Source organism: Canis lupus, chromosome 11, assembly GCF_003254725.2.
Source record: "Canis lupus dingo isolate Sandy chromosome 11, ASM325472v2, whole genome shotgun sequence".
NCBI classification, from domain to species: Eukaryota; Metazoa; Chordata; class Mammalia; order Carnivora; family Canidae; genus Canis; species Canis lupus.
Window position 1 is genome coordinate 21886886 of NC_064253.1, and position 63389 is coordinate 21950274.

At 44.7% G+C, this 63389-nt stretch overlaps 1 long non-coding RNA gene and 1 pseudogene across 2 annotated transcripts; both read left to right on the forward strand.

Annotated features, from left to right (window-relative positions):
* The first annotated feature begins 15438 nt into the window (after positions 1-15438).
* On the forward strand, positions 15439-27621 carry LOC112649826 (uncharacterized). Of its 2 annotated transcripts, none has more exons than XR_007400952.1 (3): positions 15439-15566; positions 18138-18430; positions 19094-27621. It is a non-coding gene; the product is annotated as an uncharacterized LOC112649826 (long non-coding RNA). The 2 variants fall into 2 exon arrangements; XR_007400951.1 differs by lacking the exon at positions 15439-15566 and adding an exon at positions 17201-17665.
* Positions 27622-52005: 24384 nt separating this feature from the next.
* On the forward strand, positions 52006-52180 carry LOC112650621 (U2 spliceosomal RNA; annotated as a pseudogene).
* The last annotated feature ends 11209 nt before the right edge of the window (positions 52181-63389 follow it).

The window sequence follows — 63389 nt, forward strand, 5'->3', positions numbered from 1 at the left end:
ATATAAAACCCAAGAGAAACGCCATACCATTAGAAATTACTCCCCATTCCCATCAACACCTGGCAACCACTAACCTACTTTTTGTCTCTATGGTTTTCCTATCGTAGATGTGTAACATAAATGAAATCATGTAGTATGTGGTCTTTTGTGACTAGCTCTTTCACTTACATGTTTCCAATGTTCATCCATGTTGTAGTGTGTGTCAGTTCTTCATTCCTTTTTATGGTTGAAAAACACTCCATTATATGTATAAGCCTCATTCTGTTTATCCATTCATCATTTGATGGACATCTGGGTTTGTTTCTACATTGTGGCTATTATGAATAATGCTTCTATGAACATTCATGTATACATTTTTGTGTGGACATACGTTTTCAATTTTCTTGGATATATAGTGAATTGCTTGGTCTATGTTTAATCTTTTGAAGAGCTAACAGATTGTTTGCCACAGTGTCTGCACCATTCTACATACTCACCAGCACTGTATAAGGGTTCCAATTTCTTCACATCCTTGCCATCGATTACTATTTTCCCTTTTTTTGATTATAGTCATTTTAGTGGGTACAGAGTTGTATTTCATTGTGGTTTTGTATCTCCCTAAGAACTAATGATGTTGAGCATCTTTCATGTGGTTATTGGCCATTTGTATATCTTCTTTGGAGAAATGTCTATTTAGATTTCTTGCCATTAAAAATAAAAAAGACCCAGATGTTATTTTTTAGAGCAGTTATAAGTTTATAGCAAAATTGAGCAGAAAATGCAGTTCCATCTCCCCCTTCCCTCCTCTCTCTCTAGACCCCCACAGCTGTCAATAGCTAGCACCAGAGTGGTACGTTTGTTACATTGGAACATCATTATCATCTGAAGTCCATATAGTTTACATTAGAGTTCACTCTTGGAGTTGTACATTCTATGCATTTTGATGAATGTATAATGACATGCTTCCACCATTATAGTAACATACACAATAGTTTTGCTGCCCTAAAAATCCTGTCTTTTGAAGAGCAAACGTTTTATTTTTATTTTTTTAAGATTTTATTTATTTAGGGATCCCTGGGTGGCGCAGCGGTTTGGCGCCTGCCTTTGGCCCAGGGCGTGATCCTGGAGACCCGGGATCAAATCCCACATCAGGCTCCCGGTGCATGGAGCCTGCTTCTCCCTCTGCCTGTGTCTCTGCCCCTCTCTCTTTCTCTCTCTGTGACTATCATAAATAAATAAATAAATAAATAAAAATTAAAAAAAAAAGATTTTATTTATTTATTCATGAGAGACACAGAGAGAGGGAGAAGCAGGCTCTATGCAGGGAACCCAATGTGGGACTCAATTCCGGGACTCCAGGATCACGCTCTGAGCCAAAGGCAGAAGCTCAACCATTGAGCGATACAGGCATCCCAAAAGAGCAAAGGTTTTAAATTTTGATGAAATACAACTTATTTTTTCCAAGTCATGCTTTTTTTTTTTTTTTTTTTAAGATTTTATTTATTTGACACAGAAAGAGAGAGAGCACAAGTGGGGAGAGCAGTAGGCAGAGGGAGAGGGAGAAACAGACTTTCCACAGAATAGGGAGCCCAATGTGGGGCTTGATCCCAGGACCCCAAGATCATGACCTGAGCCAAAGGCACATGCTTAACCAACTGAATCACCCAGGTGCCCCTGAATCATGATTTTTGGTCTAAGAAACCTTTGCCTAACCCAATGATGTGAAGATTTTCTGTTTTCTTCTGGAAGTTTTAGATTTTACATTTAGTTGTATGATTCATTTCAAGTTAATTTTTGTATATGATGCAAGGTATGGGTTGTCAGGAGGGGTAAAGGATATAAGATTTTACTCTACTGGCAAGTTAATAAGATCCATGCCACAGTTTCAATGGCTGCTAGCAAAAGACGAAAGCCTCCTAGATAGAGACAAAGAATTTTATGACTCACAGCATAGGGAGCAGCATAGGGCCTCAGGCTTATGTTGGTTCCCCTTGTCCACAAGTCCCAGAGAAGCTATGCTGAAGGGTCAGGTGGATGAAGTACAGGAGGTACACACAGTAGGTTTGCATCACAGCTGAGAAACCCTAAACTTAGGGAACAGCAGTCTTTTTATAAAGCACTACAAGCTAACCTGTCCAACCTTTGGCCCAGAACAATACATTACCTTTTTAATCTGGACAGTAAACAAACTTGCCTTTTACTCTGAAGGTGGACACTATCTCTGACCTGTTTAATGGACAAACATCCTTAAGAAGACAGTCTGCAACAAAAGAGCAATTAGTATCTAAATCTAAAGATGTGCAGATACATGAGACCCACTGAGAATTGTAAGAATTGTCTCCCAACAGAGGTTGAGATTCTTCTCCTTCTCCTCCTCTTCCTTCTCTCTCTCTCTTTTTTTTTTTTTTCATATGGTCAGGTAATTGGTCCAGTAGAATTTGTTGAAAAGACTATCTTTTTTCCATTCAATTACCTTGATATCCTTGTCAAGAATCAATTGACCATATTTGTGTATGTCTATTTATGGACTCTCTATTCTGTGTCATTGATCTATGTGTCTATCTTTTTACCAATACTATACTGTCTTGATTATTGTGACTCAGAAGTTAGGAAACCTTTTCTAATGTTTGTTTTTTTTTAATTTTTTAATTTTTAAAAAATATTTTATTTATTTATTCATAAGACACACAGAAAGAGAGAGTTAGAGACATAGGCAGAGGAAGAAGCAGACTCCATTCAGGGAACCCGATGCAGGACTCAATTCCATAACTCCAGGATCATGCCCTGAACTGAAGGCAGATGCTCAACCACTGAGCCACCCAGCCATCCCTCTATTGTTTTTTGTTGTTGTTGTTTTAGATTTTACTTATTTATTCATGATAGACATAGAGAGAGAGGCAGAGACCCAGACAGAGAGAAAAGCAGGCTCCACACCGGGAGCCCCACACGGGACTCAATCCCGGGGCTCCAGGATCGCACCCCAGGCCAAAGGCAGGCGCCAAGCCGCTGAGCCAACCAGGCATCCCTGGCTGCTAGGTTTTTAATTGAGGATGTATTGAATCTATAGATCAATTTAGAGAAAATTAACACTTAATAATATCGAATCTTGTAATCCATAAATATGGTAGATCTCTCCATTTATTTAGGTCTCTTGTTGTGTATTTTTTTTAATATTTTATTTATTCATTAGAGACCGAGAGAGAGAGAGAGAGGCAAAGACACAGGCAGAGGGAGAAGCAGGGTCCATGCCAGGAGCCTGATGTGGGACTCGATCCTGGGACTCCAGGATCACGCCCTGGGCTGAAAGCAGGCGCTAAACCACTGAGCCACCCAGGGATCCCTTGTTGTGTATTTTAAAACCTGATGAGGGGCAGCCCCGGTGGCTCAGCGGTTTAGCGCCTGCCTCCAGCCCAGGGCATGATCCAGGGGTCCCTGGATCGAGTCCCACATCAGGTTCCTGGCATGGAGCCTGCTTCTCCCTCTGCCTGTGTCTTTGCCTCTCTCTCTGTGTGTCTCTCATAAATAAATAAAATCTTTAAAAAATAATAAAAATTAAAAATGAAACCTGATGAAACACTTGATTAATACACATATTTACTACTTTATTTGTCCTTCATTTTTCCCCTATCTCTTACCTTCCATATGGTATCGTTTTTCTTCCATCTGAAAAATTTTGTTAGTATTTCCTTTAGTACAGATCTGCTGGAGACAAGCTCACTTTGCCAATCTGAAAATGACATTATTTTGTCCTCTATTACTTATATGCCTACATAAGTTTCCCCCAAACCTAATGAGTTAAGAAAAATAAACATTTATTATTTCACAATCTGCATAAAACAGTAATTCAGGGGGCACTCGGATGGTGTACTTGCTTAAGTGTCAGACTCTTGGTTTCAGCTCAGATTGTGATCTCAGGAGTGTGGAATCAAAGCCCATAACCAGCTCTGCCTTTGGCAAGGAGTCTGCAAGTTTCTCTCTCCCTCTCCCCTGCCCTCTTCTGTTCATCTTTTCTTCCATCTCCTCAGTTTATCTTCTAGAAAGTTTCTCATCAGTTCTTTTGATTGTGACCCTGAAAATCTTAAGAGAATTCTAGAAGATACTGTAGAAAAAGATCTAGAATGTTTCTCTTCTGTTTCTTTTACCACAAATTTATTTCTTGTGTCTACATTGCATTGGTTTTTATGTCCAACATATCCTAAATATTTGAGTCTCTAGTATATCCCTGTTAAGTAAATTGTTGCTTTTCTCGTATGAAAAAAACATACTGCTTCGTTTTGAGGGAGTACCCATTGGTTTCCATTTCACTGAATGTCTTGTTTTTAATCGAGAATATTTAATTTTATCAAAAGCATTGTCAGCACCTACAAACACAATCATATAATTTTATATTTAGAACTATTAATATGATGATTTATGATGATTTACATTGGTAGATTTTCTAATATTGAACTTCATTTCCATTTCTAGAATAAACTCCATTTGGCCACAATTTTTTTCTTCCAATGTGCTTTTGGATTCTACTTGCTAAAATTCTATGTAGAATTTTTGCACTGATATTTATAAATGATATTATCTTATTTTTGTCTTTATTCTTATTAATTTTGGTTTGGATATACTTCTATTTGCTTTATGAAAAGAAACTGTTAAGTCTTTATTCTTTCCTAGATTATGGAGCATTTTAAAAATCATTGAATCATCTGTTCTTTAAAGGTTAGTAGACTTGTAGAGTTTACCTATAAAACAATGGTCCTGGTGTTTGAGGGTTTTCTGGGAGGGAGGGGGTAAGCAATTATTTTGACATTGTTTATTAAAATTATTTATTATATTTTATACAATATTATATCTGCATGTATCTATGCATAATGTTTTATTCAAATTATTTTAACAGACTATTTTATGCAGATGTCAGTTTTGGTTTTCTATTTTTAGTTTTCTGATAAAATTGTACATTTTTTACAGGTTTTAAAATTTATTTGCATTAAATTGTATACGGTTGGGGTGCCTGAGTGCCTCAGTTGGTAGGGCATCTGCCTTTGGCTCGAGTTATGATCTCAGGGTCTGAGATAGAGCCTAAGTGGGGCTCCCTGCTCAGTGGAGAGTCTGCTTTTCCTTCTCCCTCTGCTCTTCCCCCCCCCCCACTCTCTCACTTTTAAATAAATACAATCTTTTTTTAAAAATTGTATAAGGTAGTCTCTTATAGTTTTTAATTTTTTCTTGTTTGTTAAGATTCATTTATGTGTTTGAGAGAGGGAGAGAGAACACAAACAGAGACGGTGAGAGGCAAAGAGAGAGGGAGAAACATTCTTTTTTTTTCTTTTTAGCTATTTTATTGATTTATTCATGAGAGACACAGAGAGAAAGGCAGGGACATAGGCAGAGGGAGAAGTGACTCCCTCTGGGGAGCCTGATGTGCGAGTTCATCCCAGGACTCCGGGATCATGACCTGAGCCAAAGGCAGATGCTCAACCACTGAGCCACCCAGGTGCGCAGGGAGAGACATTCTTTTTTAAAAAGATTTTATTTATTCATGAGAGACAGAGAGAGAGGCAGAGACACAGGCAGAGACACAGCAAGCTACATGTAGGGAGCCCAACGTAGGACTCAATCCTGGGTCCCCAGGATCACGCCCTGGGCTGAAGGCAGCACTAAACCACTGAGCCACCCAGGCTGCCTGAGGAGACATTCTTAAGCAGATTCTGTGCTGAGCTCAGAGCCTGACTCAGGGATCCATCTCAAAACCCTGAGATCGGAGTCATGACTGAGCTGAAACCAAGAGTTGGATGCTTAACCAACTGTGCCACCCAGGAGTCCCTCTCTTACAGTTTTTTGTTTTGCTTTTTTGTTTTTTATTTCCTAATGTTTGTGTGACTATTTCCCTCCTGCTTGTAATTTTTTATTTTGAGTGTACATTTTCTGTTTTTTAACAAGTTAATTTAGATTGTGGCTTACCTAATTCATTGAATTAAATTTTTCTTTTTTCAAGTTTTTTTTTTTAAGATTTTATTTATTAATAAGAGACACAGATTGAGAGGCAGAGACATAGGCAGAGGGAGAAAAAGGCTCCCTGCAAGGAGCCCAATGCAGAACTCGATCCCAGAACCCTGGGGTCATACCGGAGCCAAAGGCAGATGCTCAACGGCTGGGCCACCCAGGCATCCCTCTTTTTTCAAGTTTTTATTTAAATTCCAATTGGTTAACATAATTGAATATTTCTAAGAACAAGCTTATTTATTAATAGGTTCCTCTATAGTTTTGTTATATTAACTGATTAATTTCAGTATTTATTAATTTTTCCTTTTGCTTTCCTTTGGCTTATTTTAAAACTCTTTTTCCAGCTTTTTTTTTTTTAAGATTTTATTTATTTATTCATGGGGGACACACAGAGAGAGGCAGAGACATAGGTAGAGGGAGAGGCAGGCTCCATGCAGGGAGCCCAACTCAGGACTCAATCCCAGGTCTCCAGAATCATGCCCTGAGCTGAAGGCAGACACTCAACCACTGTACCACTCAGGTGCCCCCTTTCCTAGCTTTTTGAGCCAGTTTAATCCATTTATTTTTCTTTCATTTATGTTGATATAATTATTCAAGATAATGAATTTTTCTTTGAGTACTACTTTAGCTGAACTCATAGATCTTTCTATATGGTATATTCATTATTGTTATTTTCTAGAAATTCTGCATTTTTAATTTATATTTTCCTTTTGATCATGGAATTACATAATATAGACACCTCCCCCCATACATATCCAAAGAGAAGGACAATTTTTGTTTTCTGAACATGTTATAAATGTCCATGTTTGTTAAAATGCTATCTAGATGTATTTTTTTACTGTAGGAATTTAATGAGGTTTGGTTTGTGGCCTAATACATTATCTTTTCTGTGTGTGTAAGTGTGTGTGTATGAATATTCCAGAGCACTTGAAAAGAAAGTATATTCTCTATTCTCAGGGCACAGTGTTTGATACATATCAATAACACCTACCATTTGGGTTATATTGTTTGGACTTCTAGATCATTATTTAATTTTGACCACTTGATCTGTTTTGGATTGGAAAACATAAATCAAAGTCCTCTATTATTAGTGTCTCTCTGTCTAAATCTCCTTGAATCTCTACAGTTTTTATTATATGAAAGTTCCTGTTCTATTATTTGGTACATAGATATTTATACTTAAATTTTCACATTGAATTGTAGTCTTTAGCATTAAAAAGTAGTTATCTCTCTCTTTTTTTAAAAGATTTTATTTATTTATTCATGAGAGACAGAGAGAAGGCAGAGACATAGGCAGAGGGAGAAGCAGACTCCATGCAGGGAGCCCAATGTGGGACTCAATCCCGGAACTCCAGGATCATGCCCTGAGCCAAAGGCAGACACTCAACCTCTAAGCCACCCAGGTGTCCCTAAGAGGTACTTATCTTTATCTTGGTTAAAGCTTTTGGTCCTGAATTTTATGTTGTCAGATCCTAAGCTTTTTAATATTTGCAATCTTTTGGTATGCCTTTCTTTGCCCATCCTTTCATCATTAACCTTTCTAAATCATTTTGTCTTAGATGTGTACAGTGTAAAGTTGGGTTGTACTTTGAATTCCATTTTGAAAACCATTTTAAGGGATCCCTGGGTGGCGCAGCGGTTTGGCGCCTGCCTTTGGCCTAGGGCGCGATCTTGGAGACCCGGGATCGAATCCCACGTCGGGCTCCCGGTGCATGGAGCCTGCTTCTCCCTCTGCCTCTCTCTCTCTCTCTCTGTGACTATCATAAATAAATAAATTAATTAAAAAAAAAAAAAGAAAACCATTTTAAAAAATGAGTTAAACTCATTTATTTTTATTGAGATGACATCTATTTGTTCACAATTCTGTCATTATGTTACATTGTCTTTTCATAATGTATTTTTTAAAGATTTATTTATTTATCTTTGGAGAGAGGAGAAGCAGGAGTCTTTCAAGCGTACTCCCTGCTGACTGAGAAGCCAGAAGTGGGGCTGATCCCAGGATCCATGAGATCGTGACCTGAGCTGAAATCAAAAGTTAACCAACTGAGTCACCCAGGCACCCTTGATAATGTAGTTTTGTATTTCTCCTTCTTCTAAACATAGTTTTGATATTTAGGAAGGTTTGTAATTTTGTTCTAGAAGTTTCCTATGTAAAAATACCCTTAATTTACTCTCTTTTGGCACGGTATCTTTTGATTTCTTACCATGAGCACAATGAAATTATCTTGTAATCTAATCCATTTCCCCCCTTATCATACAGTCAATAGTATTATCAATCTTAGTATTTATATTAAATATGCTTAAGATTCTACTTGATTTGGAAATTTTATTTTTTTTTAAAGATTTTATTTATTTATTCATGAGAGACACAGAGAGAGAGGCAGAGACACAGGCAGAGGGAGAAGCAGGCTCCATGCTGGGAGCCTGACATGGGACTCAATCCCGGTTCTCCAGGATCACACCCTGGGCTGAAGGCAGTGCTAAACCGCTGAGCCACCCGGGCTGCCCCGATTTGGAAATTTTAAATACTATCCCTTGAATCTATTGATTTGAGGCAATTAGCAAGCTCATTTTTATCCCTATCTTCTCTCTCTGCAGTATTTTATTGATTATTAGAAATTTCTACATTATTTAGGCGTGTAACATTTGCCTTCTGATCTGGCACCCTGATCTATGTTTGTTTTACTCTTCTACAGTTAAATACATTCAACACTCAAGGAAGATCTCTTTACCCCAATTTCATCAGCCTTGCCAAGTGGTGCTCTGACTGCTGATTTATGATTCTAGGAGGTTCTTCAGAAAGAACTCATGAAAATAATATTCTCTAATTTCTTAACTGTTTGTCTTTAAGCTTTTTATTTGAAGATCAGTTTGGTGGATAAAATTCTTGCCCCATAGTTTTCTGACTTTGAGTATCTTGCAGGTGTTATTCCACTGTTTGTTGTAGTGATTTTTGTCCTAAGAAAGTGCTAGAGGAGTGGAGAGGTGGGATCAGGGGAGCCCTCACTGTTAGCATGATGATGGACCTCACAAAGGCTTCTGTGATTTCAGAGTTTGGTTGAGGAGAGCTTCTCTGTTCGTCTTTCTCTCAGAATTTTTTACAGCCTTTGTTTCTAAGAGCCCTTTTTAAAGTTTTTTTTATAACCCCCTTCACTGCTTTCCAAGACTTCCCACCATCCCCAGCAATCTCACTTTGTTCAGTTTGGGCCTGGTTCTTGTAGTTCCCTTCGGGTAGGATCCTCTCTTTCTGAAAGGGAATAATTGCTGGAGATTTCTGAACTCTCTAAGGCCCTAGATCCCCTCCTCCCTCAAGGTTTTTCACCAGCTATTCTGCCTTTTTTCATCTCCAACAACCCTTTTTTTTTTCATCTCCAACAACTCTTAACACTTTGAAAGTTGCGTCCTGATTTCACCAAATAAGCAGTTGGTGGGTTTGTTATTATCCTTATTGAGTGTTGTTATCCTTGTTGATTGAGTGTGACAGTTCAGAGCCAAGACACTTCTGTGTTCCTTCTGAAATGGGACCTTCTCCTTTTTCTTTTTTTAAGATTTTATTTATTTATTCAGGAGAGACACAGAGAGAGAGGGAGAGGCAGAGACAGAGGCAGAGGGAGAAGCAGGCTCCATGCAGGGAGCCCAACGTGGGTGGGACTCTATCCTGAGACCACAGGAATACACCCTGAGCCAAAGTCAGATGCTCAACCGCTGAGCCACCCAGGCATCCCTCAACTGAACTTTTAAGGACATTAGATTTATTTGTCTGCATATCCTTCTGATAAACTTGTAGAAGTGACATTCCTGATTTAAAAGAGCAGGCACACTTCTGAAGCTTTTACTGTGTTTTGCCAAAGTACCCTGTAGAACGTTTGTACCAGTTGTGGACTTCCTTTTTAAAGCTAGTGGGTAGAGATGGCTGGGCGGCTCAGTTGGTTGAGCATCAACTCTTCATTTCAGCTCAGGTCATTTATCTCCAGGTTGAGGATCAGAGCCTCACAACAGGCTCAGCGGGAAGTCTGCTTCTCCCTCTCCTTCTGCTTCTTTCCCCACCCTCTCAAATAAATGGATAGGTAAAATCTTTAAAAGTAAATAAATAAATAAAGCTAGTGAATAGTTAGTGCAATCACTGCTCTCACATTTCTTGAGTTCCTAGACTCTCCTGAGCAAAATATTCCTTCTCTTTGCAGCCTCCTGCTTTGAGACTGATACACAGAAGCCCCCGGCCTAGATGCCCTAATATAGGGACAGGTGTCTGGAAAAACAGAAAGTCACTTAATAGTAAGAGCACAATAAGCTCTTCGGATTTTGGTCTTGAAAAGGTGGGCCAGTCCAACAGGTGGAAATGCCCCTGGAAATGGCTCAAGGAAGTCTCCTAGAGGGTGGTCAGATGAGTGCACTGAACCATGGATGCCAGGGTTTCCTATTTCTTCCCATCACTGATAAGCTCAGCAAGTAACCCAAATTCATAGTGATCCTGGAAGCACTCCTACCTGGAAAATAGGTAATATTTTCCCCTCTATACCTGACAGAACTATTCTAAAACAGCTAAATGGACTAGAGAAGCAGTTTTATTCTTGCCCATCCTGCCTTGGAAAACCTGAAAATGCAAGTGCATTAAAAATATCAAGTGCAGAGAGTTCTCAGAACCCTTCAAGCTGGCTTTCCAGCATCTGCAGAGGAAGGTTTTACCAGCCAAAGCTTGGGAAACATTAAAAGCTTTGAAACCTTATGATCCACTGCTATTAAAGAAATTTCTAAATTCTGAATATTCCTCTCCCATGGTCTCTCCTGTATCCTGACTCGCCAACAGCCCTGGGCCCCCACAAGAACAAATAATATGCAAAACTTTTTTTAGTCTACTTATGATAATTGCCTCAAATTAACATCACAAGGCAGTGGAAATTACATTCCCCAAAGGCTTCCTAGTGCAGGAAGTTACTGTGCAAAGGTAACTGCAAGGTAGGGACATAAAAATCAGGTTAGCTTCTGTTGTGCAAAAGTTTTTCTGTTAATCCATTAATTATATTCATAAAAGTTGGTGTTTCTGTATCCAAATGCATGAATATTTTAATCTGTTGTAAATGTAAGCTTAAGGTTTTTTTCTATTGAATTAGACAAGTCTCCCTGCCAGAAACCATGAAGTTGATGTTCTTAAAACAGCAATCTAGTGGCTGCTTTTACCTAACCAAATGAATGTTCAGCATTCAGATCACAGAAAGTTACAGCTCTTCCTATTTTGTACGCCTCAGGCCATACCAGGAGTTCAGTTTGAGGGCCTTTTTGCAAGCACACATTGATGAACTTTGTGCTCTTGAGGGAGGAGATGGCAGAGGGGAGCTGGAGACCAGGTGGCAGGGCAGCAGAGGACATAATTGGATAGGCCCTAGGACTGTCTTCAGATCTTTGAAGGGCTATTTTGTAGAAGATAGCTCATTCTTTGCTGTTCAAGGAAGGCATAGGGCCAAAGATTTAGAGCTATATGAAGTCAGACGTTATCTTTAAATAGAAAAACTTTAAACAATTATAGTTGTCTGAAAAATACAAAATAACTTCCTTGGGTTGAACTGAGCTTTCAGTCATCTCACATCTATAATAAATTAATTTTGAATGAGATACATAATTAATGATTTTACGGTTTAAAAACACATGGCCAAAGCTATTTGTTTTTAGAAAATCTTAAAAATGCCTTAGCAAAGCAAACTCTTTAGTTATTCTCACACTAGTTTTGTGGAAAAGGACCCTGTAAGTAATCACCTTGATCCCAATCAGATTTTGGAAAACTCTTGCCTGCCTGGCCACCCTTGACATCTACTCACATAAGAAATAATAGCAAAACAACAGAAATACTTCATATTTTTTTTGAAATACTTCATATTTGTGTTCTTCCTCATTTTAAAATATCTGGATTGTAGCTGATTCTCTATATACATCTATGTATTTCCAAATTATATATTTGCATATCCCAGAGATGATTTTTGCTTCTGGAGGACTCATATCCTCAGCGTTACTTCTGTTAACTCCAAAGACCACTTTCCCCAGCACAAAAAGAAGAAAATGATTACATCATTCCTACCATTAATTAGCCAGTGGTGGTAGACAATCTCCTGACAGTTCAAGAAAAAAATCCTCTTGGGACGCCTGGGTGGCGCAGCGGTTGAGCGTCTGCCTTTGGCTCAGGGCGTGATTCCAGGGTCCCTGGATCGAGTCCCATATCAGTCTCTCTCCATGGAGCCTGCTTCTTCTCCCTCTTCCTATGTCTCTGCCTCTCAGTGTGTCTCTCATGGATAAATAAATAAAATCTTAAAAAAAAACCTCTTTTGAGAATGAAACTCTTCAGTTCGGACACTGTAGACCAGATAAGGCATATCTATAAGAATTTGTTAAACAGGGGGATCCCTGAGAGCAAGCTCTCTCTCTCTCTGTATGACTATCATAAATAAATTTTTTTTAAAAATTTAAAAAAAACAGAGAGAGAGAGAGAGAGGCAGAGACACAGGCAGAGGGAGAAGCAGGCTCCATGTGGGGGAGCCCCATGTGGGACTCCATCCCAGGACTCCAGGACCACGCCCTAGGCCAAAGGCAGGCGCCAAACTGCTGAGCGACCCAGGGATCCCCAATTTAGCTAAATTTAAGGTCACTTGTCATCCTACCCTTGACCCTCTTAGGGGAGAAAATGTTGCAGGAGGGATGATGATGATGAGTAGGAACCCTGGGCTCAGCTCCTGAGCTCTGAGGAACAAATGGAGGGATGAGTTCCAGGTGTTGGGCCCTTGGGGGACCTAGCTGCCAGTCACAGAGCAAGAACTGCACCTCTTTAATACACTCACAGAAGCTGGCCAGGGACTGGTTGGCACCACACCGTTCTCATCTTGACTACATCACAAATCACTGCTCAGCATCTGACCACGCAGTTTTTTGACAGTTTCTATATACATGTCCCCTGTGCTGTGAATATAAATTGTAGGTAAACTTTCTGGTTCCATTATCTATTTAGCCATAGGCCTGCCTGGCCTGTGGAGTAAGCAGGGGATCTCACATTTTAGAGCACCAGATTTAGCAAAATAAAAGTTCTAGACATCCGGTTAAATTTGAATTTCAGATAAACAACAAGTCATTTTTTTGTTGTAAGTATATCCCAAATGTGTTTTCTCTGGCAACCCTACCACGTTTTCTTTTTCTTTTTTTTTTAAGTTTTTATTTATTTATTCACGGGAGACAGAGAGAGAGGCAGAGACATAGACAGAAGGAGAAGCAGGCCCCCCATAGGGAGCCCGGTGTGGACTGGATCCCCAGAAGAGGATCATGCCCTGAGCTGAAGGCAGATGCTCAACCACTGAGCCACCCAGGTGTCCCCCTACAACATTTTCTAATCCATATTTAGACTTCAAAAGAAAAAAATGGGTGAGTGGATGGATGAAGAGAATGATCCACAAGACAGAAAGAAATTGCAGAGATGTAATTAATGAATATCAAACACGTTTTTGTCAATTTATAATATTTTCTTTTGATTTTTCACTTAAAATTATTTTTTATTTTTATGAAAATAATGTATACACATGAAAATTGAAATAGTTCTCAAAGACATATGTGAAAAATAGCAACTCCTACCCCAGACTGATAACCCAAAGTTACCCAGTTAAATAAACTCTTTCAGCTGTTTCTCCCAGTTTTAACTTCCTCCTCCATTTCTCTAGATAATACGCTTAAGGTGCTATTTTGTGGATTTGTCAATTTTAGACATTATCTGTTTTCTTGCAATTATGGGAGATGTGGATTTGCTTCTTTTATCCATTGGCACCTGCATCCTCCTTCTTGTTCCTCCAGCTTCCCAACACTGTTTATTACAGTCTTTGGCTAAATCAATAATCTGTATTTATGTTACTATGCTGTGTAAATTTTTGTAGTATTGCATTTATTTTTATAGTTTATGTGTCATGGATTTTTTTTTTGTAGGTAGTAATTGCTTCATGTTTTTTATTTACTCGTTTTTTTAAAAGATTTTATTTATTTATTATTTATTCATGAGCGACACATAAAGAGAGACAGAGGAAGAAGCAGACTCCCTGCAGGGAGCCTGATGCGGAACTCAATCCCAGGACCCCAGGATCATGACCTGAATCGAAGGCACTCACCATTGAGCCACGCAGGCGTCCCTACTCAGTTTTTTTTTTATATATAAACTTATTACTAATTCTTACAACTGTCTGATAGCCCCTCAACATAATTTTCTACCTGGGGATACCTATCAGGTGATCTGGCCATCTCTCACCTGAAGCTCTCTATCCTCTGGCTCAGAGGGGAGCTCTTGCCCCTGGGTCTTCCATCCCACTGTCATCAAGGCTTTCCTCAGCATCACCCTGGGCATCCCTTTGGTCTCTTCTGGGCATGTTGTCCTCATCCTTGGATTCCTCCCCTTTTTTTTAAGTTTTGTTTGTTTGTTTAATTTTAGAGATAGAGTGTGTGTGCGGCACAAGCAGAGGAAGGAGCAGAGGGAGAAGACAAGCAGACTCCCCGCTGAGCACAGAGCCTAAAGCAGGGCTTGACCCCATGACTCTAAGATCATGACCTGAGCCAAAATCAAGAATCAGACAGATGCTCAACTGACTGAGCCACCCAGGCACCCCTTCTCCTTGAATTATTCTTTTGCTTGGGTAGAGAGCTTCCTGAGAAAGGGAGCATGAGAGGCCCATTATTTGTGAGCTTTTGTGTCTGAAAGCATCTCTTTTTCTACCATTTCCCTTAATTAATGGTTTGGGTTTAGATTTCTAAGCTATAAATAAGTCTCACTTAGAGTTCTAAAGGCCTCACTCCATTATCTCCCGGCTGCCAGTGTTGCTGTTGAGAAGTCTGGTGCCATTCTGATTCCGGATCCTCTCAATTGACCTGTTTTCCCTCTCTAGGTCCTTTTAGGGTCTTTTCTTTATCCTTGGTATTCTGACATTTCATGGATAATAAATCTTGAAATAGAAATCTTATTTTTTGTCCCTGATGATTTTATAGCATTTTTAAAGCTTTCTTCTCCCTCAACCTAGACATTCTTCCTTTCCTCACCACCCCACATACCTGTTTCTCATGTCTGACACTTTCCTTAAATGTCTGGGGATCTTGGCTGTCTGATAATATCTAAGATTTATGCTTTGAGGGATCCCTGGGTGGCACAGCGGTTTAGCGCCTGCCTTTGGCCCAGGGCGCGATCCTGGAGACCCGGGATCGAATCCCATATCGGGCTCCTGGTGCGTGGAGCCTGCTTCTCCCTCTGCCTGTGTCTCTGCGCCTCTCTCTCTCTCTCTCTCTCTCTCTCTCTCTGTGTGTGACTATCATAAATAAATAAAAAATAAATAAATAAATAAATAAAGATTTATGCTTTGAAGCAATGATTTGCTGGTCTGCATGTTTGGGTGGAACTTGTTGAACAGTGGACTTCCCTGTAGAGGATAGATGGTCATGACCTGGCTCTTCCATTGACAGTTTGTATCCATATCGTGTCTTTATGTGTAGGTCTCTCCCTTGACTTTGCTCAGCTGCTACAGAAAAGCATTCTGTAGTCTCTGTCCTGGGGATAAGGGTTGTCCTGGACCCACAGGTTTTCTGAAAACAAGGTGAGGAAAAGGAGCTGGGATTTGACCTTTTAGCATCTAGATTTTTTGTCTGTTCTTTACAGTTTCTGCACTTTATGCCCACCCTCCCCAGTGAGCACCTCAGATGACCTATAGGAATGGGCAAGGTGTGGGACCCCAATGCCCCCGGAACTGTGCTCTCTCACAGCCTTCAGCAACCCTCCCACCTGCAGCTCTGCCCTGGCGGTCCCCCAGAGCCAATGTGCAAGAATCAGGCCTTCAGCCTCCCCCTGCTGCTGTGTGACTCACTACTCCTTCCTCTGCTTCCCACCTTCCAAAAATGTGCACCATCCTTTGTCTGCTGCTGTCTCCTCGCCTGTTCTCATGGACCTTGTGCATTTGCAACTCTTTTTACTCCTTTGTAGGTGTTTTCAGCAGAGTTTTGGGAGGGAGCAGATGGAGATTCCTAAGAGGCTCTTTTGCCTCATTTACCCAGAAGTTCTTTCAGGTTCATTTTCACTCTGAAGTACTTGAGGAGAACAATTTCCAGACCCCGTTCTGAAATAACACTTGCTGTCAGTCAACACAATCACTTTTTATTTTACTTGGAGGTAGGTCATTCTTTATAGGAAAAGGATTTCAAAGTCCAAACACACACACACACACACACACACACACATACACTAATCATATTAGTAAAACACTCTTGACCTTTTGAACAAGATCCAAATGTGGCCCTCTGCTTATGTCTAGGACTAGGGGACAAAAAGCATGAGAGGTATTTTGAGACATGACCCTGGCCCCAGTGCTTTACCAGACCTGTTCTGTCTCCCGAGCTTGAGTAAAAGCAAGAAAGCTGAATACCTTCTCCTTGGAATTAATCACGAGCCCCACCGCTCCCTGCTCTCTGTGTTTACACATGACTGCTATTGTGTTGTATCTGCTGGCGGATCTCCTTTCATCTACAGGCCACACAAAACTCTCTTCATTGAGAGCCGCACACGTGGCTCTTGAATTGAGAGGGGCATTTTAGCAATAATTCCTTATTCCTTTTACTGGAGGGCTCAAAGTCTTAAGGAGGGATCACTGTTGTTTCGGTGTGTTCTGCTGTGCCCAGCTGACACTAAGTCCAGATAAGCAAAGGGGAGAGAGCAGAGCCAGGAGGCTGTCACAGGGGGAGGTAGCTCTGTAGGTGGAGTATAGGGTTTACAGGAGAATGAAAGGACCAGGATGGAGAGGACCTTGAATACCACACTAAGGACTTCATACTTTCCTGTAGGCAGGATGAGCTACTCAAGGATCTTTAGCAGGAGAGTAACATGAGATAAACTATGCTTTAAAAAAATTTAAGTGAAAAAAGAAAAGAAAATTAAAGTAACATTTAGTTTGTTTTGTGCAGCAAAAAGAGAAAAGAAAACCCTTAAGTTGTAATAATACTGTGGCCTGATATCACTCTTTATAGTGAATAAATGCTGTCATATCCATGATTTCATTAAAAAAAAATTAAACTGATAGCTGTGGTTGGGAGGATTCAGAACAGGAAGAGGCTAGCATCTAGGCGGTCAGTTAGACAAAGTGGTTCTTAACCCTGGCTGCAAAAAAAAAAAAAAAAAAAAAAAAAAAACCCTGGCTGCATAATCACTGGAAGAGCTTTTTAAAAAAATTCAGATCTGGGCCTCTACCCTGAGATTTGGTTTCAGGTGGTCTGAACCAAGGGAGGGAGGGAATAAGAATCTGTGTTCTTAAGACATTCCCTGGGTGGAGCCCTGAGCTATTGTGACAAACCAATAAAGGAGACCGGCCTCAAAGTGGGGAGGCAGAGGAGGAAACAGTTTGGAGGGAGGCTTCCCCCTAGGGAGGGGAAGGTGAGGAGGGAGTCCCACCTGAGCCCTGCCTGTTTCAGGGCTTAAGGGGAAGGAGACATGAGGAAGACCATCGAACTGGGCTTGGAGAGCCAAGTGGAGGCTGGTGCCTTCCCTACAAGAGAGCTAGAAGAAGATCAGATTTAGAAGAAGATGGTGCTAGGGGACATTCAAGTGCCAAAGGAGCCTGGGACTTGAGCATCTGGCTCCTACTTAAAGTCATGGAATGCACGGAGTTGGGGAAAGGAGACTACAGTTCACATCCTGCTGGTCACCCAAGTATGTGGACACACACATGGGTACATTTAGATACCCCGACAGTCCTCTCCTGCAGAAGTCAGAAAGCATGGTGGTTCAGAGATTGGGTTCTGGAAGCCAGCAGCCCCGTTCACTTGACTGCAGAAGCCCCAGCCTCTTCAGCGGCAGAAAGGCGAGATGCTAGCAGTATGGCTATTGGGATGACTTGATGAGATGCTGCCTGCAGAGGCTGGGCACAGAGCCTGGCACACAGGGAGCATTCTGTGAAGCTGGGAGTAATACTAAAATATGTAAGCTCACTTCTCAAGCCAGGGAGTCATCAAGCCTTTCATTCAGTGTGTCTCACTCCAGCAGCCAGAGAGCCATAAAGTATTTCATTCAGTGTTAGGGAACAAGTCCTCAGGAAGGCATGAAACCTTTAGTTTGTTGTTACCCATTTCAGGTGGCATTCTCTGGGTGTGTTTTTGATGAGTCCTTTGCTTTTTATTTCTAGGACTCCTAAAGAAATGACAGTCCCTTGGTGCTGTATTTAATTGGAGAGGAGCTCAGAGACGGGAGATTATAATTATGACGCCCGAAATGTCAAGCTCTTCAAAAGCCTGCCATTGCCCTCACTGTCACCCCAATCAGCTCTGGAAACCCAAACCCTGCACCCCCACTCCCCACCCCCAGAGCATACCCTGAGTCTCTCAGCCAGGCCTCACCTGGGAAATCTGAGTGACGTTGACATGCAGGCAGCAGGAAGACACACGGTGAACTGAGGAGCCTGTGCTGAGCTCAGAAGAGGTGAGTTGATGATCTGCTATTTATAGCCACACTAAGAGGCTCTGGCCGCCAGCTCGCCAGCTCGGTGTGAGGCTGCTGGAAATGATGCCTTCGCAGAGCTGAGAGCACAAAATGCAATTGGTGATTCATGGGCAGCAGCCACATGAAATACAAACATTTCTGTGCCCCAGCCCCACTCGCCTTTCAGACGCCCCATTTGGAAGCTTGTTGAACAGAGTTGCTAGCCTGCGGCCTCCCTGTCTGCATGTGTGTGGACAGAAAGTGAGGATAGGTGGGTTCTGCTCCAACCAGGGGCCTGAGAAGGGCAGCAGCACTCCCTGGAGGACACCAAGAGCCTGAGCCCACCCTTCCCAGAGGCCTTGGCCAGAACCCAGGTCAGGCTGAGTCAGAGCCAAGCCCTGGCCTCTGGAGGCCACCTGTGGTGCTGCCCCAGAGGGCTTGTGGGGGCAGAAAGAAAGGACACTTCCTGCTCCTGCCCTCTGTCTCTAGAGGCAGCACTCTCATGGAGCAGCTTCCTGATGATGCTTGTTCCGCAGGACGTACAAAAAGGTACAATGAGGAAATCCTGGTAGCTTTTTTATTTTTTCCCCCAATTTCATAGCCCAGCACCTGTTGCCTGAAATAGCTGTTGTTATTTTCCTTTGGTAATGTCTTGGCTTTCAGGCCAAAGTCTACTTGGAGGCCCTAACTCAACTCACCCTATGCGTGGAATGCACCAGGGATCTCAGCTTCCTGCAACCAAGACAGAATTGAAAGGACCCAACCAGGATAATGAGGCATAAACCAGGCAATCTCTGGAGCCAGACGGTTTGAGCTCAAATTCCATCTCCATAATTGCTGGCTACTTGGCCTCCATCACATTCCACCAAGACTCAGTTTCCTCACTGGGAAGATGGAGATAGTAACAGAACCTACCTCACTGGATTGTGAGGAAGATGAAAAGAAGAAATGTATGCAGAGGGGTCAGCAGAGTGCCCAGCATGTGGAAGCTGCAGCCCCTGCTGCCGTGTTGGGTTTTGCTATGGTGTCTTGGCCCCTCTCCTGACCCCACTCCTATAAGGCACTGAGGCTCCTTTATGGAGGTGGTACCCTTGATGTCTCGACAGGAACCCTCTACCCATTATGAATATACCTCTCATCAGCCAGCTTAGCAAGAATGATTTCACCACTGGGAAGTTTGTCCTCTTGCACTGCCTGCTCCCTCCCTTGCCTGGGAATCAGGTGCCTATCCCTTGAGGTTAGACTATACCTGTGCTTGATCACCCTACTCTCTTGCCCTTCTGGGTCCTGGGGTAGCCCTTGAAGGCATTAACTATCACCATCTAGTAGAGGATCTCTCCTGAGGGTTCCTGGCAATAATGTGAGGTCTGTAGCCAGCAGGTTCCCCACCTCACCTACCAGCTGGACATGCATTACAAACTGCTGACTCATGAAGGCTCATGTGGTTTTGGCTGTTTGTACATTCTCTCATCTCCAGCTGTCAGCCAAAACATAATTGTAGCTGTCACTTTGGCAGCGAGATGCTGTGATGTGTCCTAATACAACTGCCTCAGCTCCACAGCAGTGAGCTTTTAGGAGATGGGAGGAATCTGCAGCTGCTCCTGTGGAGAGAGCCATTCTGAAAAGTGGTCTGTGTGATGTTCACCCAGGTGCAGCCATGGAGGTGATGTGAACACCAGAATAAGGCACTGCATTAGAACAGGCACTAGCATGCTTTCGTCTGCAGCTATAGTAATGCAATTCTGATGACATCAATTAATAAGAGAGAGGCTGTCATGGAAATGAGGCATTCTGAGCAGCTAAGAGAACTTGGAAACTACCTTTAGACTTAAATGAAAGTTGGACTCTAGTATGCATGAAGTGAATGAGGGGTTGGACATTTAAGTACATGGTATAGGGAGAGGATGCCAGAAATATAGTTGGAGCCATATTGGGAAGCAAGGGACTTGAAGGCCAAGCTTAGGGATGCCTGGGTGGCACAGTGGTTGAGCATCTGCCTTTGGCTCAGGTCGTGTTCCCAGAGTCCTGGGATCGAGTCCCACATCAGGCTCCTTGCAGGAAGCCTGCTTCTCCCTCTGCCTATGTCTCTGCCTCTGTGTGTGTGTGTGTGTGTGTGATGAATAAATAAATAAATCTTAAAAAAAAAAAAAAAGCCAAGCTTAGACTTGATCATGCAAGCAATAGGGAGCCACTGAAGGACTTAAGGGAGAAAGGGATGTAGTCAGACAACACTGGGAGTCCAGGCTCAAACATTCTCAAGTAGAGGCAATAAAGGTAAGACTCCCTCTGTACAACAGTGGTAAGCTCCTTGGGAAGCTTTCTGGAGCACCTGGAGCATACTACCCTGGATTCAGGGGTGGCTGTGGCTTCATGCTTAGTGGGTAAAAGTGAGAAAGGCCAGCCCTTGTCAGGCCAGTTGAGTGTCCAGCAAGTAATGGGAGGCACAGGGCTCATGCCTTCCTTTGTCCTTGGTCCTTCTAGGCCAGAGTTCATTAAGGAAGCACTCCTGTGCTGATGTGATAAATGCAAGGGACTACAGGTACTTATGCCAAAGGTCAGGGGGCCTCCTGGGGTTGAGACATGGTCCCACTGCCTGTGGATATTGTCTCCCCTACCATACATATATGCTTAGAAAACAGCAGAGACAAATGTCCAGGTTTGATTGACAGAAGGATTCCTAGAAGGAAGGTTTTGCTTTTATAAGAGATTGTACTTAAAAAAAAAAAGATTTTATTTATTTATTCATGAGAGACACACAGAGAGGGGGGCAGAGACACAGGCAGAGGGAGAAGCAGGCTCCATGCAGGGAGCCTGATGTGGGACTCCATCCCAGGACTCCAGCATCACTCCCTGGGCCGAAGACAGACACTAAACCGCTGAGCCACTCAGACATCCCAGAGATTGTACTTAAATAAATCCCAGTTTATAGGTTGGTTTCATGAAGATAGAAAAATATGAAGTGTTGGGACCATTGACAGTGGATGAACCACCCACAGCAATGGAAGCCAGAGCATATCTAGACCATCATGTAAGTCAGGAGGAAAACAGGATTCAGTTGACAGAAATTCTATGTCCTCTTCTCAGAAGTGCATTGTTGTGGAAGCAGAGATTTGGCAGTGATTCTCCCTTTCAGCTGTAAGCTAGGGAGGGCAGGATACCTCTCAGGTTGTTAGGGGAGGAAAGGCAGGAGGAAGAAATCCCATTCTGGCATGAGCTTCCATCAGTGTTCCAGGGTTGGGCTGCCAAGGGGCAGGAGGGAGGAGATGCAGCATGTATTGAACAATGAGGAAGTCTGCTCACCTGGGCAGCTCCTGACACAAGGTGACTGTTGTGGGTGCCTGGAACACTTTGGCCTATGGATGGAGCCTGAACCTCATGCTCTTCCCTGAGGGGCAGGCAGCATGTCCTAACAACTACCTCTGCCTACCCATGGCTGGCTTGTAGTAGTATGCCAAAATGTAATTTTGCACTATTTAGTTTGCTTTTTCCTTTAGAATTTAACATATATTAGGTTTGCAATTTTTTTTTATTGTCTGAAAAGTCCAAACAATAGAGAGGTGCCTAGGCGGCTCAGTAGAGTCGGTTAGGTGTCTGACTCCACCTCAGATCATGATCTTGGGGTCCTGGGATTGAGCCCCACATTGTGCTCCCTGATCAGTGAGGAATCTGCTTCTACTCATGCTCAATCTCTCTCAATCTCTAAGTAAATAAATTTAAAAATCTTTTAAAAAATATAAAGAAATAAGAAGAATAAAGATAATAATAAAAAAAGAAAAAGGAAAAAATGGCCCTTAAATTTTTGCCAGGACAACTTCCACTGAAATTCTTTTAACATGGGACTGAAACTCAGGACCTTAAAATCAAGAGCCACACACTCTACCTCACCAAGCCAGCCAGACTCTGCCCCTTCATGATACTTTTTTTTTTTAAGATTTTATTTATTTATTCATAGAGACACAGAGAGAGAGAGAGAGGCAGAGACATAGGCAGAGGGAGAAGTAGGCTCCATGCAGGGAACCCAATGTGGGACTTGATCCCAGAACCCTAGGATCATGCCCTGAGCCAAAGGCAGACGCTCAACCGCTGAGCCACCCAGGCGTCCCCCATGATACATTTTAAAAGTGGATACAATCATGATTCTCCTCAGATATAAAATTAACATGTGTTGAAGATTTATTTTAATTCATCAATTAATGAGAGAAGCACTAAAATATTACAACCAATTCAAAAGAGAACTCAAAGTATTACCCATAGATAGTCAGATAAGGAATGCTGATGTGATTTTAGAAATGGATTCGAAACTGGTCAATACCCACAAGGCAATAGTCAGTTGTACTCCACCAAGCAGTCTGTGTTTCAGTGAACGGGAATTGCTTGCATTCCTGTCAAGCTTCTACAACTTAACTTCCATCTTTAGAGTTGAGAGGTATCTAGTCAAAGACAGCAGAAGGCAGAGAGAACCTAAGTGGGTTGGTTACTCAGGACACCCACTCAATCTCAACATCTCACAATTGTTCCCTCCACTTGTAATTGGCTCCCTACCTATATCCCTCCTAGGATTTCCTCTACCCACTACCTCTGCTACCCACTACCAGATTGCCCAACTCCTTCGCCCATGTTCCAGGTGATGAAGCTGGAAGCTGGAAGGCCAACCTGGGAGAAACAACTATTGCCTGGGCTGAGCCAGCCAAGTGCTCCTAAGGCTCTGACTCTGCTTTTGTGGTGGTGGGTCCTGCAGTTGTGAGCCAGGCCAACTCAGGGCTGACAGTCACTTGGGGCCTTGTAAAAACAATGCTTAAGGTTTTATGAAAAGGGATCAGATTAGAAATACAGAGAGCGGGGAATCCCTGGGTGGCTCAGCGGTTCAGCGCCTGCCTTTGGCCTGGGGCGTGGTCCTGGAGTCCCGGGATCAAGTCCCGCGTCGCGCTCCTGGCGTGGAGCCTGCTTCTCCCTCTGCCTCTGTCTCTGCCTCTCTCTTTCTCTATGTCTATCATGAATAAATAAATAAAATCTTAAAAAAAAAAGAAAGAAATACAGAGAGGAAAGACTTGTGGTCCAGCACAAGAGACAAAGTGCTTGTCTAGTTCCTAGGATGACTTTGTGCATTTGGATTCTGAGTCCTCCTTTATTGTTTGAGTCAGCTTGGGTGGGTGCCTGTTCCCTACCTAAGAGAACAGCTGACATGTAAGATGTATTATGACTGATGGGCAGGGGTAATATCTCAATCCTCCCTGTCTGAGGCAATTTCCCACAGAGCTCATGGTCTGTGGCACTACAGAGTATTTCAGCAGCCCCAAAGGGCAAAGGGCAGAATTGTCCACGATACAGTAGGAAAGAACAAATACCTGACTCACTTTGCACCCTTGGACCATCACCTCACCTCCTATGAACAAGTTTTCTTTTTCTTTTTTTCCCTGTTTATTTTTTTAGTAATCTCTACACCTAATGTGGGGCTTGAGCTCATGACCCTGAGACCAAGAGTCACATACTCTTCTGACTGAGCCAGCCAAGTGCCCATGAACAAGTTTTCTTATTTTAAAAATTGGGGGGGGGGGGGCAATGCTCCTTTCTGGCTTGCCTCCTAGGGATGCTATGGGGTTCCAGTGAGAGGCATGGGTATGAGTCTACTGCCAAGGCCAGTCATGTGGTGGGAAATGAGCCCACAGCTCTGGCAGGATGGAGAGCTCGCCCCCTCTGTGCAAAGTGCTTTGGGAGAAGAGGTTTTGTGCAAATGGCCAATCATGATTAATTGATGGAGAGGCTCTCAGGCAAAGGATCAGATTTCACAGATAAATACACACACACACACACACACACACACACACACACACTTTGGCTCTCCTGAGAAGGAAATGTTCATTCAGAGCAAGGCAAGCATATCTAAATGAGTGTTTTCCATACCTTCAACAGGTACCTTCTCAGAATCTTCATTCATGAGCATGAATTGAGTACCTGCTGTATGATAAGCACTGTCCTAGGCACTGAGATTCTGAGATAAAGAGTTAGCTCTTGCCCTTATGGTACTGGGAGGCAGACATACAAAAAGCTTTATGAAGGGTGTAATAAGCACAGACAGAGGATATTCCAGCAGCATCCAGGCAGAGCACCCACCTATGACCCCAGTGGCTTCAAGGATCTTCAGAGCATGTAAAGAGTAAAGTTGGGTGTTGCTGTAGTATTGAGGGAAGCATGGGACTGGCTGAAGTGGGCAGTTGGGCCAGTCATGTGGGGACTTGGGGGCCTCAGAGGGAATTCTATGCTTAAGAAAGTGACTGTTGGGGCACCTGGGTGACTCAGTGGTTGAGCATCTGCCTTTGGCTCAGGTTGTAATCCCAGAGTCCTGGGATAGAGTCCCACATCGGGCTCCCCACAGGGAGCCTGGTTCTTCCTCCGCCTGTGTCTCTGCTTCTCTCTTTGTGTCTCTCATGAATAAATAAATAAAATCTTAAAAAAAAAAAAAAAAGAAAGTGAGTGTTACGGTCAGATTTGTACTGTAGATCAGTTACTCTGCCCATGGAGCACAGATTTGAAGGGAACAGAGTAGAGGCCTAAGGACCCTTCAGGAGATAGTTATATGCATCCAAACAAGAAGCAATGACCTGAGGAAAGGAGTATACGGAACTGATTCAGGAAATAGTTGGGCCAAGATTTAACCTGAGAAGTGAGACAACAACGATCCTCAGGTTATTAGCAATGGTGACTGTGTGGGGAGAGTGGTACCACCCTAGGAGAGAGAAACCACAGGAAGAGAAGCAAGTAGTGGGGGAGTGGCTGGGTGAAATGATTCAGTCTGAGACATGTTGAATATGAAAGATCTATGTGCATCCGATAAAATCTTTAAAAAATAAATAAATAAACCCTAGAAAAAGGGCAGCTCTGGTGGCTCGGCGGTTTAGCGCCGCCTTTGGCCCAGGGCCTGATCCTGGAGATCCAGGATCGAGTCCCACATTGGGCTCCCTGTGTGGAGCCTGCTTCTCCCTCTGCCTGGGTCTCTGCCTCTCTCTCTGTGTCTCTCATGAATGAATAAATGAAATCTTAAAATATATATATATATATATATGTGCATCCGAGTGGAAGCATCCAGGGGGAAGGTGGATATGTAAGTCTGAAACCTAGGGAGTAGTTCGGGCTGTGAAGCTAGAATGACCATGGATACACACAGATTTATAAGACTGTGGCAGGGAGGAGAGAGCAGGTAAAGAAGTGGAGGGGCCACCTTTGGCCCGAAATCCTCCCCTGATGAGAAGGAAGGTGAGAGGAGGGGACAGGGCAAAGCCTCCTTATGGGAAATAGGAGAGAATCTGATCCAGGCCTAGCAACACAGGGGCCCTGCTGGCTTGGAGGTGATACATCTGCATTGGCACAGATCTGTCCCCCTCAGGATTTTCTATAGGACCTAAAAGCCAAGAAGGCTAGGCTGGCCTCTATTGCCTGGGCTGGTGGTCTTGCTAGAAGGTTGAGGCAGAAGAAAGTAAGAGGTATGGAGCAGAGACAGCTAGCTATTTGCCAAAAAACTGTCACCCTCTGTCTTTCTATAGAATAAAATTGAGGGTAGGAAGGAGTCTCCTGGCAGAGATGACATTTTTCAACACACACCCTCCCCTCACATCTGTTGCATCTCAGAAGAGTCAAGTGACTTATTCTTGCCAATAGAATGTTGATCAGGGAAGACATGTGTCCTTTGCAGCCCAAGATATTTAAGTAGCAGATATACCATCTCCACCTTTCCTTTCTCCTGCTTCCAAATTAAGATCCTCTTGGAAACCACATGTTGGAGATGGCAGAGCCACAAGGTAGAAGGTTCCTTGTCCCTGACTCATCACTTAGAGGAGAGACACTAACCAAACAGGAACTCCTGTTTGGGTTTAATGTAAGCAAGAAACCAACTATATTGTCTGAGTCAGTATACAGTTTGGGATTTCTTTGTTACATCATCTAACATTTCCCTAATTATTACAGAGCTTAAGAAGATTCTTCATTGTTCAGATGGTTCTGATGGGGCTAGGCTGGGGAAACAATTGAGGCTTCCAGGGACAGAAGGTTTTTGTTAAAGTCTAAGAGCAGAAGTGGGGATCCCTGGGTGGCGCAGTGGTTTGGCGCCTGCCTTTGGCCCAGGGCGCGATCCTGGAGACCCGGGATTGAGTCCCATGTTGGGCTCCCGGTGCATGGAGCCTGCTTCTCCCTCTGCCTGTGTCTCTGCCTCTCTCTCGCTCTCTGTGTGTGACTGTCATAAAAAAATAATAAAAAATTTAAAAAAAGAAAATATAAGAGCAGAAGTGGAGAGAGGACTGGAAATATCTAACAAGTAGGGGATCAAAGCCTCTGGTAGAATTCAGGAGGCTAAGATTTCAGAGAGAATCTATCCCACTGTGTGGCAAGAGCCAAGTAGAAGAAGGCGAGGAACAGTAAGCAGGTTCAGGAATCGTGATGCTGGAAGTCAGGAATTGTGTTGGCTGGTTAGTCCACTTGGATGTCATAGTCTGTGATGAAGCAGGATGTCGGGTAGAGAGTAAGCCTCAGAGGACTGGCTCTCCTCTTGCAACCAGGGCACCAAGAAGGAGTGCTTTAGTAAAAAAGAAAAGACTAGCAGGACTGCCATCCCTCAGTCCTGTGCCATGGCTGACTGGACCTGAGCAGTACATCTTGTCGCTGCTTAGGATTTTCCCACTAGCCCACCTGAGATGCACACCTGAAAGCTGGACTATGAAAGGAACACCTATAAATGCTGAGGTAGGCTCACTCCAACCAGAATCAGCCTGACCTAGCAAGAGTGCTATCTTCAGTTGGTAGAGCAGCTTGGAACTCTCCAAAGTGCTTATTTACCTATCCTTTTGAACCTCCTAGATATCTCAGGGACACCCATATGAAGACGGTATCTCTCTGTGCCAGGTAGAGTCAACCAAAATGTTAAGTGAGATTCCTCAAGATGGGGTAGAGCCTGGATCTCCTGAAAGGTGCCAAAACAAGAGTAGGAGCAGCAGAATACTCAAGATAATAGTTGTAAAAATAAGAGAAGTTTATTTTTCTTTTTAAAAAAGAGAGGGCAGCCCGGGTGACTCAGCGGTTTAGCACCTGCCTTCAGCCCAGGATCAAGTCCCACGTAGGGCTCCCTGCATGGAGCCTGCTTCTCCCTCTGCCTGTCTCTCTCTCTCTCTCTCTCTCTCTCTCTCTCCTGTCATGAGTAAATAAATAAAATCTTTAAAAAATATAAAATAAATTTTAAAAAATTTTAAAAAGAGAGAGAGACACTGGAGTGGCTCAATGGGTCAAGTGTTTGATTCTGGGTTTTGGCTCAGTCATTATCCCAGGGTTCTGGGATCGAGCCCTATGTCCAGCTCCTGGCTCAGTGGAAAGTCTGCTTGTCCCCCTCCCTTTGCCCCTCCTCCACCTTGTGCACTCTCTCTCTCTCAAATAAATAAATCTTTTTTTTTTTTTTTTTTTTTATTTATGATAGTCACAGTGAGAGAAAGAGAGATACAGGCAGAGACACAGGCAGAGGGAGAAGCAGGCTCCATGCACCAGGAGCCCGACGTGGGACTTGATCCCGGGTCTCCAGGATCGCGCCCTGGGCCAAAGGCAGGTGCTAAACTGCTGCACCACCCAGGGATCCCTCAAATAAATAAATCTTAAAAAAAAAAAAAAAGTCTGAGGTAGATTAAGGGTCAAGGTTGCTGTGACCCTCCACAATTTCAGAGGCTAAGGCTCCTTCTCTTTTATTGCTCTCCTCTATTGTTCCATAACAAATCACTTCAAAACTCATTGGCTTAAAACAACAATAAACATTCATTATTTCACACTTTCTGTGCATCAGGAATTCAGGAGTGACTTATCTGGGTGCTTCTGGATTGAGCTATCTCATGAGATTGCAGTCAGGGTGTCAGATGGAGCCCTGGTCATTTGAAGCCTTAACTGGGACTGCAATACTGCTTACAAGTTGGTTCCAGCTGGTGACAATAAGGCTCCCATTTCTCACCACCAGTCATCTTCCATAGAGTTACTTGAGTGTGCTTACAACCTGGCAGCTGGCTTCTACACATGTAGAGCAAGTGATTCAAAAAGAAGTGAGACAGGGGTGCCTGTGTGGTATAGTGAGTTAAGTGTCCAACTCTTGGTTTTGGCTCAGGTCGTGATCTGGGGGTTGTGGGATAGAGCTCCAAGTTGGACTCAGCACTGACCTCAGAGCCTACTAAAGCTTCTCTCTCCCTCTCCCTTTGCCGTTCCTATCCCCCACCCTACTTACCCTCTCTCTCTCTCTCTCAAATAAATAAATAAATCTTTAAAAAGAAGAAGAAGAAGAAGAAGAAGAAGAAGAAGAAGAAGAAGAAGAAGAAGAAGAAGAAGAAGAAGAAAGAAGAAGAAGAAGAAGACGACAGAAGCTGCAATGTCTTTTATGATGTAGTTTCAGAAGTCACACTGTTGGGGATCCCTGGGTGGCTCAGTGGTTTAGCGCCTGCCTTTGGCCTAGGGCGTGGTCCTGGAGTCCCAGGATCGAGTCCCACATCAGGCTCCTGGCATGGAGCCTGCTTCTCCCTCTGCCTGTGTCTCTGTCTCTCTCTCTCTCTCTCTCTCTCTGTCTCTAATGAATAAATAAAATCTTTAAAAAAAAAAAAGAAGAAGAAGTCACACTGTCATTTCTGCAACATTCTACTGGTTACACAAGTCAGCCCTATTTAGCATGGGACAAAACTAAGCAAGGACATGAATACCAGAATTTAAGAGTCACTGGAGGCCATCTTGGAAGTTGGGCCACTTCATCTGCCATCCTCAGTGTGGCTTCCCCCTCTCATGTCTTAAGATGGCTGCTCTAACTCTAATTATCACATCCCCAAAAGTGCTTTGTAGCTAGCACAAATAAGGGAGAAAAGAAGAAGGCATACCTTTTCCCTTTAAGGATACTTTCTAGAAGTTGGATATACCATTGTACTTATATCTCATTGACCAAAACTTAGCTGCATAGCTGGAAAGGAGGCTAGGAAATTTAGCAGTCTATCTATTTACCTGTCTATTTATTTATTTATTAAATAGGCCCCATCCCCAATTTGGGGCTTAAACTCATGAACCCAAGACCAAGAGTCTCATGCTGTACCAACTGAACCAGCCAGATGCTCCTGGTATTTATTTGTGATGGTTATATGCTCAGATATGGGGGGGTAGTTAGCAGTCTCTGCCACATTAGCAATGTTCCTGTGTATATTTCAAAAGATGGGGAGGGGAGAATATAGACCATCACTATCTTGGGTTACTGACCTGTCTAAGGACTCATGACCCATCTTGTCTGGTAAATAATTGTGTGTGTGCATGTGTGTGTATATGTTTCAGCCATGGGGGAGGAGTGCAGATTAGTGCTTTACCCTATAATTAGTGAATCTCAATGTAAAATAATCTTAGAAAATAGTCCTTAGAAGAGCTCAGGAGACAAATGAGCAATAAAAACAGACTTAATTCTAAAAGCCCAGTCAAAGGTGGCCCCAAGAATGAAGATGATCCAGAAAATGAGAAGATCATCACAGGAGGCACCGTGAGGGCAGCCTCATTCTGCACTCAGACCTGCAGGTTTAATTAAATTCTAGGCAGCCCGATTTACTGATCCAAATGCAGAAGCACAGATGGGCAACTCTACCAGCTGTGTTTTTAAAAGATCATATGATTCCTGATCAATTAACCGAAGAGACAAATGCAGACGTGTTTAAAGCTGAGCTGCAGATTTGCTCAGAGACCTCTTAGAGATCAGAGCCAAGCTTGAACAACCAGCTGGGTGCTGACTCAAGATGGGGTGAGGGAGTAGGGATGGTGATGAGCCATCAGACAGCCAGAGAATTCTGAGGCTTAAGAGGTCCACAGACAAGCTTACCTGGCAGAAGTAGGGCAGGGCTCTGACTTGGCTGAGTGACCAGTGACAGGAGGCACTGCTGGCCTAGAGGAAAGCAAAGTCTGAAGCAAGAAGCCTGGGGCTGAAGCACCCAAGAGGACAATTGGTACTGCTAAGGCCCTTCTGACAGGGGCTGGCTTTCTCCTTGCTACACAGCCTGCCTGGGCAACAGATCCTTATCTTGAGGGTAGAAGAGTTAAACTGAGGACTCTGAGGTACTTGCTTTGTGAGGGTTGGCTGGGAGTTTCTTACCTGACCGCCTGGTCTCACATGCCCTGCCCATGCCCCAAGCTGGAGAACATACCTGGGTCCTGAGTCCTGCTACCTGGCCATCTCCATATGAAGATGGCAGGACACCTAGGACATACTCGGGCCACAACCCATGCTCCTTATTGCCTATGGGTTGCCAATCATCACCATATTGCTGCTGTACAAGGGTCACTTTCCAGAGCAGGGAGGGGGTCATCAAAGCTCCCAGTCTTCTTCACTTTGGCCTGAGTCCCAAGTTCACCAAGAACTTGGGGGACCTCTACAGGCTCATAGTTTGAAGACCCTTTCAAGAGAGATGCTTCCAGGAATGGCCAATATCAGGCTCCAGCCATGGGTGGAGAAGCAAGTCCCTGGAGGCTAAGGGTGGGCTGGCAAGGGGAGCCAAAGCATCTCGCAGCAGACTTGAATTGGCTTGGGGAATCTAGGACTCTTCATCATGGCTCTGTTGTACCACTGATTAATGGGACAGATGATAGACTACCCACCTGGGGACACAGAGCAGGGGACACTTCATATGACATCACTCCAGACATAGAAAGAAAGCAAAACTGTGGAGGGTGCAATGTGCAGTGATGGGTACAAGTACAAGATACAGAAATAATGGTGAAGGGGAGTGTGCTGGGAGAGTGGTAAAGGAAAGCCTCACAGAAGAAGTGATACCTGCAAGAAAGAATGGAAGTTCCTCAGCTAAGAGTGGAGCCAGGTGAAGAAGGGCATCCAGAAAGAGGCAACAGCAGATCCCAAAGGTCTTTCTTTGAAACCGCCTGTGGTAGAGGTAGAGAATTTCCTTTCCTGATATGTTTACTGTACTCTGAAGTTTCTGAGCCCTTTCAGGGTGCAGTGTGGACTTGATCTCTTCTACTAAGCCACTGAAAGGAATCAGAGACACGATACTCCCTCTCTTCAGGGTTTGTTGGATTTTCTTTTATCTTTTAGTCCTCAGTACCTGGTTATGACTGTGGAAGTACCTTAACAAAGGAGAGGATGCTTTTCTGATCTTGAAGAATCTACCCCAAACCCAGTCCTTCTCTATGTTAAGTCCCCAAATGACCTTGGAAGGCCCCTTAGGCATGACTGTCCCCAGTAGCCTCTGATGCGGGTAGGAGGCAGGGCTAGGAGGTGCACTGGGTGGGGGAATCTGATCTCCCCTCCTTGGTGTAAGACTCAATCTCTCAAGGTGTCTGGGTCTCTCTGGGATCCTTTGGAGCCCTCAGCATTGTTAAAGCACACATTCTGCCTCTTACAGATGGCCTGGAAGTGTGAGAAGTTTCATCTAGCTCAGGCTGACATATCCTCATCGCTTATTTTGTGGTATACAAGGTAGCTTTTCCTCCAGGACCCAGGAAAATGTGATATGCAAACAAATCACCAGGCGACCCAAAACCCAACAGCTGCTCTGCAGTTCTTCTATGAAGACAGAAAGAAGTAGGGGCCCCAAGAGGTCCAAGCCCACCTCCTTCTTGGTGAAACTGGGAAAGTGGAACTGAAACAGAGCCATGCTGGGATGCTACCCTGTCTCCAGCTCCAGGTAGACCAGGAACCTCAGGCACAGAGCTACAAGTGCCCAGTGAGGCTATGGGAGGATTTGCAGTGCAGGTAGAGGGTGGGCCCTGCCCTAAGTATCAAGGTCTTGGCCAGCCCAGCTCATTCATTCATGTACCCCTTTCCCCCGATTATTGCTCTTCTCACTGGGATGTGCAAATACTCTCCTGGAAGCCTTGGTCTTTCTCTCCCCTTTGCCAGCTATAACACCAAGACCTAGCTCAGATCACATTCCCTCTGGCTCAGAAATGCCTTAATTACAAACTCCTTGGTCTGGTATTCAAAGCCCCACCTACTACAGTACTAACTCACCCCTCATGCTGGATCTTGTCTTTATCTGGTCCAGATGCTCCCTTGTTGCTGCTAACGTCCTGGTCCAGCTCCAGTGCTGTATTACCTATCAAGTCTTCCTTGTCACCCGCTGCCCTCTGAACCTATGGCCTAAGGGATGGAGCTTTTTACTAGATTTGCATCTTTAATTACAGAGTGATACATACTTGTAAAAACATTCCCACATTATAGACGTGTACACTGTAAAATGAGAGTGTGTCATCCCAACTTTCTTTCCCTAGAACTGGACCTAGTTAACAGTCAGGCAGACACTTGGGTACCCATTTTATCCAGCAGGTAAGGAGCCCTTGGGGGGCCTTCCATAACCACTTGACACTCTGACCAAGGGTTTCAGAGGTGGTGATTTGGGTTGACTTTGAAAGAAAATCTTCAAGGTCATTCTGTGGGACCCCTTGATTTCTTCCAAAGAACAGAGGCTCAGGGAGGCATTTCTGATTCATACAGAAATATCTATTCTATTCCCCCAAGAACTAGAAACTCAAGTTCAAAAGGCATCTTCGCCCAGCACTACTCCCACTATAATCCCTGAACTGGAAGTCTGGCTATGGCTTTGTCCCAATGGCCACAGGGAATAAAGGAAAAGTTTTCAGAAGGAGAGTAGCATTTTAGACACAGATCATGAGCTGGAGATGATAAGTTTGGAAGAAGCGAATGCCTTTGAGTGAACAATAAAGTTGGCCTGGACTCAGGCAGACACTGTGGAATATGGAAGAGGCAGATGAGGGTGAGCGACAGGAAGGAGACTCTAGCTCAGGTGTTGTGGATATGGGTTCCAGATCAACAGTTGCATTTAGCAAACAGTTGCTGATTGGATTGGATTGGATTGGATTGGATTGGATTCAGAGTGTGAGGACCTGAGCATTCCCACACCTTTTCATAGGTAAATAGTTGAAGGCAATGACAAAACCCATTCTGGTAATCTAGATGACTGGAGAGGACTAGTCAATCAGTGCAGACCTGACTGGGTACCCAGATCTTGATATAGACATATAGAGACACACAGAGGCTCCTAGACACCATGATCTTGAAGCAGATGTTCCAGGTACATAGCTGACCACTTCCACCCAACCCATTGCTCACTTGACCTACAAACCCAATACCCCCAGTCAATTAACAACACTCACGAACTTTGCTTTTTGAATACAGAACACAGATGATTCATTACCAAATCCATTTCTCCACCTTCCCCAATGCCAAGCCTAGATTCTCTGCTGGGATAATTTCTCTGTTTGTCTGTAAAGCTTTTCCACTCAGCACTCAATCTTTAGTCTCATCCTAACTCAAGCCAGAGGCTCCCACCAGCTCCCACAAAGTTGAACATACCCTACACTGTTCTTTGCACAATTCTGATATTTTGTACTCTTTAGTTCTTTGAGCTCTCTTGGGTACCTGAGGGTGCACTGAATGGCCAAAGAGGAGTCAGGGGTGTTGTTTGAGGCCATGAAAGTTACAGAGTGGGGAGCGTTGGGCTGGGGTTTTGGGGGAAGAATATAGGTAGGAATTCCAAAGCCTCAGTTCTGGTCTCCAACACACTGGGTGATGTTTCTTCTCTGAGCCTATCCCTCCTCTAGCCCTCAGGCATTTGTACATGCTACTCTTTCTACCTAGAGTACTCTTCCCCTTCTTTGTCCATTTGGCTCATCCCTCTGCTCTCTAAGGGAAGCCTCATTGATTTATTGGTTCAGGTCAGATTCATTAGTTAAATATTCCCATAGACCCCTGCTCCATTACTTCTTTCCCTTCATTAGTGGTGTTTGTTTGTTTGTTTGTTTGTTTGCTGGCTAGCTACCATTGGCCTTCCCCAGCAGACTGTGCCTTCCATGAGAGAGAGGTTCTGTCTGTTTGACTCACTGCTGTATCCTAGCCTCCAGCAAGAGACCTGTCCAGGAGTAGGCAATGAGTGAATGAATGAATGAATGAATGAACGAACCAACAGATGGACAGATGGATAATTTTTCACCTTTTGTTTTACACAAAAGGCTCAATTGGATGAGATCCTCTCTAGCACTGATATAATTTTCTAAGCCTCTATTGTTTTATCTATGAAATGGAAAGAATGTTCCTCCTTACTGCTTTACTTCTGTATCTAAAGTGACCCCAGTAAGCCTGATACAATTTGGGATACTTCTTTTTTTTTTTTTTAAGATTTTATTTAATTATTCATGACAGACACAGAGAGAGGCAGAGACATAAGCAGAGGGAGAAGCAGGCTCCCTGCAAGGAGCCCGATGCAGGACTCGATCCCCAGACTGGGATCATGCCCTGAGCCAAGGGCAGACACTCAACCACTGAGCCACCCAGGCGTCCCAATTCGGTATACTTTATTATTTTTTTGAATATTTTATTTACTTATTCATGAGAGATTCACACAGAGAGAGAAGCAGAGACACAGGCAGAGGAAGAATCAGGCTCCATGCAGGGAGCCCAATGCGAGACTCAATCCCGGGACTCCAGGATCACGCCCTGGGCCAAAGACAGGTGCTAAACCGCTGAACCACCCAGGTATCCCCACAATTTGGGATACTTTAAAAACAATTTGAGGGTTCCCTGGGCACAGGGTGCCTTTGGCCCAAGGCGCAGTCCTGGGGTCCAGGGATCCAGTCCCATGTCGGGCTCCCTGCGTGGAGCCTGCATCTCCCTCTGCCTGTGTCTCTGCCTCTCTCTCTCTCTATGTCTATCATGAATAAATAAAAACGAAATCTTTAAAAAACAAAACAAAACAAAACAAAAACAACTTGAATAAAAGCTCCCATTTGTGCTCCCATTTTCTGACACCCAATCACATATGTGTGAGCCTCAAGACAGAAATTCAGGCCGTGCCTGAAATCCCAGGCCCCACTGTCAGAGCTGGAGTTAAATGGCATCTTCCAGAGCAGGATGAATTTCTAGAAGCCCCAGTCGTGCCTCCTAGAGTTAGAGGAATAAAGGCTCTTGCACATCTCCATGGCTGCGCAGGAGAGGTAGGTGAATGCCACAGCTTAGAATTAGGAATTATGTCCCACAAGGAGCCCAGAGTGCTTACTCTGCTTGTCTGTCCATCTGTCTCCAATGATGGATGCAGTGAAGGAGTTTTTCTAAGGCAGAGCCAGAGGTCTGGCATAAGGCCCAATGAGTCATCTCTCAAGAGTCTAGGCTACACAAGAACGCTGCCTTTGCCTTCTTTTGTTTTTGCTGCTGTAGGTGGACCTCACCTACTGAGGTCTGGGTCTGTGTGTAAGATGCACTAGGATGAGGAGACCATATCTATAATCTTCACCGAGGGACTCTGCCCATCCATTCTCTCCCAAAGGGCCAGGAACTGCTCACTCCTAATCGCCCCCAGTCTGGAGGAAACATGCTCCTCCTGGAATGGATAGCTGGGCTGTACTGGAAGGATCTATCCATGACCTATCCATGGGCTGAAGTGAGACAGAGTCCGCACCACATAGAAAATACCGTTAATGCTTCTAAGAGCCAGGATAGGGAGTACCAACTTCTAGCAAGTCAACAAGAACATGGAAAAGCTGAGAAACCTCAGTGGGAGAAGGGAGGAGGCTTTTGATTCTGGAGGAGCCTTTTCAGTGGCTTAGGAATGCAGTGCCCATTATACAGATGGGTAAACTCCTTCACAGAGGGACCCGTCCTTGATGGAGGCCTGGAAAGAGCCAAAGTATTCAATATTCTAAAGAAGAGTAGCCCCTTGACCTCACTCTTTGATGTGCCAATCTGTGCCATCTCCTTTGGTTCTGATCTTCATTTATCATAACTGCACTGCTGGTTCCTGATCACCAGGAACACCCTAGCTGGCTCAGGCCCTCCTGAAAGTCACAAGAGTCCATACAATCATTATCAAATCCAAACAATGTCTTGTTTTTGTTGTTTAGATATAGAAAAAAATCCATCCTAAAATTCAAATGGCATCTCACAGAGACACCTGACTGGCTCAGTTGGTAAAGTATGCAACTTTTGATATTTGGGTTGTGAGTTCAAGCCACACATTGGGAGTAGAGATTACTTAAAACAAGCAAACAAAAATCAAATGGAATCTCATAGAATCCCAAAGAGTCAAAAGAACAAAGTTAGGGGCATCTGTGTGGTTCAGTTGGTTAAGTACCTGCCTTCAGCTCAGGCCATGATCTCAGGGTCCTGAGATTGAGCCCCATGTTGGGCTCCCTGCTCAGTGGTCTGTTTCTCCCTCTCCCTCTGCCACCCCCCCAACTCATATTTTTTCTATTTCAAATAAATAAATAAAATCTTAAAAAAAAAAAAGTTAGATGTTTCATACCTCCTAAATTAAAAACTTACTTCAAGTCTCCAGTACTCAAAATGGTGTGGTACTGCCATAAAGACAGACATAAAGACAGACATATAAGAGTGTCTGGGTGGCTTAGTTGATTAAACCACTAACTTGATTTTTGCTCAGGCCATGATCTCAGGGTCCTGGGATCAAGCCCTGTGTAGGGCTCCACACTCAGCAGGGAGTCTGCTTGAGGATTCTCTCTCCCTCTCTCTCTGCACCTCCCCCTACTTGCTATCTTTTCGTCTCTTTCTCTCTCAAATAAATAAATCTTTTAAAAAGGAAAAACACACAGGCATCCCTGGTGGCACAGCGGTTTAGCACTGCCTGCAGCCCAGGGTGTGACCCTGGAGATCCAGGATCGAGTCCCACATCGGGTTCCCTGCATGGAGCCTGCTTCTCCCTCTGCCTGTGTCTCTGCCTCTCTCTCTCTCTGTCTGTCTGTCTCAATAAATCAAATCTTTTTAAAAAATACAAATACAAATACAAAAGAAAAACACATACAGAAAAATAAAACAGAACAAATTGGCCAGAAGCAGATCTTCACATATATGGTCCAGTGATCTTTGTTCTGCGGGGGAGTTTTTTTTTAAGATGTTCAGATTTATTTATTTATTTGAGAGAGAGAGAGAGAACACACAGAGGGAGAGGGAGAAGGAGAAGCAGACTCTGTTCAGCAGGGAACCTGACACAGGGCTTGATCTCAGGACCCTGAGATCATGACCTAAACCAAAGTCAGACACTTAACCAAGTGAGCCACCCAGGTGCCCTAGTCCAATGATCTTTGACAAAGGTGCCAAGACTATCCCCTGAGGAAAAGATAGTCTTTTCAGCAAGCGGTACTGGGAATACTGGGCATGTACACATGAAGGATAAAGTCGGATCCTCACCTCATAGCATAAATAAATATTATGGCAAAATGGATCAAAGACCTAAAGGTGAGAGCTAAACTATAAAAGTCATAGAAGAAAACATAAAGGAAAATCTTCATGACATTGGATTTGGCAATGATTAAATGAATATAACACCAAAAGCACAGGCAACAAAAGAAAAAAATAGATAAAATGGCTTCATCAAAATGAAAAACCTTTGTGCATCAGCGGACACTATCAGCAGAGTAGAAAAGAAATCCATGAAATAGGAGGAAAATTTGCAAATCATAATCTAATAATGGGTTAATGTACAGAATATATTAAAAAACTCCTATAGCTCAATGACAAAAAAGAAAAACAAAAACATTTAAAAGTGGGCAAAGGACTTGAATAGACCTTCAAAGAAGATATACAGATGGCCAATAAACACATAAAAAGGTGCTGGACATGACTAATTATTAGGAATATAAAAATCAAGGACACTTGGGTGGCTCAGTGGTTGAGCGTCTGTCTTTGACTCAGGACGTCATCCTGGGGTCCGAGATCGAGTCCCACATCGGGCTTCTGCAGAGATCCTGCTTCTCCTTCTACCTATGTCTCTGCCTCTATCTCTGTTTCTCATTAATAAGTAAATAAAATCTTTTAAAAAATAGGAATATGAAAATCAAAACCACTAGGAGATACCACTTCACACCCGTCTGGACTACTATTAATAAAAAACAAAACACCAACTACACAGAGAATAACACGCATTGCCAGTATGAATGTAAAATGGTGCAGGTGCTGTGGAAAACAATGCCTCAAAAACCAATAAACACAGAAATACCATATGATCCAGCAATTCCACTTCTGAGCATATGCCTACACCAACTGAAAGCAGGGACTTGAACAGATGTTTGTAGACTCTGAGTTATCAGCAGCATTATTCACAATAAGCAAAAAGTGATAACCATTCAAATGCTCATCAGTGGATGAATGGCTAGGCAAAATGTGGTATATACACACAATGGAATATTATTTGGCCTTGAAAAGGTAGGCAACTCTGTCACATGCTACAACAGAATGAAGCTCGGAGACATTATGCTACGTGAAATAACCTAGACACAAAAAAGACAAATACTTTGGGATTCCACTTGTACGAAGTACCTAGAGAAGTCAAAGTCATAAAGACAGAAAGTAGAATGGTGGTTGTGGGCCAGGGGGAGGGAGGAATGGGAAATCGTTGTTAATGGGTATGGAATTTCAGTTTAGGGATGATGAAAAAGTTCTGAAGATGGATGGCGGTGATGGTGGTACAACAATGTGATTGTACTTAATGCCACCAAACTGTACATTTAAAACTAGTGAAAGTGAAACTTTATGTTATGTGTATTTTACGAAAGTGGGAAAAAAAGAAAAAGTCACACGGGGATGAGGCACTTAAATGTGTAAGTGTTCTCCTCTGGGAGCTTACTCAGGACGCTGGGAGATATTGGGGCAGACAGTAGCAGCAGGGGCACAGGAAGAGGCCCTGTGGCCCCCACCCCCATCATCCATCTCCGTTGTTTCTGCTTCCCTAATTCCTGCCTGTCCTTCAAAGCCCAGTTCTGGTGCTCTCCCACTTCCACTAGGATGGGACCTCCAGCCCTCCTTGCTCCCTGTCAGAGCAGGTACTGAGCGTCCACTCCCTCCTGCCCCAACAGTCCTGCTCTCCTTGTCCTGGGCTCTTTCCTCAGGGGCCAGAAGCCTCTCGGTGGCTGGGACAGCTTCTCTCCCTCCCAGACTGGGGGAGGCCCGCAGTAGTGGCTCAGTGTCCTCTGCAAAATAAGTCTCTTGGTATCAACCTCTCAAGGTTGGAAATGTCCAACAAGATGATAAATATAAAGCTCTCAGGCACAGCAGAGGGTCCAATATATTATTATTGCTGGGAATATTTTTCATATTGGCCTGGAGTACTTGCCCTGTGCCTATTAGTTGCTCCTCATCCCTTGAGACTCAACCCACTCCTGCTTCCACCACAAAGTCTTCCTATCAAGTTCCCCCTGACTCCCCAGGAGCATCTCAGAATTGAAGAACAACCTGACTTCATAGTATTGTTATGAAGATTAAATGACTTGATCTATGTAAAATGCTTACAATGGTGCCAAGCACATAAAATGTGCTCAGTAAGAGCAGTGACGGCGATGATGCCATTTATGATCGGCATATGTTCTGTGTGTTGTCTTGATTGTGACTGCCACTCTTAAGTAGGTAGACTGGAGAGTAAAGAAAGATGACAGTAAGAGATGATAGATGTTGGGGAGATGGATTCAGGTTCGGCAGAAATTCTCAGAGCTTTGGATGCAGTTGGCAGATCAGAAAGTCTTCCTGGTCTTAAAAGATGAGTAAGTGAGTCTAGAGGCAGGAAGATAGGAGAGTCATAATGAAGCTAGGGGCATGCAGAATGAGGTCAGTGTAGCTGAATGTCTAGGCAGCAAGAGATGGCCTGGAGCCAGATTGGGCAGGACTTTTACCCAAGGGGATCATGGCCCCCTGGAGGGTTTGCAGCAGGAAACAGACCCATTTGGCTTAAATTCTGAGCTCACTCTGGCTGTTGCTTGGAGAATGGACAGCAGGGGGCATGGATAGAACCAGCAGATGGAGAGAGACTGCTATAGGCATCTACAAGAGAAGTGGTGGTGGCTTGGCCTGGGTGATAACAGTGGAGGTGGAGGGCTAGGGACAATTTCTGGAGGTGTTTCAGAGAAAGAGATTCCGGATTGACCATGGGACTGAAGGGCTCACTGCCCAAGGGGCTTAGGTGGATAGGTGGATGATAATTCCATTTCCTGACATCTGACCGGTGGAAAAACAGGTTGAAGGGACAAGGCTGGCACATGATTATTCAGAGCTGAGTGATTAGTACATCTTCTCTCCCCTCTGCTGGTTATGCATCATAGTTTTTATATTCAGGAAGTTCTTTGAGTCTAGCCCTGACCTTCCAGCTGCAATCTGAGCTCAGGCCATTCTATTCTGCCCCTGGTGAGTTGGCTTGGTGCCAAAAGGCAGTGGGACTGAGGCATGGGCTAGGGTCCAAGGGCTTGGGTGGCGGACATGCCTCTTGCATGACCACCATCAAGCATGCCAACCTCTGATGCCTGTCAGATTCAGACCCAGAAAGCTCGTGCCAGGGTGCGTGGGCCAGAGGACCTGGTACAGAAGCCTCCTGCCCCAAGCCATTTCAGGTCCACACATGCCCCCCTCATCCTGCCTCTGGAGCCCTCTCAGATCAGAAGCAACCCCCAGGGCCCTCAAGAAGGCCCTTCTTCGTGATTCCTTCAGAGGTTGGAGGTGGAGAGCAAAACCTCTGATCTTGATGCCAGACACAAACTCTAAGAAATTACTCACCAGAGGGCAAAGTTTCAGAAACCCAGGCAAAGGGCCCTGCCCCATGGTTGGATCAGAATGGCTGCTGATCGGCAGGAGCTATGGCACTGGGGAGCTTTCAGGGGTGGGGCCAGAGCCCCTACAGAGCTGGACTGCCCTACACTTCATCTTACCAAACCACAGGTATTGGACTAGGGGACCACGTGCTGAGCGCACCTTGGTTCTGCCCCTCTACCTGACCAATTGGGACCCTCAAAGCCCCCAGACCTACTGAAGACTGACTTGGCATGTATTTGGGGTTCCACCCAGCAGCAGCTTCCTCATCCTTGATCTCCATTTTGTCCTTCTGGAAGCTGCTTCCCAACACCCTCAGGCAAGTGTCCCAGTCTTTTTTTTTTTTTTTTTTTTAAGATTTTATTTACTCATTCATGAGAGACAGAGAGAGGCAGAGACACAGGCAGAGGGAGAAGCAGGCTCCATGCAGGGAGCCTGACGCGGGACCCTATCCTGGGTCCCCAGGATCACGCCCTGGGCCGAAGGCAGCCACCAAACCGCTGAGCCACCCAGGCGCCCCCAGTTTTGGCCTCTCATGAGCTCCTCATCCCCAGGAGCTGAGATTGCACGACCAGCTTGCCCACAGTCTTTCTCCCGTCCTTCTACCTGCCACTCAGCTTTCCTGGGCCTGGCTTACATGCATGCCTGGTGCAGCCACAGGCCTGCCAGTGGGAAAGAGATGAGCACCAGGAAGGGAGTCAGGAGACCTGGGTTCCAGCTGGCTGGAACAGAGCCAAGGAATTATCCCAGCAAAGGTAGCATTTTGGAAGTCATTAAATCTGGAAGGGAGGGGTGGATTAGTTGGGGTAGTAGTTCTCCCTCACTCCTAAGCAGAAGCTTGTCTGGTGGAAGTTTGAGAGGCAGGTCTCTAGGGAAATAGCATGGTGACAGTGTCCTCTGTCCCCATAACACCTCTTCCTTGTGCTTTTGTAGATTTAGTGGTGGGAACCCCTCCCTCACAGGAGTGGAGTCTCTAGGATTCTCAGACCCAGGCCTGGTTCTGCCCTGCAGTCAAACAGAAACACCTTCCACCATACCCCTCCTCACAGTTCTGTGAGGTCCCCCAAACCACCCTCTCCTGGCCAGGCTCCTGGATTTTGCTCCTGGATGGGGTGGGAGTGGCCTCACAAAGAATACAGGGTCCACTTCAGTCCCCTGGGAGTGTAGTGCCCCCCAAATGCCACGTCCAGAGAGGGACTCTGGCCAGGGTGCACCCGCCACCCCCAGAGAGCTCCTCAGGGCTTCCCGGGGGGTCAGGCCATTTGACTCTGTTCCTGGTGTGCTGCCCTGTCTGTGATAGAAGGCCCAAATTTCCTGAACACAGAAGATCAGATGGTCAGGGAAAGATGGGAGACGATACAATATACAGAGAAGGAGTGAGTGGAAGGGAAGATCCTTATCCCTTGCCCCTTGTTCACAGCCCTCTCTGGCCAAATGATCCTCTCACTTGGTATCACAGCAGGGATCTCGGGGAAGAAAGAGACTGAAAAAAAAAAAAAAGAAAGAAAGAAAGAGACTGAAATCTCTGGGGACCCTTGGTATTTGGGTATGTGGGGTCAAGGATGGCAGGATTGCCAGAAGAAACCCTCAGAAAACAGTAGTGACATAGGGAGGAATCCCCTTGAACCTGTCAGCCTATGCTAAAACTAGATGGTGGGCAACCTCCCTTGGGGCTTTGACAGACCCCTCCCTCCCACTCTCCCAAAGGAGCCTGATCTTTGCTGAGTCCCACAGGGTCAGGCTAGCAAGAGCCTAGTACAGCCTCCCACACTGCTGCAAAAAGAGCCCTCAGGGAATCTGCTCCTGCTGGGTCTCAATGTCACTTTGGCCATTTGCTAAAGCTTTGAGAGTTTCTGCCCCACCCCCCACCCCCACCCCCACCCGACCCTCCCCTGCTCTGAGCCTCACTTTCTGCATCTGTAAAATGGGTGTCATTCCAAGGGCTCAAAAGAAGTCTATTTTATTCCTAAATATCTCCCTTCTCTGCCTGTTTTTTGTTTGTTTTTTACAGATTTTATTTATTTATTCATGAGAGACACAGAGGGAGGCAGAGACATAGGCAGAGGGGAGAAGCAGACTCCCCACAGGGAGCCCAGTCAGGGACTCAATCCCAGGACCCCGGGATCACGACCTGAGCCAAAGGCAGACGTTCAACCACTGAGCCACCCAGGTGCCCCCTCTGCCTGTTGTTCATTCCAAAAGCCCACTCTCCTTAGTGAGTTTTGGTTAAGTGTTGCCCTAGTTAGAGACTGTTGAAAAGTGAGGCACACTAAACTTCTCATCTTTGGAGGGAATGCATTTTTCTTGATACCATTGTGCTCTCCAGCCCCTTTCTCCCTGGCTGGCCATGCCCCCATAAATTAAAATCTCTAGACCACACCCTTGCCTGCTGGCCCTGTGCTTTGCCCAGATGATCCCAATCCAATGGACTGGAGCTTGGGCAAAGATGTCAACACAAGATTGCTAATGGGGCCTAAGCTGTCATTGGCCCAAACAGGACTTTGACACTCAGCCAAGCCACCCTCTTTCCCCACCCTCTTTGAACCGACACCTATTGGCTGAGCCCTTATTTTGTGCCAGCACATTCAGAGACTGAGAGTCAGGGATTGGGCAGAGAGGAAGATTAGCCATGCCCCTGCCCTCAGTCACACACAAGGGTATCCTCATAGACATAGTGCTGAGGTTCAATCTAACAAAATCCTCAAGGAGGGGACTTGTCAGGTATGGAGGGCATGGAAGATTCAGCCAGGTTGCCAGGCCCCCTCACACTTTTAAGGAGATGGCAGTGCCATCAGATGTCTAGTCCAGCAGGCTAACCAGAGAGCACAGTCCCCCAGTTTAAGGAAAAATAGAATGTTAGGTTTGCTATCAGGCTCAAGAGCAGAGAGCTGGCAATAAATCAAGAATGTCAGTGCTTCAAACTGCATTTCCAAGCCCGGGAAACAATTGCGCATTAAAATCCATCGGAGGAAAAAAAATCTATTAAAACTTCAGGAGAAACGCTTTGCTATAAATTAGATTTTTCTGCCAACCAGGATAATTCAATAATTTCCCCTTGACATTCTCAAGATTGCTCTTTGGGGGGGATAATGATGCTTTGAAGTTGGGAGCGATTTGTTTCCAAGGGAAGATGAAGAGTTCACTGGGAATGGAGGTGAGAAGACAAGGAGGAGGCTCTTCTAGCTAAAGGCAGGGGACCCATTTGGGGCTCAGAACCACTGGACAAAGGTTTTCCATGACAGCCAGGAGGTCTACGATACAGGGCTTTGAACAGGGGATGCCGCAGGCTAGGATATGATTCCGACAGGAAAACAGGGTGTGCAAGGCTTGGGGCCCTCCAGTATTACCTTGTATTTGGGGCAGCCCCAGACTTACAGATTCCCTCATGATTGTCTAAAACCCTTCACAGGGGCCTCTGGGTGACTTAGTTGGTTAAGCATGCAACTCTTGATTTCAGCTCAGGTCATGATCTCAGGGTCATGGGATGGAGCCCCATGTTAGGCTCTGCACTCCGTACAGAGTGGGCTTGGGATTCTCTTTCTCACTCTCCCTCTGTCCCTACCCCCCTGCTCACTTTCTCCTTCTCTCTCTCTCTAAAATTAATTAATTAATTAAAATAACACCTTCGCTAGCCTTTATGGAACCAGAGCTGGTCTCAAGTAACAGGGTGCCTAAGGTCATTTCTTAGTTCCGGATTCAGGGGTGGGTAGGGGTGGCTTCCTGCATCCCAGTCTGCCTTTCTTCCTTTGCTGTACAAAGTTGAGCATTAGGCAAGACCCTTCCCCCATATCCTATCTCCTGTCATTTGAGGCTTTGATCCCAGTCCCTGTCTCTGTTCAAGGTCCAACACAGCCACGATACCACACTGTTTCTTGTTGGCCAGAAGTGCTCTGGCTGGACAGGGCAGCTGGCAGAGAGAGGGTGTCAGGCTAGGGCAGGGATCTTTGGGAACTGGGCTCATTCTGCATGACCACTGGGTACCAGCCTCCACAACAACTGTGGGGGCAGGGTCAAAGGGCCTGGGTCAGGATTTGAGTAGGACAGGGCTCCAGAGTCAGCTTGCCTGGCTGTGACTCCTGACTCCTCCACTGCCCGCTCATCTAACCTCTCTAAGCCTTGCTTTTGCTAACTGTAAAATGGGGGTGATAACAATACCTGCCTTGTAGATAGAACTAAATGTGACAACATTTGTGGAGCACCTAGCACCATGTGGGCCCACAGAGGAAGTACTTAGTATCTTTAGGACACAGGTCCACAGACCCCAGATCATAGCCCTTCCCACAGCAGGAAATCCATCCCCTGCAGCCTCTAGTCAAGCCCCTTTCTCCTCCCTCCTCTCCCATCCAAAGTTGCCTTTTTCTGGGGACTTAACTTCCTCAGACAGAGCCATGAAGAGTGGTGTCTGCTTGTAGAGCTGGGCTGCCCAATGGGCAGATTTGTGTTTGAGGTCGTTCATTGTTGCCACTAACAACCCTCCCAAGAAGGGTGGTTGATATTAGAGTTCTCTCATCTTGCAGAGGCCCTGGGAGATAAAGTGACATTAGTCAAGATCATGTATCTGGGGGAAGAGGATGGAGCTGGACTGGGGCCAAAGGTCAAACCAACTCAACCACAGGGGCAGTCTCTAGTCTCCAGATTTCTCCCTCTCTTTGTCTTTGTTTCCTTCCTTCTTTGTTTCCTTCCTTACTTTCCACAGGTCAGAGCCTCCCAAGCCCACACAATGGCCATGGAGACAGAATAGCAAACTGAGGCAGGGGCATGTGGGAGTGATCTTCTTCTCAGTATTCTCTGAGTCTCCAGGAGAGAGATCAGGGACCTAGAAAAAAGAGGTCAAAGGGGAAGGAAGTGGGAGAGTCTGGGAAAGTTTCTATTTAAGCAGCTGTCAGAACAAGCCATTTACTTGGACACTGCCTGACTCACAGAATAGAGGAATTTGGGGTTTAAAAGGTCATCTCATCCCACCCTCTTTTTGAATCATTTCTTCCACAGGTGCCCCTCCACCCAGATAACATGGACCTCACTACTTCCCAAGGCAGCACTAAGGTACAGGTTGCACTCTGCTCCTTGACCTCTTCTGGGGCTCAGACTTGGCTTTCTGTAGCCCTGTCCTGTCCCGGACCCCATACGGGCAGGGGCCAGCCAGCAGCAGTGGGATGGTGTGCACCTGCTGCTTCTCTCTTGGCAAGACCCCCAGGGTTGGGAGACTAATCTGTAACCAAGATAGGGGCTTTCTGGAGAACCGCATCTCTCCAGAGGGCAGGACTGAGTGTTGGCCTGGCAGTGTTCCCTGGGGGCCCAGCCCTGTGCCCAGGAGTTTCCCTCCAAGTGGAGGTCAAAGGGAAACTCAGAGCTGGGGAATTTTGCCACCACGTGAAATCAGGGTGGGAGTTCAGGAGAAACATGATCACTACCACTGGATTTACCCCAAGATGATAAATATTTTGTATTATGTTAGCCCCCAAGCCAGGGGATGTCCTGGTTCCCAGGCAAGGCTCCACCAGGGGACCAATTAGCAACAGGAAGGGCAGGACATGGCACTCGTAAGGGGTCAGGGGTACGAGGTATCTGGGGTTTGGTAAACTCGGGTCCCCGCCCCCCAGTAGCTGTGTGACCTCAAGCAAGTAGCTTGGCTTCTCTGAGCCTCGGGCTCCTGGTCTCTCATAGGAGTAGTGGTGCCCGCTTTAGAGGCTTCTTGGAGGTAACCAAAGACAGATTCCTACCAGGCACCTAGCACAGCGTGAGCGCTCCGAAAGCGCCAGCCTTTGTTACTATTTGCAGCAGGTGGGGAACCCCGTGGGAAATCCGGGCGCCTCTGGGAAGCTGGGGGTGGTGGGCCGGCCTTCCCGGAGCCAGGGGGCGGGGCGGGGCGGGGCGTCCAGGCCGGGCCCGCCTCCCCGCCGCGCTCCTGGGGGCCCGCGGAGCCTCGCTGCCGCCCCGGGAGCTGAGTCACTGCGGCCTGCCCGGCCGTTGGCCTTATCTCGACGCGTCGCTGCCCCCGAAAGCCCCCGCCCTGCCCTACTACAGCTAGTTTGCGCCAGGTCCCTCTGGCGGCTCTAGAAAAATTCCCAGGGGCCCAAGGGTTTTGGGGTCTCGAAGAAAGAGGGATCCTCCTCCCGGGCTGTCTGCAGGGCCCCAGGAACCCCTTGCCTGGGAACCGCCCCTGCGCCGGCCGCTCAGCGCCCATCTTCACACCATCCCTGAACTTTCTGCGGGAGTAAGCGTCGTCCTCTGCAGATTTCTCCTTTAAAATGCGCGTCCCCCCCACCCCCACCCCCACCCCCACCCCCACCCCAGTGCTTTGAAGGGGAAGCCAGAAGCCCGGAGGGCGGGCGCGGAGAGGCAGTAGCGCCCAGGAGCGGAGGAGGACGGAGCGGCCCGCCCGGCCCCGGCCGCCTCCGGGCCTCCCTCAGGCCCCGCCTGCCCCTCTCCCAGCCCCCAGGACTCCAGGGGAAGTGCCGGGTGGGGGAGGGGAACTGAGCCGACAGATTCTGTAAACAGAGCCGGTTTGGGCCGCGGCCAAGGACGGGGTGTCCTGGCCCAGCCTGGGTGTGAGGCCCATCCGCGGCTCTCCAGGACACCCCGCCCTGCCCGGCCGCCCGGGGGTGCCCGGCCCACAGCCAGCTCCGGCCAGGATGTGTCCTGAGTTTTGGGAAGTGTCCAGTTCGATCGTGGGGAATGTGCCTCGGATTGGGGTCTGGGGGAGCGGGGGCTTCTCTCTAAGAACCGTCATTAATCGTTCATTCACCAAATGCCAGACTCGGGCATGGGCACAGCCCTCTGGTCCCTGCCCATGGGAGAAGCTGGTACTGGGTTGTGGCTCCATTCCCATTTCCACCTCTGATCTGCCCATATCCTGCTGTTCTGCTGCTTGAGGCAGAATCCTTGTGGGATAAAGAAGCTAAGAGAGGGGGCTCAGGTTCTGAGAACACTTGAAGGTGTAGTGCTGCCCCCTTGACTTGTTGCCAAGTGTGGCATCTCATGCCCATGGGATATAATTCACATACCATACCAATTCACAATCAGAGAGCAGCAAGGAAATGACCTGGAAAGGAGGATGGGGAAGGGAAAGGCATACTGAAGGATACTCAATGTTGGAAGCAATAGCCAGCTGTATGAGGTAGGGAAAGGAAAGGGGTCCTTGGGTGTTTAAGCAACAGGTGGCTCAGAGATGCTGGCACCTAGCAGGCGAGGAGATTGCTGTGGGCTCTGCCGTGGAGGAGAACATGTCAAGGTACAGAAAAGAGTCCTTGTGGAGGAGAAAAGAAGTTGGCCATTGAGATTTGTAGGCTGGGCTACAAGTACCAGTTGCAAGTTCTGGACTTTATTATTGGCGTGATATGTTTCTGAATGATTAGTGGGTGGGGTAGACAAGAGATCCCAAGGACAAATATGTTTGGGAAACACTGTGTTCAAAAAAGCTAAACACCGCTTACTGGGCTTTATAAGAGCGTTAATTCCATATGCTCATTAATAAGCATCTTGTGGCATCCCTGGATGGCTCAGCGGTTTAGTGCCTGCCTTCGGCCCAGGGTGTGGTCCTGGGGTCCCGGGATTGGGTCCCACATCGGTCTCCCTGTGTGGAGCTTGCTTCTCTCTCTGCCTGTGTCTCTAATGAATAGATGAATAAACTATTTAAAAAAAATAAATTAGGCATCTTGTGTTTTCCAAGAGTGGAGAGGGTATGGAGAAGCCCCCCCCCCCACACACACACACCATTAGCCCAGCCTCATGGGACTTGTGCTCTTCTGATAACATTGGGGCCCAAGATTAATAAGTATGTCTTTCTTGCTGGCTCTGGCCCACATGGAATAGGTGGGCACATGTAGGTGCTAAGGAAAGCATGACTTTCCTAGAAACCCAGATTCAGTGACCATCTCCTCAAAGAGAGGCCAGCCCATAGAATGCTTTATGAATGAGTTTGGCAGGCTCAAGGTTCTGGGTCCCAGGCTCTAGGAATATCCTACTCCCCAAATCAGGTTTTCAGCAAAGTATCAGTGAATCTGGGATACCTGGTCATGTAAGCTACTCTATAGTGATGACCTTTTGCATGCAGTGTGAAAGCAGGCTGAGAAAGGAGAGGTCAGTGGGAGCTGGCACCTCCAGGGGAGGGCTCCAGGATGAGGCAGGGCGTGGTAAGACTTTCCAGGTGGCCGAGTTTTAGTGGTATAGGAAGAGAGGACTGGCCTGGCCGGTCTGGCCAGCATCAGAGAGAATGCTGGAGAGGCCCAGAGAATCAGCTTCACCAGCCTCTTTGAGGAGCTGGATCTCAGGCTGAGGAATGTGATGTGTCTTATGTGAGCCTACAGAATACATGCCTCCAAGCCCTCCCTTTCATCAGGTCTCACTTCAACCTTCATGGCCAGATGAGCCTCCCAAGTCTTTTCCATGTATTTTCCTTTCTTCCTTGTTCATATCACTCCCCATCCTGCCACTTTCCAACACCCCACCATAGCACTGGAATGATTTTGGCTGGCTGGGGGTCACCAGAGTCCTCCTGACAGATCCATTTCAATTTATTTTGTATTTATTTATTTTTTATTTAAATAATCTCTTCACTCAGCCTGGGGCTCGAACTCACAACCCCAAGATCAAGAGTCACACACCCCTCCAACTGAGCCAGCCAGGCACCCTTAACATTTTTTAAAAATAAATAACCTGATTGGGATATAATTCACATACCATACAATTCATCAATTTAAGTATATTCACAGAGACACAGAGATGTGCAACAATCAACTACAATCAGTTTTAGGACATTTCATCACTCCTCCTCCTAAAAAAAAATCATACACATTAGGAGTCATTTCATTTTTCTCCCCATGCCCCACTTCCAGTTGTAGGTAACCACTTAATCTACTTTCTGTCTTTTTAAAATTATTATCATTAAGTAAGCTCTGTGCCCAACGTGGGGCTTAAACTCATGACCCCAAGATCAAGAGTCGCACATTTCACCGACTGACCCAGCCAGGCACCCCTACTCTCTGCCTTTATGGATTTGCCTATTTGAGGTATTGCATTTAACTGAAATCACCCACTATGTCGTCTTCTGTCACCAGCTTCTTTCACTTGCATTTTTTTTTTAATTTTTTTTTAATTTAAATTTATTTATTCATGATAGTCACACGGAGAGAGAGAGAGAGAGAGAGACAGAGACACAGGCAGAGGGAGAAGCAGGCTCCAAGCACCGGGAGCCCGATGTGGGATTCGATCCCGAGTCTCCAGGATCACGCCCTGGGCCAAAGGCAGGCACCAAACCGCTGCGCCACCCAGGGATCCCGCATTTTGTTTTCAAGTTGTATCCATGTTGTAGCATATATTAGAATTCCTTTCCCTTTAATGGCTGGATAACATTCCATTGTACAGATATACTTCATTTGGCTTATACATTTATTGGTTTGTGGACACTTGGGTTGTTTCTACTTTTGGGTATTATGAATAATGCTGCTATGGACATTCATGTACAGGTTTTTATATAGACATAAGTTTTCATTTCCCCAGGGTATATCCTTAGAAGTAGAATTTCTGGATCATATGGCAACTCTATATTTAATCTTTAGGGGAACTGTCAGATTGTTTTCCAAAACAGTTGCACTATTTCATATTTCTTTTTTTTTTTTTAAGATTTTATTTATTTATTTATTTGAGAGAGTGAGAGTGCACTAGTGGAGGGAGGGGCAGAGGGAAAGAAAGAGGGACAAGCAGACTCCCCACTGAGCAGGGAGCCTGATGTGAGGCTTGACCCCAGGACCCCAAGATCATGACGTGAGCCAAAGTCGGACACTTAAGAAACAGAGCCATTTAGGCACCCCTTCACATTTCTACCAGCAGTGTATGAGGATTCCAATTTCTCCACATCCATGTCAACATTTGTTATTATTTGTTCTTTTAATAATAGCCATTCTAGTTGTATGAGGTAGTATCATATTATGGTTTCATTCGCTTTTCCCTGATGGCTAATGATGATGAGTATTTTTTCATGTGCTTTTTGGCCATTTGTATATGTTCTTTGGAGAAATGTATATTCAGATCCCTGGCCCATTTTTTGAGTGAGAATTTCAACTTTCTACTATTAAGAGTTCTTTATTATTCTAGATAAAAGTCCCTTGTCAGATATACGATTTGTAAACATTTTCTACCATCAACTAGGTTGTCTTTATATTTTCTTCATGATGCCCTCTGTAGTCCAAAGTTATTAATTTTTATTAAGCCCAGTTTATCTATTTCTTCTTTGGTTGCTTGTGCTTTTGGTGTCATAGCTAAGAAACAATTGCCCGATCCCAATAACAAATATTTACACCTATGTTTTCTTTTAAGAGTTTTAGAGTTTTTCTTCTTACACTTAGGTCTTTGATCTGTTTTGAGTTAAGTTTTACATATGGCATGAGGTAGAGATCCAACCTCATTCTTCTGCACATGAATATTCAGTTTTTCCAGCACTGTTTGTTGAAGATTTCTCTTTTCACTCACTGAGTAGTCTTTATGCCCTTGTCAAAAATCAGTTGACCAAAAAAAAAAAAAAAAATCAGTTGACCTGGGGATCCCTGGGTGGCTCAGTGGTTTGGCGCCTGCCTTCAGCCCAGGGCGTAATCCTGGAGTCCCGGGATCGAATCCCACATCAGGCTCCCTGCTTCTCCCTCTGCTTGTGTCTCTGCCTCTCTCTGTGTGTCTCTCATGAATAAATAAATAAAATATTTTAAAAAAATCAGTTGACCTTAAATGTAAGAGTTTATTTCTGAAAAGTTTTAAAAATATTTTATTTGTTTATTCATGAGAGACACAGAGAGAGAGAGAGAGGCAGAGACACAGGCGGAGGGAGAAGCAGGCTCCATGCAGGGAGCCCGACGCAGGACTCGATTCCGGGACTCCAGGATCATGCCCTGGGCCAAAGGCAGGCACAAAACCGCTGAGCCACTCAGGGATCCCCTATTTCTGAATTTTCTTTTTTCTTTTTATTTTTTTCTTTCTTTCTTTTTTTTTTCTTATTTCTGAATTTTCAATCACTTCTCAGCCTTTTGGCTAAGATCAAGTGTAGTATTTCTGAATTTTCACTTTTATTCTGTTGATCTATATGTTTATTCCTTATGCCAGTATCACATAGTCTTGATTACTGTAGCTTTGTAGTAAGTTTTGAAAGCAGGACATGTGAGTCCTCCTGCTTTTTGCTTTTTACCCGGATTGTTTTGGTTGTTCTGAGTCCCTTGCGTTTCCAACATAATTTAGGATTGGTTTGTCAGTTTCTGCAAAAAACCCATTTGAATCTGATGGGATTGCACTGAATCTGCAAATTACCGTCTCAGCAATATTATCTTCTGATCTATGAACATAGGATATCTTTTCCATTTATTTAGGTCTTATTTAATTTCTATCAAAAATGCATTATAATTTTCAATATATTGCACCTGTACTTCCTTGTTTAAATTTGTTCCCGAGTACTTTTTACTCTTTGTGAGTTATTTTCTTAATTCATTTTAAGAATATGTTGCTAGTATATAGAAATACAACTGATTTTTTGTATATTGATCTTATATCCTGCAAACTTGCTGAACTTAATTAGTTATTTAATTAGTTAACTTATTTAATTAGTTCTTGTAGTCGTTTAGTGAGTTCCTTAGAATTTTCTATACACAAGACCATGTCATCTGTAAATATAGTTTACTTTTTCCTTTCTGGCCTGGAACTTTATTCTTCAAAAACGATAATGAAGGGGCACCTGGGTGGCTCAGTCAGTTAAATGGCCAACTCTTGATTTATTTTTTATTTTTTTAAAGATTTTATTTATTTATTCAGAGAGAGAGAGAGAGAGAGAGAGAAAGAGAGAAAGAGAGAGAAAGAGAGAGGAAGAAACACAGGAGGGAGAAGCAGGCCCCATGCAGGGAACCCGATCCCAGGTCCCTAGGATCACACCCCGGGCTGCAGGCGGCGCTAAACCGCTGCACCACCAGGGCTGCCCCGCCAACTCCTGATTTAGACTCCCGTTGTGATATCAGGGTTGTGGGATCAGGCCTGCATTGGGCCCCAAGCTCATGGGAGAGTCTACTTGTCCTTCTCCCTCTGCTCTTCCCCCTACTCATGTGCTCTATCTCTCTCTCAAATAAATAAATAAATAAATAAATAAATAAATAAATAAATAAAATCTTAAAAAGGATAATGAAATTATAAAACTGGTGAGAAAAAAAAACTGGTGAGGCCAACAAAGAGAAAAAAAGGCAATGAACAAATAAAAGAAAGAAGGGGCTTCACTAGAGATCCCATATACATCTATAAGATACTAAAGATATTATGAACAACTTATTGCCAATTGATGTAACAAGTTTGGATGAAGTGGAAAAATCTCTGGAGATAATAACTTATTGAAGGTGATTCATGAAGAAATGAATAACCTAAGTCCATAACTATTAAAGAGATTCTTTCTTTTTAAAATTGTATCAATTTAAAATCTTTCCACAAAGAAAACTCCAAATCCAGATAGCTTTAACTGTGGATTCTTTTTTCTTTTTTTTTTTTTAAGATTTTATTTATTTATTCATGAGAGACACACAGAGAGAGAGAGAGAGAGAGAGGCAGAGACACAGGCAGAGGGAGAAGCAGGCTCCATGCAGGGAGCCCGACGTGGGACTTGATCCAGGGTTCCCAGAATCAGTCCCTGGGCCAAAGGCAGACGCTAAACCACTGAGCCACCCAGGGATCCCCTACCTGTGAATTATATTCAAGATTCAAGGAAAAGAAAATTCTACTCATACACAAACTTCCACAAATTTACAAGTTTCTACTTCCAAAAAACTCAAGTTATCCTCCTCATTCATGGAATATTAGTTCATTTCATGGAACTAATATGACACTGACCACCCCCCACCCTCCAAATCTGACAGAGTCAATTGAAAATTGAAGGCCAATCTTGTTTATGATCATAGATAGAAAAACTCTAAACAAAGTATTATTAAATAGAAATTGTCATCACATAAAAAGGATAGTGCATATGACAAAGTTATAATTTATCCTAGAAACTCAAGCTTTGTCTAACTTTCAAAAACCAGTTAATGTTATTTATCACATAAACAGATTAAAGAAGAAAAGTCTTGGGTAACCCTGGTGGCTTAGCGGTTTAGCACCGATTGCAGTCCAGGGTGTGATCCTGGGGACCCAGGATCGAGTCCCCCGTCGGGCTCCCTGCGTGGAGCCTGCTTCTCCCTCTGCCTGTGTCTCTGCCTCTCTCTCTCTCTCTCTCTCTGTGTGTCACTATGAATAAATAAATAAAATCTTTTTTAAAAAATAAAGAAGAAAAAAAATAAAATAAAATAAAATGAAGAAAAATCTTATAGTTATCACAATGGATGCAGAAAAAGCATTTGATAAAATTCAACATCCATTGAATCAAATGGATAAATAATGGGGGGAAAAATAAGCTTGACCCAAACTGGAACTGGAAAGAAACTTCCTTAATTTTATAAAGGCTATCTTTTAAAAAATAACTAACGCAAGCATAATACTTAGTGGTGAAACATTGGAAATTTTCCCTTTGAAAATTGGAATAAGAGGATGCCTGGGTGGCTCAGCGGTTAAGAGCTTGCCTTCGGCCCAGGGCGTGATCCTGGAGACCCGGGATTGAGTCCCACGTCGGACTCCCTGCATGGAGCCTGCTTCTCCCTCTGCCTGTGTCTCTGCCTCTCTCTCTCTCTCTCTCTGTGTGTGTGTGTGTGTGTGTGTGTCTCATGAATAAATAAATAAATAATTTAAAAAGAAAAGAAAAAAGAAAACCGGAACAAAACAAAGATATCCATTACCACCACTTTTTTTTTTTTAAGATTTATTTATTTATTTTAGAAAGAGCAGTCATGCATGAGGGCAGAAGGGGGGGGGCAGAGGGAGAGAGAGAAGCAGACTGCTCATGCTCTCTCAAATAAATAAATAAAATCTTTTAAAAATTATATACAACCTAATGTAAAAATAGGCAAAAGATTTGAACCAAAGACTTCACCATAGAAGATACTGAAATAACAAATACATGAGAAGGTGCTCAAGAACATTTGTCGTTAAAAAAAAAAAAAGAACATTTGTCCTTAGGGAAATAAAAATAAAACTACACACCTGCTGGGCACCTGGGTGGCTCAGTCAGTTAAGTGTCTGCCTTCGGCTCAGGTCATGATCTCCGGGTCCTGGGATCCAGCCCTGCATCCTGAGCTCCCTGCTTTGTGGAGAATCTGTCCCTTCACCCTCCCTACCCATGCTTTCTCAATCTCTCTCTCAAATAAATGAATAAAATTTTAAAACAAAACAAAGCAAAAACGCTACACACCTACTAGAAGGACCAGAATTTAACAAGACTGACCAAATCAAGTGACTGGCAAGGATGGCATCAGTGGCTGCCCTGGGACAGATGAATCACAAAGTGCACGAGGAAAAAAAAAAAAGTGCACGAGGAAACACTGGGGGATTACAGGCATGTTGTACGTTACAAGGCAGAGTTTAACCTTCAGTTAAACCTTCCGTTCTTCAATTGATAGACATTTCAGTTATTGCCAGTTTGGGCTTGTGGCTGATGCAAAGATGTGTCACCCAGATCCTTCCTCAAGGAAGGATTTGCTGTCCAGTTGCAGTGAGTGTGATAAGCAGAAACCAGCTGATAGTTTATTCAGGGTCTGCATGAGCTACAGAGGGCTGCCTTGCCCCTTCCCAGAGCAGCTTGCATCCAGTGCCTGAACAAAGCAGGGATAACGAGGCTGGGCCGTTTTAATCCAATCTGGGACAATCCAGATGCACAATATTTGCTCCAGAATTCTCTGCCAACTTGGCTTAGACGTCAATGAACCTGCATCACAGTTTGACTTCTTCTGGTCAGCCCTGCTTCCTCTCCCTTCCTTTCATAGATGTTAATCCATAATGTCCCTCATAAATATCTTGCGCTCCAAACTCCATCTCAGCATCTGTTTCCTGGGAACCAGATTTATGACAGGGCTATGACAAACCAAGCTCCTATGACCATTCTTGCCCATGTTTCCTGTCCTATTAACACTCCTTTCTGTAGGATATTTGCCTAGGAATGGAACTGCTGACTCAAAGAGTATGTTATTTTCAACTGTTTTCCAAAATGGGGGTACATGTTTATGTAAATTTATATAGATGAATGTTTTTACTTGGTATTGTGACTTTTAAATTTTAGGTCAGTTTGGTAAGTGTATAGCAATATCCTATTGTTATTTTATTTTATTTTATTTTAAAGATTTTATTTATTTATTCATGAGAGACACACAGGGAGAGAGAGGCAGAGACACAGGCAGAGGGAGAAGCAGGCTCCATGCAGGGAGCCCGAGGCAGGACTCCATCCCAGGTCTCCAGAATCAGGCCTTGGGCTGAAGGCAGCGCTAAACTGCAGAGTCACCTGGGCTGTCCCCTATTGTGATTTTAATTGACATTTCCTGGATTACCAAAAAAACTGAACAATGTTTTATGTTACTGGCCTTTGTCTGTTTGTTTTAGAGAGTGAGAAGCAGAAGGAGAGGGAGAAGGAGGGAGAGAATCTTAAGCAGGCTCCATGCCCAATGAGGGAGCCCAATACAGGGCTCTATCTGACAACCCTGAAATCACGACCTGGGTTTCTTCTTTTTCAAAATGCCTATCTTTTGCCCATTTTTCTCTTTTTATTCCCTTATTTATTTATTTATAGATTTTATTTATTTATTCATGAGAGACCCAGAGAGAGAGGCAGAGACACAGGCAGAGGGAGAAGCAAGCTCCCTATGGGGAGCTTAATGCAAGACTTGATCCCAGGACCCTGGGATCACAACCTGAGCCAAAGGGAGATGCTCAACCACTGAGCCACTCAGGTGTCCCTTACTTATTTATTTTAAAATCACTTTATTAAGGTCTGATTGACATACAAAAAGCTGTATGTATTTAATGTCTACAACTTGATGAGTTTGTATTACACATTCTTCTGCTAGGCTGTCTTTTGTTATTAATTCTTATGTTTCCTGTATAGTTCTGGATAAAAGCCTTTAGTTTTATCTGTTATTACTATCTTCTACTACTTTGTATATTGCCTTTTCACTCTTTTAATGTTGCCTTTTGATGAATAGAAATTCTTCATTTTATCCATTTTTCCTTTGTGGTATTGCTTTTTATTCTTTAAGGCAGTACTCCTTACCCAAGATTATGAAGATATCCTTCTATGTTAGTATTATTTTTTTCTATGTTATTATTTTGAAACTTTACAGTGTCGCATTTTTTATTTAGGTCCGTATACACCTGGAGTTGATTTTGGTGTATGGTGTGAGGTAGGGGTCCAATTTCATTCTTTTCCCATATAGGTCCCCAGTTGCTCCAGCCAAGTTTATTAAGAGTCTGTCTTTCTGCCAAGGCTATACCATGCCCTCTCTGTTACACATCAAGCATATAAATGTGTGCAGGTCTGTTTCTGTAATCTCATCTCTATTCCATTGAACTATCTATTCCCAAAGCCATACCACACTCTCTTAATAACTATAGCTTTATAGTAATATGATATAGTAACAGCAATTCCTTTAACCTCATTCTTCCTCTAGACTGACTTAGCTATTCTTGGCCTTTGGCATGTTCACATAAATTTAAAAATCATCTTGTCGAGTTCCACAAAATATCCTCATGAGTTTTTATAGAAATAAAATTGAATCTATAGAACACTTTGGGACAAACTGACAATCTTTGTAATACTTAGTCTTTCAATCAATGAACATCATAGCTCCATTTATTAAGATCTTTAATTTCTTTTTCTTTAAAGATTTTTTTCTTAGATTTCATTTATTTATTTGAGAGGGAGAGAGTGCACACAAGCATGGGGGAAACGCAGAGGCAAAGGGAGAAGAAAACTCCCCGCTGAGCAGTGAGTTGGATATGGGGCTCCATCCCAAGACCCCAAGGGATGCTGAAGGCAGAGGCTCGACTGACTGAGCCACCCAGGTGCCCTAGATCTTTAGTTTCTGTCAATAATGCTTTATTTTTCTGCATTGGGGACTTATTCAAGTTTTATTTGCTTTATTCCTAATGATTTGGTATTTTATTTTATTATTTTTTCAAAAATATTTTATTTATTTATTTGAGAAGGAGAGAGAGAGCACAAGTAGGGGTAGGGGCAGAGGGGGAAGCAGGTTCCCCACTGAGCAGGGAGACTGAAAGGGTGCTTGATCCCAGGACTCTAGAATTATGACCTGAGCTGAAGGCAGCTGCTTAACAGACTGAGCCACCCCTGGGTTGTATATCGTTTTTGTATAACATATGTATATGTAATTTTGGATATGGCTCATACCTATAGGCCTATAATTCATATCAAGTTAATTTTTTATATAATATAAATGGTATGTATGTGTATGTGGTATAAATTTTACATACGGCTATCCAATAGTTCCAGCACCATTTATTGGAAAGATTGTTTGCTTCTCATTGAATTGTCTTGGTACTGTTTGTAAAACATCAATCAATCTTGTATGTCTGGGTCTATTTCTATCTTTACACTAATATCACACTTTTTACCCTAGCTTTTAGGCCACTTTAATTCATTTACTATAAGGGAATTCTTTATGTCTGGGTCTATTTCTATCTTTACACTAATATTACACTTTTTACGCTAGCTTTTAGGCCACTTGAATTCTTTACTATTAAGGCAAAGATCTGGATTTATTTTTTTTTCAAATAGTTAATGAATTGTCCCTGGGGGGAAAAATCATGCTTTGTATCTCTACTGTTTTGAGGGCAAACTTTATTATATACATATTTATTATGCAATGTATAAGGGTGTATTTCTAGATAATCCTTTCATTTTTGCTTAAATATTTTATTTATTTGAGAGAGAGAGAGAGAGATTATGTGCTTGTGAGCAGGGGGAGGGACAGAGGGAGAGAGAAAGAGAGAGAGAATCTCAGGCAGACTCCCTCCTGAGTGTGGACCCCAAGGTCGGCTTAACCTCATGACCCTGAGATCAGGACCTGAGACAGAATCAGTAGTCAGTCGCTTGACCAACTGAGCCACCCAGGTGCCCCTGAGTAATGAAATGACGTGTCTGTGGTTTCAGTATCAATTCTATGACGAGTGTTTTGATTAATATTCCTGTCTGGGAGTAAAGAGGGAGCCCAGGGTTCCCCCTGCTCTGAGAAGACTGCTCCACCTCAAACCTCCAGACTGCCAACAGCAGGAGTGAAGGGGGCTCCTGACAGGTGCTTTCTCCTCCCACTTCCCAGCAAACCCAGCCTGGCCACCACCCTCTATCTTGAGCCCCTCAGGACTGCTCTCACCAATCCCTTTATCTTCGTTCATACAGTCCCATGAGAGGTCCAGAATTCTCAGGGCATCCCTCATCCCAGGACTCAGCCCCATGTGGCTTTGCATTACCCTTTTCTGAACTCATCACCTACCTTACCCCAGGTCTATAAATCCTTTCACTGGTCTCTGCAACTCCCAGTCTGGCATCAGCTAACTTCCATATCCTCAACCTTATTTCAGAATGTCCCCTTTGTTTTCTTGCTCTAATGGAAACCTATCTCTCCTGTAAGGACTCCACCTTACCTTCAGCCTCTCAAGGGGTGGCCCTTGTCCCTCTTGTGGTCCTTGTGTCCCCGGGTTTGGTGTAGGGAGTGCTCATTTTGCTCCTCAGTGTCACAGTTTGCCCTCCTCCTTGGAAACACCCATGTCTAGAAGCCATGTCATCAGACAAGACTACCTGTTCCCTCACTTTTGGCAGCCACTGACAGACTCCTTGGTCTCTTCTCCTGGTTCCTTGAAGATTTTATCTTCTAGCCCACAGTCCCCCTCTCCAGAGGCACTTCTGCCTTAGTTTCTAATTTTTCCATTCATGCAGATGAACAGGCTCCTCAGTCACTTGGCCTCCTCTTCACAACCTTGGCTTCTGGCACACCTCAGCACCTTGCTCTCACAGGCAGACTTCCAATTAGTCATTATCTGTCAGTGCAGTCCCTTCATTGACTGGTGTCTTTGTGTCCCCTCTAGGTAAACACTACCTTTCTCTCCAGTTCACTCCCTCTATTGCCCCAACTCCAATAGTTCTTCACGGAGCCTACTGATCTGAGCAAACATTCACGATCCCTCTCCCCCACAGGCCCCCTTCCCTCCTTACCCAGCTTAGAGCCCAAGGTCCAGTGCTAGAATCTCTCCCTTACCCCTTCCTGCAGAATAGTCACCTGGCAAAACCACAGCTCTGGTTCGACTCAGCACTCTACCCACTCTCTACACCTGCATCCACAGGCTGTCTGAGCCTAAAGAAAAACCCACAATTGGCTGCCCAGTCTCGCTTTGAATTAATGAGTACAAGTCTCTCTCAGTAGGACCTACAGGCTACCCAGCAATCATACTACACCCCCAAGGGTGCTTACACCCTCTCCTTCAGCCAACTGCCTCACACCTCCTCTTCCACCTCACTCTCAGCTGACAACCTGTTCCTAGTTTGCTAAGAAAATAGAAGCCCTCACCAGAGAAGTTCCACGGGCTCCACCACTATTTCCCCCACCCACTTGCATCTGTGTTCATCAACTCTGGCTTTCGTCTTGCTAATATGGGTGAACTGTCCATGCTCCTATTTCAGGACTGGCCTCTTTTTTGTACACCAGATGCCATCCCCACCTGTCTACTCAAAGACTTTATTCCAACATTTATCCCCTTTCTCACCTACGTCATCAAAATTCCCCTCTCTCCAGGATTGTTCCCATCAGCACACAAAAATACTGTGGTTTTTCCATCTTACAGAAAAACCTCCTCTTGGCCTTATATACCCCTCAAACTCTTACCCAATTTCTCTGCTCCTCTTTGTGGCCCAGCCCCTAGAAGGAATTGTCTCTTCTTGCTACCTCAAGTCCTCTCCCTGCTTCCTTTCTCCCACCACTACAGCAAGACTACATCTGTCAAGGAATCTCCATGTTCTCAAATATCCGGCTTCACTTTCCTTGCTTCTCGGTAGCATGTAAGAGTTCATTTCTCCCTGCTCGGCGCCCAGATCATCACCATCCTCTCCTGGTTTCCCTCCTACCTCTCTGTTTGCTCTGTCTCTGTCTCCTTTGCTGGCACCTACCTCCTAGTCTCCAAGGCTCAGTCCTTGGATCTCTTTTAATCTCTTATCTTCACTCACTCCCTTGATAATCTCCTCCAGTGTCCTGGTTTTAAATAACATTCCGTTGCTGACAACTTGCAAATTTATATCCCTGGCCTAAGCCTTTTTCTGAATTCCAACTTATATTGTCTCTAGGCAGACTCCTGAAGCTGAATCATGGCTGCCCCCACCCCTGCCAATCAGGTTCAAGCTCACCAACTTTCTCTTATCCATAGCTGGCCCACTTCCCTGTAGATGTTTGAGTTTTGAACCTAAATCTAGAGGATGAAGATTAAGACTTCCTCTGCATAGGCCTGTGGAGCAAAGGGAGTCGGAGTCAGTGCTGGTGGCTTCATGCACATCACAGGCTGCTTGATTCACTTTCCATTTTGGGCTGGCTGAGCAGCTCAGAGTGAAGCACTCCTGGCTAGCTCAAGGTGGCCACTGGGAGTGCATCTCATGGGCATACAGGCACCTGCCCCCTCACACACACCCTTGTACACTCTGTCTGCCCTGTGTCTCTTTCCTGCCTTCCTCCCCAGGTAAGGACATAGTGACCTTCCAGGAGGGCCCAATGCTGAAGACATTGCCCACCCATCTTGTGGCCTCCATGCAAACTGGGATTATGTCTCTTCTGGACCTCACAGCTCTCTGGGGGTCCATGGGGACCAGGCTAATTGGGGCCAACTGGCCCTTCTGGCTCCTTTCCCACCTTCTTGGGGCTCACTCCCTGGAGTCATACCTGACCTGGGAACCCACCTGGGCTTTCAAAGTAGATTACATCCCGCAAACAGGTATTGAGCCCAATACCCACAAACAGGAGGCCAAGAGTGTGGTTCACTGAGGCAGGACGTGTCTGTCTTCCAAGAAGCCTCCTGAGCAGGCTTCTCAGCAGCAGCTGGGTTGAAGGGCAGTTTTCCTCTTCCCACACCACTCAAAGCTGCAATTTTGCAAACCAGGAATTAAAGGCTGGAAGACTCAACGCCCTGTGGTCTCCCAAAGTGGGAGGACCCTAAAGGAGGATCAGCTTCCCTTAGAAGCCAGGCACATTGGCAAGAAGTACTGGATAAACAAGCAATCTTGGGGCAATGCTAATCTGCTTTTTCCTCTTCTTCACAGTGTCTGACTGATTCTAAATTGAATTATTAATCCAGTCCTGTGAGCTCGTGTCACTTTTCCAGACAACCAGTTTATTCTTGACTCGCCCACTATCAATTTCAACATGCAATTTGCAATGAAATTTGACTGATCAGCACTACCATAATTAGTTGCAAATGTCTGTGCTTGTATTTGTTTGGTGTAGGGGCTTTTTCATTAAAGTGATGGAGGCCAGTAAACGCCATGACTTTGCTCTGGGACATAGGACTAGGAGCGGTTGTGTTATGGGCCAGGGAGTGACTGGCTCCTAAAAGAGGGTGGGGACTTGGAGTTGCAGCACCGGGAGCTGTGTTTTCGCCTTAACACTTTTGTGTTCACAGAGCGTACTCCCAGTTGGGCAGAAGATTACATGTGCAACTCGCAGGGAAGAAAGGAACTGGAGTTCCCTCCCCTGGCCTCTCCCTGAAATCTCCAGAAATGTTCTTTTTTTTTTTTTTTTAAAGATTTTATTTATCCATTCATGAGAGACAGAGAGAGAGAGAGAGGCAGAGACACAGGCAGAGGGAGAAGCAGGCTCCATGCAGGGAGCCAATGTGGGACTCTATCCCGGGACCCCAGGATCACACCCTGAGCTGAAGGCAGACGCTAAACTGCTGAGCCACCCAAGGATCCCTCCAGAAATGTTCTTGCAAACCTCCAGTAACAGGGGTCTTGCTCTCCAGCGAGGCAGCTCTGCATGTGGGGTAAGTTCTTCCTTGCCTGGGCTCCCACCTGCCAGCTACAGGATTGTTCCACCTAGTCCAGTGTTCTGCTCTCAACTCGGCAACTGTCACACTGCATGGACTTGGGCCAGTCTCTAGGCCTTAATGTTTCCATCTGAAAAAGGGGAATTATCTGGTGATTCTGTCTTTAGTATTCTAACAGAGTTTCTAGGTAAAAACAACAGAAATTGACCCCTAACTTTTTTTTTTTTTTTTTTTTTTTTATGATAGTCACAGAGAGAGAGAGAGAGGCAGAGACATAGGCAGAGGGAGAAGCAGGCTCCATGCACCGGGAGCCCGACGTGGGATTCGATCCCGGGTCTCCAGGATCGCGCCCTGGGCCAAAGGCAGGCGCCAAACCGCTGCGCCACCCAGGGATCCCAAATTGACCCCTAACTTAAGCAGATTGACTTAACTGACTTAAGCTAAATTGATTTAAGCAGAAAAATATTAAGG